Raw genomic sequence first — 52,991 nt, 5'->3', positions numbered from 1 at the left:
ACGTGTGCATAACTTAGAATGGTATTGACTTCAGACTGCAGCCGGAACTTGGCCAACTTGGCCAACGTTCAACAACGGTTCAGCACGGTTACAAAACCCTTTCTCACCCCGTCCCAATGAAGGTCGCAATCAAATGTGGTTACTTACTACTTACTAAATGGGGAGAATGTCTCTCTCTCTCTGTGTGTGTGTGTGTGTGTGTGACAATTACTGGCAAATCACTTTATCATTAATAAAGAGTGAAAGTCACTTAGGCAGTCCTGCCATTGTCCTGCATATTGTGATTTATGTTAAAAGGATAATGTCACTTTGCGTCAATGTCAACGCTGCTCTGTCCTCTGTATTCAATGCTCAATGCTCAGCATCCCCTCTGGCCTTTTGCTGGGTAAGCACACGAGTCGAATTCAATTAGTGAACCCAACTTGCACAATTAATAAATACTATGTTATAACATACGCTTACAGCGCTATCGACCATGAAATTCTGCATCAGATAAAAAGCAAAACAAAACATAAAAAAACATGACGCTCACAGTTAATATTTTCTATTAAATGATCAAGTTAGGTATTATGTTTGCATAAGATAATGAATACAGATCTTTGTCATAGCATTGGAGCTGTTTCTTCTGTATAAAAATATGAAAAGGGAGTACAGGATTAAATTACCATGACTTAAGAATACATTTTTATTATTAAAAATATTATGAAATTAATAATATATAAGAATACTAAGAAAACACTTTTGTTGAGAGAATAACATCGTTGGAGTTTATAGACAATAAAATGTAACAGAATTATTTCTTTATTTTATGTTAACCAACATTATAAAACACCTCATCGAAAGATCAATTGAATTATTAAGCGACTATAAAAAAAGAGGCAACGTAAGAAAACAAAGTTTCTCAAGCTCTCGCTCTCTCTTAATTTATGAACTTATTGGACAAATAAAATAAGAGTTTGTCTTTGAGCGGTCTAAAAAATCTTGTATACTATTTACATCATCAACTTTGCCAATGCTAAAATGCAGACAAAAAAAGAAGCAATTAAGTATACTAAATATTATATTTTATTGCTTCTTATATAGAAAAAAAATAACAAATATTCCAAAAAATAACTGCGATTTGGTTAAGACAATTTTGTCGATAGTCAACTTTGGTATCGAAAGGATTAATTTCAAAAAAGAATTTAACATAAGCAAAATGCAAAAATTACATGCGGAAATAAAAGTAGCTGCAGGCAATATTATTTATTATATTTATTAAGAATTATATTCATTAATGTGTTAAATAGTATACTTATTTATAATATTGAGAGAAATCTTTGATATAAAATAGTTACAAAAACATCATATGAGAAATTTGTAAGATTAAATGTTATAATCTATTTTGTGAAAATAAGTCAATTTTGTGAAGGAAAATAATTGTCAGTGTCAGATAAATCAAATGTTAGTGATTAACCCCATAATTTATAAGATTGTAAGTGCTGCAATTGATGAAAGAGATAAATAAACAAATACATAAATTCAGTAATAAATAAATATTTATAGCAACAATTCATAAATAAATAGTAAATATTGTTATATTGCAAATACATTTTTAAAAGTCAGAAAATATAAAAAAAAATTATAAGATAAATTGTAAATTGTATTGATTATTTTATTTATATTGTAAAATATATTAGCTGAAATGATCTGTTATTAACTCAAATTAGCTTCAAATACAATTTGATTGACTTTAATAATCAGATAAAGTGATTTGCTTTTTATATTCTTTTTTGCAACACAGTTTCAAAGTCAGTCGCGTCATTTGGGTCACGTCCGTCGCTCTGTCCGTCCGTCCTTTTGAACACCTAGATTTCAGTGACTGCAAAATGTAAAGTCAGCAAACTCAACTCGGCTGTTGATGGTGTTCAATAAATAATGTATGTACGAGTGATAGGTCTAAGGACTGGCCTATCTCATATGCACATTGGCAAAAATTAATGATACCCTTTTGTTTGGTGGTGTAGAAAAAAAATGACAACATTTCCCAGCCTGGATGGGTTTTGTGATATCTCATGGCCACAAGTGCTAGTTTGTTTTATGTTGTTTGAGTTTTTCTTTCTTTTTTTTTCTGTTTTTTGTTCTTTTTAACAAGCTACACGACAGCAGCGTGAAACCGCAAAATGTGGTCAAGAGGTGTGTAGTGAGGATAACTAGATATTATAAGGAACACACACACAAAATAAAAAAGAAAAATCAAGAGTGGGAGAGCAAGAAAAAAAAAAGTAACTAATTGTAATGCGTTTTATTTGAAAAATATTAATTATGAACCGGCTATCATGCACGTATCGTGTAGAACAAATTTGAATAAACAATGCGAGTGCTGTCGTATTCCCAATATTAAAAAAGGACACAAGTAAGAAAGCAGCGCAGGAGTGTGATCGACTTTGAAATACCCGCTCCCCTATTGCAGTAAAACCAATGCAGTGTGGTATTATTCTTAAAATATACCAAATGAAAATATTAAATATACTTGGTATATTTTAGTGATTTGGTATATCTATATACTATAGCATCCAAATATAAATTACAAAGTAACGCGGTATTACTCTTAAAATAAACCAAATGCGAATACTCAATATACTAAAATATATCAAAGTGATTGTTTGGTATATCGATATACTATAACATCCAAATATAAATTACAATCAAATCAATACGCTAAAAATACTGAAAATATACCAAAGGCTATGTATTTGGTATTACATCCAAAATAAGCAATAACAACAAAAAAGTGCAGTATTACTTTAAGAATATACCAAATCAATAAACTACACAAATACAAAAATATACCAAAGCCTATGTTTGGTATATCTATATATTATTTCATTGAAAATAGACAATAAAAGTACGATAGTGCAGTATTATTTTAAGAATATATCAACTCAATATACTAAAAAAATACTAAAACATTCCGAAGCCTATATTTGGTATATCTATATACTATTACATCCAAAATATATTTCACTTTGTCAAGATAAGCAACTAAGTACCGATCGAAGGAGTCGGACGGACATGGCTATATCGTCTCGGTTGTTAACGGTGATCAAGAATATATGTTATATACTTTATGAAGTTGAATTTTACATATATTTCCTGTAAGCACAAATTGATAATACCCTTCTACACTGTGGATAGCGGGTACAAAAAAAAAGTATAGGAATGGGCTTAACAGAAGTTTACATTTTTCTACAGTTTTTTTTTGTTTTTGTGGATACTCTGTTTTGAGGTTTTTTTATACCTTTGCAGTGGACAAGTCAAATAAAATGTTGACAGGTGGGCGTTGCTAAAATGGAGGGCGGCATTTGAAAATTGGAACAGGCTGACGACCTAATTGTGAGAACCGACAAGTGTGCAGCTACATATAATCTGATAAACCGACAACAGCAGCAGCAGCAGCAGCAAAAACACACATGTTGCGTTGCACTTGCAACGTTAGAAGCAGCAACACAAAAGCAGGATATTTGAGTGGTGCATCATTGGCTTAGGTATCTTGTATCTTGTATCTGGCAACTCGCAACTCGTCACTACCAATGGCATCTAATGTACGAATGATAAACGATATAAATCGCACAATGTGATTATCTCAGCACATTGCGAAGAAGAACTTCCTGCCAGTCCGTCCGTCTGTTTGTCTGCTATCCTGCTGTCTTCGTCTCCCATTTCATCAATAGAGACAGAGAGAGGGAGAGAGAGAGAGAGAGATCATTGAGTAGCGCCTTGCTAAGCAATTTTTGGCACAGCGTGGGAGCCACAAGGTCTCGCTGGATGGAAAGATGGCAAGACAGTGGACAATAAATGGTAGACAGGATAAGGTGCAGGACGGGCAATAATTTCATTGTTCACCGCAGCACCCAAGCAGGTCCTGTCGCGCTTTGAGACACACGATACCACTTCAAATGCTGCCTGGCTGACTGGTTGGCTGCCTGGCTGGCTGGCTGGCAAAAAGGGATAATAACGAGGCTAATAGACGGTATCAAATTTAACTCTAGCAGATAATCATCTTGCCTGCCGAGTCCCACGTTTCCGCTTTTACGTGTCTCGTATACACAGAGCTAATACTTGACACTCACTACTGTGTGGCTCTGGCTGTGGCAAGTAGGTCCTTGAAGCTGCTGTCCTGAGGTTAAGGAACTATTTTCTCCTTGCTTTTCTCTGTTTTCTGTTGCTACCCCTTTCGGTTGCAATTCCTTTCGGTTGCAGCCTTTTGTGCACATGCTTCAAAGTTGGCAGCAGCAAATGAAGCGTGCTGCATACTAGATACCCAGATACCCAAATACCCAGATGCCGATCCCTGATCCCCGGATCTCCGATCATAATGACGATCCTCAGGTGTATCGCTTGCCGTCAATCTGACATCAGTAATTAAATGCAAGTTGCGAGTTGCGAGTTGTGTTGCACGAATAGAACCCAAAAAAGGATTGCGTGCACTTTTTATTATTTTTGTTGTTTTTGGGGAGCACAGTTGTCAGTTGGTTCCTTCAATTAAATGTCATGTGAATTACGCCTCCCAAAAAAAAAAAAAAAAAATAGAAAAAAGAGTTCAATTTGGTTTCTCAGTTGGCATTCAATTATTTACATAGCAATCGCATGCTCGACAAATGTATCAAAACTTCCCATGAGTGCGTGTGTTGTACAGTTGTCATATATTCGAAATGAATACTATTTGAATACTATTCAATTGAGTATTGTCAGAGTGTGTGCGCTCAACCCTTTAGGGTTGTCGTTCTCATTCGTTGTCGTTGTCGTGAGGCACAATTCAAATAATAGGTTCTACATACAATTCAACATTAAACATTAACTAATAATAATAATACCTGTGCCGCCGTTTGAAGACTTGTTAACGAACTTATTAAGCGTAACATCAGGAACTTAGAAAATTACTAATACCCCCTCTCCATCTTCCTCCCCTCGACTTCTATATGTAGACGAGTTCATACTCGTGTGCAATTGAAACTAATGTATTTAAGTCTATAATAAATGATACTAGACTCAACTCAACCCAACTCAACCCAACTCGACTCGACTCCCGACTCGCTTGAGTGTGGACAGTTACCACTGACCCTTGGAGTTGTCTATTGCCTATCCGCAAATAGAGCAATTAGTGTTTCTACTATAGCATTTGTATGTGCTACCTTCTATGACATTTGCGGATACTAAAACCTATTCCCACTTTCCTGCTTTTACTTCTATTTTATGGCCTCTTGCAGAAGTTCTCGACTTATTGCCAATTGCCAATTGCCAATTGCCATTCGTATGCAGAGTGAAGACAGTGGACTGACTTTGATTGGGTTTTTAAATTATTCAGCTTGAACTCAATTAAACCTCGACTTCGAGAAGAAGTTACATTTCTAATTTCATGTTGTGTTTTCACAGCGAGTATACTTGAATACGTAGTATATCTAATCAAAGCATCGAAACGTACTACAAGATACAATGCAATCTCATATTTAGATTAGGTAAATCGGATCCCAATAATATAACCTTTATAGAGCCAAAAATTACTTCTGCCTGATAAGTACATTCGTACAGAATTTAGGTAAAAATTATATTAAAAGTTTAAATTTTATAATGACAACATTAGATTATATGAACATGCATATCTTGACTGGAATTATCTATAAGAATTATTATTACAATGAGATGAGCCAAAGCGACTAAGGTTAATCTATTAAAATCCATATGTGAGAAAATTTCTGTTATTGTTTAAGAACATAAATATCAAAGATTTTAAGAATCAACGATGTACAATTAATGCACTTATGAATTTGTTGTGCAATTTTGATATACTGAAAGGAAATATTCTATGTATTCCGAATAAATGATAAAACAATGCTGTTTAACAAATTTTTTATAATTTTTATAATTAATCGATGACAATTTTTCTTATTCCTTTTCTAAAATTCTTTTTGGTCCCATAACTTTGATAAGTTTGTCCAAATTGCCAATTGGAAAAGAAATGGATTTTAGAGATTAAGTTTGCGTTAAGCGTGTCTCAACTGATGAATGCAACTTTAAGCTATTGCACATTTCTTTTAGAGAGCCGAAATTTGAAAGATATTTCTAGAGTAGCTAGAAACAGTCGTGTACATAGAATAAAAGACGATTGTATTCTACTGAGCAAAGAAGAGAAAACTAATTAATAAATGAGACGATTTGATACAAATGTATCTCAATTGAAGAGTATGTTATTTGATTTTGTATTGATTGCATTTACAATATCCCCTGCAAATATCCCTTATTGAGTCCTTTCTGATAGGGGGAAAAACTGGAAGCATAAATGAGTTGTGAGTACTCAGCAGCGAAAACCAATAGCCGCAGGACACCAAATGCAATTTGCTTAAATGTCATCGCATCCCACAACAAGCGAATGAAAACGATAAATGACAACAAAAACGGCAAAAGTTAATGAGATTAAAATACATTGCGGGTGTCCTTGCGTCGTTTTTGAATTGCGCACTGCGGGATACTTTACGTAATGCGCTGAAATCGAGAAATTGCCGAACGCTAAATGAAATCGTCGAGAACGAGAACGGAAACGAAAACGAAAACGGGAACCAGAACGAGAACGAGAACAGAATCGAAGTCACTAGTTTAATCATAGAAATAAGGGAATACACTACACATTCGGAGAACTGTACAACAAACATTTATAGAGCCATCAAAAAAAGAAAAGAAAAGAAACCAAAGGGAATTGTCACCAAAAATATTTGAATACGCTGCATGGATAAGTTATGAGACTAAGAGAGAGAGAGAGGGAGAGAGGGAGAGGAAAGAAAGAACGAAGAATGTATGTGAAGTGAGAAAATGTGAGGAATGCAGGCACATAATGTACATAAATCACTGCCATAAATTAGTTTGCTTTTAATTGCGATTATTATGCTGATAATAGCGCATATTTAACGCGAGATAAACATAAATAATCGTGTCAACTGCAAACAGATGCGGAAACCGAGAAACAACACTGAGAACAGAACAGAACAGAGCCGAAGAGAAGAGAAGCGAAATGATGAGATGGCACAAGAGCGAAGAGAGAAGCATGACAACACACGCTGGACAGTGACAAGCAATGCCAACAACAACAACAACTACAGTGAGAAGTAGATGTAGAAGAAGAGGAGACAAACAACAACAAATCACGCGCACTCATTCAGCTCAGCAGCAGTAATAACGGCAACCACACAACACACACTGATTTAAGACACTCGAAAGCAAAGGATGAAATTTGTGTGTGTGTGTGCGCTGCTTTGCTTTTGCTTAATGAAAACAATGTGTGAACAACGGGGGAAACAAACACCCGCAGCGCCAAAGGCGGGGCAACCATTAAGAAATTTTTCAAGTGCCTTGCCGACCAGTGCCGCCCCCTGCCGCCATCTCCCCTTCCTGCACTGCTCTGTCTTTTCTCCACAACTTCGACTCCAACTTTCAGCTAAAGTGTTGACAATTTGGAGCAGCTGGTATTATGCACCATAGTTCCCAGTTCCCCTCTTCCCTCTTCCCTGCTCCTTGTTATCTCTCGTATGTGACAAGTCAACGCTTTGCCCTCCTCCACTTCTGCCGAAGGGCGCTCGATTGGCAGTGTCTATCGTGTATTCCATATTTACATATACTATAGCATATACCCTGTACTTCGGCTGTTACTAGCGGGTAGTCTGAAAACAAAACTTTCCACTGCAATTTTAGATTTCGTTCAAAGAAAAAGCTGAACTCAATATTTCAACTTTTCCATTCAACATTTAAGATAATTACAATTTCATTTGTTTACTTGCCATTATAGTATATTAATGTGCTATTAAATATTATATTAAATACTTATCTGATATATTCGACATCTTTCAAATAAATTCCAGCTATAAATTTAATTACTTTAACTTCCCAACAAAACTTGAATTGGTTTAGATCGCATAAACATAAAAAGTTTATTTGTAATAGGTTTCATTTATGCTATAATTTAATTATTCTATTATAATAATCCTTTCCATTGTATCGAATGATTTGGTTTATATGTATATTTGATGCAATGCAGATTTGTTAAGTTCCCAATTTTGAATAGTAAATAAATATATTTAAAAACAAAAAATAATCATTACTAAAGCCTTATTTGAAAATTCTTTTTGATTTAAAAGAGGTATCTATTGTTTGATCAGTCTAGAACGTGATGTCGTACATCCTTCCTGGTTTAATTAAAATTTACTGCTAATGATTTTGTTAGCGCCGCCGAAGCGCCCATTTATCATCTGCCATGTCCTGTGCCATTGTCACTGTGGTGTGACTCTGCGTGCTCATACACTGAAAAAAAAAAAACACAATGTTCCTAAGTCAAATATATTCTAGTATTACATTGCTATGCTTTTTGTATACTAAAGTAAACAACATGTGTTTGCTTATTTATTGAATTAAACAAAAGATGAAATCAAGATTTGGTTTAAACATTTTTTGAATTTGGCTAAACTTTATATTATTATAAGAAATCAATTCTCGAGTATTTTAATATTTTAAATTTGTGTTTTCTGTCTAAAATAGTGGTATATTTTCTATAAATTTATTTTATGTTCCCAGTGATAATATTCTACAATTTGTTTTAGTATTTGAAGAAGTAGTCAAAACGTTTCTTAAGAAATTATTTATGCCCCCTTTATTAATAAAATTCTAATATTGATTCAAATTCTATCCCAATTTATTTATTATACATGAAAACTTATAATATGCAAGAAATCAAATATAATAGATTAGTTATTTAATGTTAGTTCATGATATAAATTGTTGGTTGTTGCCATGAATGACTGAACTTCAAATTCTTTCAGTGTAGATGCGCGTAGTCGTAGCATTTTGGGTTCTAGTGTCAAGTGTGAATGCTGTTGGAATCCAATGCCAAACGCATGCTGCTCTGAGACGTGTTGTGTTGTGTTCTGTTCTGTTCTGTTTCTGTTGCGTTGTTGTTTTGTTGATTTTCATTATTTTAATTTACAACTTTCGTGGCGCCTCTTTGAAATTTGACATTATGAGCGAAGTGTACAGCAAGCCAGCTACTCGAATATCCTCGAATATTCGACACTCAAAGCAGATTCGAGTTTAGTATCCCTGTTGTAAATAAAGACGATAATGACTGCGAGTGAGAATCATTTTGTCAGTTTGCAGAGTAAATTAACTTGCTGATGCTATAGTATTTACAAATTTTATATATTGTTACGGAGTTTTCAAAGCAACTAATTAGATATGATTAGTATTCCAAAACTATTTATGCACATTCTTTTTTTTTAATATTTTAACATTAATAAAAATAAATGTATAAACAAAATTTGTGGATTTTTTCAAGATGCTTTTTTCACTAGCAAAATATCTCCTCAATAAATGCACAGAAAAAAAACTTGTTAAAATGATGAAAAAATCTTTAATCAAGATTATATGATGTCAAAATTTAACAAAGAAAATCAAGATCAAAATTCTACAAAACATTTTGATTAATTTCAAGATTATATTTTTGTTTTATGAATAGAAAAAATCTCAAAATTCAACCAAGAAGGCAAAAACCTTCAGGAATTTTTAAATAAAATAAAAATAATATTTTTTCTTGTGTTTTTTTTGTACACGATTTATAATAACATTTACGTATGCTGCAAATATGAGCTGTAGACTCAAATCTTGAATCTTCTGCTGTCAAATAAATAAAGAATACAGTATATTTTAATACCAAATATATGTTAATTTCGCTTAGAAGTTAGGGAAAAGCTAAATAGCTATATATAAATGTATATATTATATTTAGTTAGTAACATTTACGAATGTTGCAAATATGAACTGAAGGCTCAAATTTGAATCTTCTGCCGTCACAGAAATAAAAAATTCAGTATATTCTTATACCAAATATATGTTAATTTCGCTTCGAAAGCTAAACTCAAAGCCAATAGTTATATGAACTAAAAAAAGATGGGACTAAGAAATACTCAAGAGCGTAAGTTAAACGGATACTCACATTTCTTATAGTAATTTATGTATTTGCTGTGAAGCATTTGCTATTCATTGTCATGGAGACATTGCGATTGCTAAACATATGAACATCGTTGGCCACCTCCCTCTTTAAGTTGAATCCTCCTCCCCCACCCCTAAGAAAAACGAAAATAAATGCACAGCTTAATCTACTCTTAACGCACACACACACACACAAAGAGGAAAAAGGCAGAAAAAATCAAAACCAATCTGTACTCACTTCAATTTCAATCTGTTCGTTCCCTTCTTCTTCTTCTTTTGGACCCTTGGAAAACATCTCCCCCATGCCGTGATTGTCTGGTAACGACCCCAGCTAAATCTACGGTAATAAAATTTAAATCACCCAAAACAAGAGTCAACATACAAACACACACACACATAGACACAGAAGCCAGCGATGAGTTTTGTCGTAAATAACGTAACTGGCGAAACCAAAGCAAATAGCGTTGAGCATTCAGAGCGTTAAGCGTTTTTCTACCCATGACATTTTTGTACGCTTACGCTTACGGTTAAGTCGTTAACGACAAGGATGGTCGGGCGGGGGCCGCCCACGATGACGCCCACTACGCAGTATACTATATACCAAATATAGTATTCGGTAAATGTTAAATAAACTGTCTCTGTCTCTGACTCTGCACTCCAAAAATGCCAAATGTCACCCTCTTTATAAGGAGGAAATTCCCCTTCTCGTTGCCTTTTGCCTTTTGCCACCCATCACCCCACTTCCAACAATGATCCGGTCGGAAGTCCTTGCGTCCTTGTGTCCCTGCATCCCCGATGATGGTCATGATTGAGTCTAAACATATTTTACGCTTACCACCCATTTTTACCATACTTACCAGCATAATTTGGGAATTTGGGAATTTCGGTTGCCCTTGCGAAAGATGCAGATACAGATACAATTTCCGACAATCGTCGACAAATTGATTTTTATTGGGAGGCAGGCACTAAACACAAGCTTCCAAACACAAAAAAAATGAAAACAACAACAACAGAAATAGAAATAGAATATAATGAAATTGTGTCCTAAATAACTTCTTTTTTTTTGCATTTATTTTAAATTGAAATTTATTTTTTCTTCAATTAAAACTTTTGAAATTTTGTTAAATTGTGTTAAAAAAAAAAATAAAACATATGAATATAATTACATATACATATATATAAATATAATATATTTACTAAAAGATGCAAAGTGTCAGCTAAAATCGATTTGTGGTCGTTTTGTTTTAATATTTATTTTGTTTTCTGGTTTTGAAGTAAATCCTATAAATATTTACTTAATCGTATGGAAATTAATAAAACAACAAAAATATTTAGCACTGAAAAAAATGTATTTATCATATGGTTTTTGTTTTGTTTTTGGTTTTTATTATTATTATACGGATAGCAAAAATAAAACAAATAACTAGATTTATTTTACAAAATGACGCTAAGTACGCAACACTAGAGAGAGACAAATTTAAAGAGAGCGAGATAGAGAGGACTGCATAAAATACAAAGAATTGAATTGTTTCCATTTTTTTATTTTATTTTTATGATTTTACGATGTTCTCTAATCTGTCTAGTTAATAAGTTGATGTATAGAAAGAAGTCCTCTCATCTTTTTTGTGGGTTTTCTTTCTTTGGTTGTCCCTCTGCCAGCACCCAGTTTTCTAAACATTTTTTCTTTTCTTTTTTTTTAATATTTGTTTTAAGCACATCCAATTAATTTAACTTTGAATCGATCTTTGTTGATTTTTGTATTAAGCAAAGCAATTGTTTTTTTTTTGTTTTGTTTTTAGTTTTGTTTTTTTGTAACCTTATTTAAGTTATCATCAAAATTGATTTGTTTTGCCTTCCTTTATTTGGACTAGAAATATTAATTTAATTATATATATATTTATATATTTAATATATTTTGCGTTTTCTTCTTCTTGTTCTTCTGCATTTGTTGAGCTTGCTTGTTAATGTTTGTCATCAACCAATAATAAGACTCTCATGTAATGAAATCAGATTTCGCATTTGTTTTTTGTTCGGTTTGTTTTGTTGTTTAGTTTCGCATTTTATTTTATTTTGTCATATTTCATTATTTGTATTCAGAATATAATATATGTATGTAATATTGATGTATATATATAATAAACGTTGCTGTTTTTCTTTCTTTTCTTATTTTTGCCAATAGATAATTCTTTTACTTATGCAATATTAAAAAAAAAATTACATCTATGTGCTAGTTAAAAAAAAAAATTATCAAAATTATTTTATTTTGCTTTTGCGCTAGCAAGAACAATATTTGATAGGTTCCATATTTGAGAATCATTTACGATTTAGACATAAATATCTATATGTGTGTGTGTTTAGACGTATTATTAAATATATATATATATATATATGCGTATGTATAGACATCTAGAGACATGTTAAATACATATATACAAAAGTTATAAACTGAATTGTGACACACAAAAAAAAAAAAAGTTGACAAAAAAAATTGTATTCGTCTTGCGAATTGATTTGCAAATTGATTGTTATTAATTAAGTAGCTGATAAATAGCTGATTATACATAACAACACACACATATATACATATATATATATATATATCGATCTATGTACACGTACACATATATATATATATATATATACATATATATATATGGTAAAGTATCTGCCAGATACTTTTCGCTCTCTCGCTCTGTTTGTTTCGTCTAAAACCTAAGGACTCGACACGTACAATTACAATTACAATTACAATTACATACATTCAATATAGTGTAGTTGTTTTTCATTTCATTTTCATTTGCTGTCGCATTTTCAATTGTTATTTTTGTTGAAGCAGCTCAAGAAGCAATTTGTGTGGCAACCAGGAACCCATTTCCGCTCAATTGGTGAACAGAAAGGGTCCCAGCGAACCTCAAACCATCGGCGGCTTGATATCGACCAGGGCGCTGTGATCGAGTCGATGATCCAGCCCTGGACTGGAGGCCGATGCGCCTGTGACCAGGTGATGATGATGGTGATGTAAATGCGTGTGTGGATGGGAATGTTGCTGCGAGAATTGCTGATGTTGTTGTTGTTGTTGTTGATGTTGTTGTTGTTGATGTTGTTGCTGATGTTGTTGATGTTGCTGTTGCTGTTGTTGATGCTGTTGCTGCTGTTGATGCTGCTGCTGCTGCTGCTGCTGATGCAACATCACCGGCGAGCCGCCCGCGGCGACCATCTGGTGCGGCGTGGCCAGGTGCAGACCGCCGCCCAGCAGGCTGCTGCCGCTGCCGCTGGGCGTGCTTGAGGCGCTGTGCGCGTGCAGCGAGGTTGGGGTGCCGGGATGGCTGCCACCGGCTACCGACCGATTAGAGCCAGCAGCAACGGGGCCGTTGCTTGTGCCGCCGCCATTGCCATTGCCGCCATTGCTGGCTCCATTGCTGCTGGATGCGGAGCCACCCCCGCCGCCACCAACGGCGCCCGTCTGTTGGCCACTGGACGCGCCGCCCAGCCCGTTCGACTCACCCGACTGATTGGCGGGATCCTCGGAATCGCTGCACGACTCCGAGGAGCCCTTCTTAATGCCACCGATGCCATTCGGGGCGGTGCCGTTGTGGGTCTTCACGTGCTTGGCCAGATGGTCGCTGCGCATAAAGCGCTTGTTGCACACGGGGCAAGCAAAGCGCTTCTCGCCGGTGTGCGTCCGCAGATGCCGCTGCAGCTCGTCGGAGCGTGTGAAACGCTTGCCGCAGAACAGCCAGTTGCACACAAAGGGACGCTCGCCGGTGTGCCAGCGCAGATGCGCCTTCAGATGCGACGTCTTCCCGTACACCTTGCCACAGCCCGGAATGTGGCACGAATGGATGTTCTTCTTCCGCAAATGCACCCCAGCCGGACCCAAACGCTCCGCCTCCTGGCAGTTCGGGCAATCGCATGTGGCGCGTCCCGCATAGCGACGCTGCGACCGCGGCGATGGCGTCGATGGCGACGATGTTTGTGGCGAGGCAGCGCTCGCTGCTGCCGCTGATGGCGAGCTGTGGGGCAACGAGAAGCCACCCACGCCCACTCCGACGCCCACGCCCTGACCGGGCAGCATGCTCTTGTAGGTGTCCTGCAGCAGATGCTGACCGGAGCCCAGCAGGTGGGCGGTATTCGAGAGCGAATGCGACAGCGCCGAACTGTAATCGCTGCCAGCGGCGGCGGCATTCGCATAGTTCGCCATCGTCGAGTGCATCCCTGCGGCCTGAACAGCTGCGCTCCCCATGTCCAGCCAGCTGCCGGCGGCCGCAGCGCTGTGCATGTCCCACCAGCCGTTGACGGAGTTGACGCTGGCCGCTTCGGCTGCTTTGTGCGAGACGGCATTGAAGGGCCAATCGTAGGGATGGCGTGAGTACACCGATCCAAAGGGGGCGCCCTCCACCTTCCCGAGTAGGCCTTGGTGCATGTGATGATTGTCGGCCACCATGCTGGCGGTGGAGGTTGCGGTGTTGGGAAAGTACAGATCGCTGCCGTAGGCGCTGGCTGCCGGTGAGCTGCCGACGGCGGCGCACGACGAGGCCAGAGGTCGACTGTAAGGATAGATACTGAAATTACTCGCAAGTTGTATAGGGCGAACTGCATGAGGGATGGGGGGGACGCGTACGCGTATGCGACGCTTTCGTTTTTCTTGTCGGCAACGCACAGTGGTGCACATCGCAATGTGCTCAAAGGTGCACCACTGTGCGACGCCGTCGCGCTGCTTACCTAGCTGTGATGTTCACCATCGTGCTGTTGCTGCTCGCACTCGATAAGATGCTGCTGCTCCGTGTCCCTGCCTGCCCGGTGTCTCCTCCTCCGCTGCCGCTGGAACTTGAGGAGCTGGCTGCTGAGATGGCGCATGGTGAGTGCTGGCCAACGCTGCTGCTTCCGCTGCCGCTGGCCGCACTGCCTCCGCCTCCGCCTCCACCTCCACCTCCACCGGATGTGCCACTGTTGCCCGCTGCGGGCGAGTTGGGACTCTTCTTCCACGGATGGAATCCTTTGCCCACAGCCGCGTCCGCGAGCGGCGGCGGCGATTTGTTCGACAGCTTGTTGCACTGGGCGGCCAGCATGGCCAGCGGAGTGCCGCGCAGACTGGGATGATCCTGCAAAGAAGCAAATTTCAGTTTCATCAATTACGGGTTGAAGTGAAGAAGTCATCTGTGGATACATCTGTGGAGTGCATGTTCGCTCCTTGATTTCAATACAAAGTTCACTCTAAATAAGGTGAACATATAAAATACAAATAGATGACCTTGTTTCGCCTAGAGAAATACCAAAGCTAATATAAGCTTACTTGAAATGTCGAATTTCAATTTAATCCTAAATTTCTGGGAATTCAGACGTACTTGGCTCCATAAATGTTACTAAAAGTTGCTGCAGCTGCCTATTTTCAATAAATACAAAACAGTCTGGTATTTTATTTATGAAATATACCGAGTTTATATACCAAAAAATACTACACATTTATGCCAAAGGCTTTTTTCCTACATCAATATAATCGTATACTCAAAACATTCAGTATTATACAAAATACCAAATTAATATACCAAAAAAATACTGAAATATACCGAAGTTTTTTTTTTCCTAAATCGATATATTCTTACATTGGAAACATTTCATAGAGAACAATATACCAGTTTAATATACCAAAAAAATACTAAAATAAACCTAAGGGGTTTTTCCCCTTAAATAGATATACTCCTACATAAAAAAACTTACATAAAATACCGAATACAAATTAATATACCGAAAAAATACTAAACTACACCTAAAGATTTGTTCCCTTAAATCGATATACTCTTACATACAACACATTCCATAGACTGAAAAATACTGAATTAATATTGTGCAAAAATACAAATATATACCGAATCGATATACTCTTACACTTAAAACATTCTATACTACAAAGTACAAAATATTTTAGATTGTCAACCAAAATAATTATTATCCTATTATTTAAAATTAAAAAATTCTGCAACTAACTCGATTAATTATATGGTATGCTTGATTCATTTAGTTAGTTTTCATCTAAGAAAACTACATATTCAAATCGTTTAACATATTAATTGCTTCAATTTTTTCCAATAGAAAAATGTTCAATTTGATTTTACTATACTTAATCTTTACACTAAATTGTTTTGTGTATCTATCTTATAATTTTAATTCGAGGTGTTCATAATAACAGTGTAATTACATGACAGCTTGTCAAAGAAAAAAGTGAAACAATTAAGTTGATTGGAAATTTTAATCATTCGCAACAAATGAAATGATTATAAGTTTTTCTTTAAAGTGTTCTGTTTTTTATGGTTTTCAGATTTCATTTAGCTAGAATTTCTATAAATTCTTTCACTGCACTTGGACTTGTTCAAGTACGATTATTTTGCATAATTAAGCAGAGCACCTTTTGCACAGATTTGCAAATTATTTAAATACAAATTCGTTATGCTCAATTTCGCTTCCTGTTGGCTGTTGGTTGCTGGTTGCTGGCTGTTGGCTGTTGGCCACACCGACATCAACAGATTTCTACTCGAAATGCCGCCGACCCACAAAATTAATTCGCTACGTAAATCAAATACAAATTGCGCTTTTTATGTTAAATGCGACGCATTTTTACGGTCTATTTTCTTGTCTTCTTTATGCAGCAGAACACAAAAATACGGCTACGTGGCAACTGTGAGACAGCACAGTAGATGCAGTGAACACCCGATGAAGTGAACTTTCTCTAGAGACAAAGGAAAAATATTCAGTATATATTTTATATACATATATATATTTTATATAGTATATTTTTTACAAAAGTATGCAAAAAAGGGAAGCAAAAGTGTATTTTTTGTTCCTCAGTATTTTAAAAAAGGAAAAAAAATATTCAGTATATATTATATACTAATATACTGAAACATTGTTAGTTATACTTTTATATATTCTTTTACAAAAGTATGCAAAGAATTTTGCAAAAGTGTATTTTATTTTTCGACAGTATTTTAATATACTAAACATATATAGTAATTAGGGAATTATGCTTTATACTGTCCGTTAAATTACTAAACAAGACTGGCATAAGAATAACACGTCAAATCGTAAATCGTAAGAAAAGTATTAAATAAATCGAAATCAAAGAATCTAGATAAATTCACTTTCTGAACAGTTGCAGTTGAAACAAATTCACCAATTATCTTCAGTGCTGTGAATCTCAAGATTTCTCGTGTCCTTTTCATTGTACATCTGTTTTGTTGTTATTGTTGAGATATTCAACTTAATCAATTTCCATCTGTTTATTATGACATGATTGACGACGGTCGAAGCGGAACTTTGGGCAATAATTGCCAAGATTACCAAATCCCATTTGCTGGCTGTCGTTGATCCTTTTGCTAATTCCCATCAAACATATTGCTGCGACAGCTCAACAACATTCGTTTGACGCACCCCAAAAAATACAGTAACAACAACAGCAATGAAAAAAGAAAAGATTGTCAACAAAAGCAACAAAACATTAACAGGCAACATCGTGAAGAAGAGGAAGAACTGCAACCGTAAATCGAGAGAGGTAAAAGTCGACTTGGCCACTTTTTGCTTTTGTTTTTGGTTTTTGTTTTTGTTGGTGTGTGTGTGTGTGTTGACCGCCCAGTAGTCAAGTGGCTGTCTGGCTGTCGAGCAGAATTAAGTTAATAGTTTCTGTGCAACGATTTACAGTTGTTGCCTAGTTGGCTTTACCGTTGTGCCTAGTCTTCAAAAGGAGAGCGAAAAGAAGGCAGGAGGAGGAGCAGAAGGAGGAGCAGTAGCTACGAAGGAGGTATAGCCAATGTTGACAACCAGCAATCAGCCGTAAGCCGAAAGCCGAATATCGAGGTCGCGGAAGCTGCTATTTGTCGGATAATTTCTCGGGGGTCGCCCTACTATTGTTGTTTTTGTTGTTGCTGTTGTTGCTGCTGCTGCCCACCAAACCAAAAACAGTTCAACTTAACGGCCAAGTTGCATTTCCGCATTCGCTCAATCATGATTGCAGGGGACGCTGTGTGAGTTGGGTGTGCGCTGCTGATTGGGCGGATAGACATTCGGATAGACGGATAATCGGATAATCGGATAGCTGGTTGCTGTGACTGTTTTGTGCGCCCAGCTTCAGCCCCACAGCCAAGACTCGAACCCCAAGTTCGACTTGAACCCCAAAGACAGTGTCTGGCATTGTGGCGTGCAATATGGTAGACAGGTGCCACTGTGCCCCGCTAGCAGTGTAATGACATTGCAGCCTCACACACACACACACACACACTGAGAGGGATGAGCCTGTCTTTGGTTCAGATCAGTCTCAATCGGTGCTGTCTTCGTCTTCAGCTCTTGCAATGAAGGCCACCGTTTCACCAAAATTCGATAGCCGAGCCAAACGAAGCCAAAGATCAACTCGCACCACATAATACATAATTGGAGCAATTTCAACGTCGTGCAACTGCGCCTCTTATATGTCTGTGTGTGTATATGTGTGTGTGTGTGTGTGTGTGTGTGTGCTTAAGTGTGCAGCATGAAAGTTATGGAAAACCAGTAAGGATGCTCTGGCATTGAATGATCGACCAGCAGATACCACTTGATCATCTACAAAAATGTTCAAATTAGTATAGATATGATTGATCTTATTTATATTCCTAATTTTTGTTTGATAATATAATAAAATATATGCAACATATTAATATTATAATATATATTTTCCTAATTTTTGTTTGATAATATAATATAATAAAATATATGCAAAATAATAATATAATAATATATATTTGTATGGTTTGAAATTTCAATCAAAAAATATGAAAAATGATTAGGTTTGAATTTCTTTTTTTACTGCTTATTTATTATTAAATTTTAAAATAAAGTTTGAGTCTTTTAATGAAAAATACATAAAAAAAACTTAGAATTGCATTGGCATTAAACATAATTCCCAATACTGTATAATGAACCTTTACAAATATATTGTAACAATAGAAAGCAGTAATATTGCAATAAGAATTTTACAAATTAGTAAAGAAAAAAAAACATTTAATTAAAATAATAAATTAACTTTTCAACTGACACCCGATTGATTTAATGCGATTTAATGAATTCCACTTTAAGTTAAACCCACGAAAAGATCATAAAATTGTTGAATTCGTAATGCATTTAAAGTGATCATAGAATTGCATCATATCGTAAATCAAGCATTTGAATTCAAAAGAATTTGCATAAAATGGGTGCAACACGGAATGGAAAACATAAAAAGAGAGAAAGAGAGAGAGATAGAAACCATGATACCCACTTGCCAGCATGCAATGTTTACAGAGCAGGCTAGTTAGTCAGTCAGTCAGTCAGTCGTTCAGTTAGTCAGTCAATCAATCAAGTCTTTGAAAATTAAAGTGTACAGATGTGTGTGTGTGTGTGTGTGTACGTTTGATTTGATTAATCGTTGAGCGCGCGGGAAAACAAAATAATAACAAAACGCCACTTCAATAATATGTGAGTAATAATAATATCTTTTATTTCAATATCAATATACGCCTCTAATCTCGCATAACGTGAGCTATGCTTAGCTTTTCTGCCCCACAGGGGGCGCCACTGAGGCGCCATCGAGTCGACCTAACGCCATCCGAATTGACCAAATTAGCGAAGCGCGTCGCTGTTGCTGTCCAACTGCAACTGCAACATCGGAAAAGAACAAGAGAACACACAGAGGGGAAAAACAAAAAAAACCGAAAAGAGAAGCCTAATCCCAAAACCGAAGCGAAGCGAAGTGAATTGAAAAGAGGACGACAGACAACAACAACACACATGAATAATGAATTGTTTTCCAAAATTTATGTTATTGGCAATGTTAAACAATGAGCCAAGAGAGCCAGAAGAGAGTTCTGAAACTGTGTCCAGTTCTCGCTCCCACTTCAAAGGGCAACGCTTCGGGCCACATCGAATTTAGATTTTTTATGTTTTTATGGTTATTGCCGACACGCTGCCTCAGCCTCAGTCGCAGTCGCAGTCGCTGCCTCAGTCAGCGTTTCGCTGCACTTTGTTGCACTCGTTACTCTGCAGTTGGTCTCCCCCCTCTCGCTCTCGCTCTCTCTCACGCTGTCTGTCCGTCCGTCCGTCTGCCTGTCTGTCTGTCTGTCTGTCTTTCTTTTGTTCTCCCACTCACACGACCGAGTGCGGAGCTCTTAAGCGCCAACACCTGCTGTGAAAATTATGACACCGCCTCCGATTGATACGCGCAACTTGTTGTCGGCTATCGCACAAAAGGTGCTGAACCTGCAGCGCCGTCGTTGATAGCGCCCGCTGTGACTGTGACCAGCGACTCTCAGTCTTCCGACCTGCCTGTTGCTCTTACTGTTGTTGCTCCCTCAGCTAGACACAGTAATTTGCTGCCGCCACCGCCAGTGCCACCGCCAACGTCACCGCCATCGCCACCTGCTGTGCTAACCGAATTTGTTTAACTCACGCCTTGCTCTGATTGGCTTCCAAATGACAATAAACTGCCTTTCATTAGCCAAATGCATTTTCCCCCCACCTACGTTTTCCTCTTTGATATTCCGCACAACAAACACTCGTAATTATGTTTGAAAATACTCCAAAATTTTAGTTTTCCACTAGAATTTTAAGAACTAATTAAGAAAATTGGAAACAAAAAACTAGGCGACACTCTAAAGTTTGAGCACGCTTTTTGAATTAATGTTTTAAGCTCTTTAAATATTACCTACTCTGTGTTTAAATTGATAGCTAAGAAGTTAAACAACATTTAAATACATGAACTATGAATTATTATTTTATATGGAATTTATTTACGTCAATCGTAAAAGTTGATAAAAGAATATAATTTGGAATTACAAATTGATTGATAATTTAAAATATAATATCACAAATAATACATACAGATATAATAACAAGTAAGAAAACTACAATCGAAAGCTAGCTATTTTGAATAAAGGCAAAACTTTTGCGGTATTATTCTAAAAATACACCAATTAAATATACTGAAAAATACCATAATCTAAGTTTGGTATATCGATAAACTATTACCTTCAAAATATACAACAGGTATTATTCTAAAAATATACCGAATGAATGTACTAAGAAATATCGAGGTCTATAATTGGTATATTATCACATCACAAATATACAAGAAAGGCATAACATCCAAGAAAAATATACTGATTCAATATAGTACAAAATACTAAAATACTATTACAATATACTATTACATTCAAAATTTACCATTTAGAACAAAATATGTCAGATTGCCAACCCAAGCAGCTAACCGAATGATTATATCGCTAAGATTTTTGTCATTGGTCGAGAATATAAATACATAATTTATGGGATATGCATCCTTCTGCCAGTTACATACACAACAAACTGTAGGCACAAAGTTAAAATTCTCTTCTACGCTATGAAAATCGAATATACAAATATGAAAGATATTTGAGAGCTAAGTTCACCGACGGCTGCACTTGAAGTTGCTTGTAGAATGGACTCAAAAGGTTAAATCATGTTGACACAATTCTCTGTGTTGTTGCAAAATATTGCCGAGTGGCAAAACATGTCTAGGAAATTGGAAAAACTAATTGAGAATTAACAAACCCAATTGTTGCAGACATGTGTGTGTGTGTGTGTGTGGATGGGATAAATGTTTCGGTTGCAACTCGCTAAACTAGTCTGAAAATAAATGATTTACGGCTATCATTTATTTTAATGGCACTTTTCTGTTTTGAATTAAGCGTTTTCAATTGAATCAATCGAAATGGTTTAGTCGGAAGCGCACACATTAGTTGAAATGATTCTTCAAGGCGTATCTAGAACATGTATCTTGTATCTCGTATCTTGTATCTCGTATCTTGTATCTCGTATCCATGTGTGTAAAAGTTGGGGTAGTAAAATCGCCAAACTTTGTGGCACAGTGTAACAAACACTCAAAGGCAATCAAAGCAAAGCAAACTCTTCTCAACTCTCAACTAGCGCACAAATTTTGTTGGTTAGTTTGGTGGCAACATAAAAAAGTAAAAAAGTAAACTGCAGTCAGGCTGCAGATCGTAACGGCGCCAATGTACACATATAAAAGCGAAGAAGAGGCAGTAAAAAGTTAAACTGGAGGCAACTGCAATTGGCAATTGGCAATGGCAAAACTTGCAGAGCTCCCAGCTCCCAGCTCCGAGCTCCGAGCTCCGGATTCACAACCAGCCACAACCAAAACAGGGTCTGCTGGTTGGCTACCCAAATACGCGACCCGCCACACAGATGAGCCAAAAAACCAAAAAAAAAAAAAAAATACAGAAACTAAATGGTGTGGTGTAGAAATTGTGGTGCTGTGGAGCCAAGTCGAATCAAGCCAAGCCGAGAGTTTCATAGGCAATTAAAAAGTTCATTTTTATTTCAGCAGTCAGGCAGAGAGAGAGAGAGTGTGAGAGAGGGGAGATGGCGACGGCGACGGCGACGGAGGCCTGCCAGCTAACCAGAAGCCAAAACATTGCCATCCTCTAGCCCAAGGCAATTTTTGAAGGACTCTCTCTCTCTCTCTGTGTGTGTGTTGACTGGGAAGGCTGAGGCTGAGGCTGAGGCAGAGACCGAGGCTTAGGCCGAGTCATTGCCATTAGCATGTAAAGTGTAAACTAATGGCTTTGATTTTGGCTGCTTGCTGGCTGCACAACAGCGTGGGAACTGCTGACTAACTCTGCTGACGATGGTGCACAGCCAAAAGCCAAAGCCAAAAGCAAAGGCAAAGGCGATGCCAAAGATGGGAATGGAAATGGGAATGGCAAAGGGAACGAGCGAGCTGCTAGCGAAGGGTCAATGTGGAGCACGGTTCAACTGGTATCTAAGAAGTTTAATAACATAAAAACGAATCGCACACAGAAGTTGGCTAAATCAGCGACTTCTATACTACATATACTATAATGTGCTGCTCCTCAGACAAAGTTAAAGTTTGAAAACTGAAGGCAGCATCCGTGCGAAAGGGTTTTGTTGACTCCTCTGTCTTTGTCTCAGCGTGGTCCAGAGTTCCTTGAAACTGGTCCTGTTCGTTGTACGTTGTTGGCTTGTTCTCGATTGCCTGGATGCTCTCTTATAAGTAAGCCATACACGAAAACTCATTAACAATGACGCAGCCGCTGCAAACGGGCCTCGAAAAAATAACAATAACAACAGCAACAAAAATTAATGGAGTTTCATCATAATTTTATTTCTGTTTTTTTTGTAGTTTGTATTTTTTTTTTCTCTGTTTTATCTGCAAGGCAAAAGCGAGCCTGTTTATTGTTGCTGGCGTTGCTGTTGTTGCTTTTTTTTATTATTTATTATTTTTGCGAAATCTTAAAAAGCGGAATCGACTCAAGTCTCAAGTCTCGAGTCTCTGAAGTCAAGTCTGCGCCAGAGATAATTACGGCTCCGGCTTGGGCCCCGATATATAGTATGCAACACACACACATGCACACACACACACACACAGACATATGCGTGGCCACCGTTTTGTAGCCATAACCCAAATTGATGAAGTGCATTAAGGTGTCTTAAATGTGCGGCAACAGCCCAAAGTCGACTCTCCAAAGCCGATCCCGATCAAAACCAAACCGAGCCGAATAAGAACTCTTTACTCAAGCCTGATCGATTACGAAATACCCTGTGAAGCAGTCCGATTGATCCGACTGATGAAGCTCTAAAAGCTCAAGGTATGGAATCTGACTTAAAAAAATGTACTTTAATTGAAAGGAAATATCGAAAATGATATTTAATATATTGAACTCAAATATTTTTCAATGTTTATTACTTTATCTACTTTTAAATTTAAAATATATATATTTTTGTTTTAGAATTTACAGCGATTAAACAATTAACAATTCTGAACCAAAATATTCCCTAACGTTTATTAATTTGTTTAATTTTAAATTACAAAAAATTTGATTTCAGTCTTTGTAGGTAAACATTTATATTACTTCATATTATTATACCCGCTACCCATAGGGTAGAAGGGTATTATAACTTTGTGCCGGCAGGAAATGTATGTAACAGGTAGAAGGAGGCATCTCCGACCCTATAAAGTATATATATTCTTGATCAGCGTCAACAGCCGAGTCGATATAGCCATGTCCGTCTGTCCGTCTGTCCGTCTGTCCGTCTGTCCGTCTGTGTGTCTGTCCGTCTGTCCGTCTGTCCGTCCGTCCGTATGAAACACTGGATCTCAGAGACTATAAGAGATAGAGCTATAATTTTTTTTCGACAGCATTTGTTATGTTTGCACGCAGATCAAGTTTGTTTCAAATTTTTGCCACGCCCACTTCCGCCCCCGCAAATCAAAAAAATCGAATAACAAGCGTAATTTTAAAGCTAGAGTCACGAATTTTGGTATATGCAATAATTACTGTAATAATTATGATTCCTGAAAATTTGGTTGCGATCAGATAAAAATTGTGGAAGTTATTAAAGAAATACTTTCGTATGGGCAAAAACTCCTACTTACTAGGGGTCTGAGTTGCTTTGGCCGACAATCTGGTACATTGTGCCGTCTATGGTATATTTTGAATGCGGTACTATATCGATATACCACATATACCATTTGGTATATTTTTTAGTATTTTTTTTAGTATTTTCGGTATATTTTGAAAATGATACCGCAATATTTTGCCTTTATTTAAAATGGGTAGCGGGTATCTCACAGTCGAGCACACTCGACTGTAACTTTCTTACTTGTTATTATTATTATCAATATACATATAACAAAAACTAGTTCAATTTCATAATGGATTACTATTTATTTTAAAAATACGACAAATATCAATAGTTAACTTTAAGGCTAATAAAAAGCTGGCAACATTTTATTTAATTTACATTTCCACATTGTGAATAAATATTTCTATTGAACTTGAAGCGAAGCGACTCTATACACGCAGTCTGCTCAATGTTTACAGGGTATAACAAGTGTAATATACGTTTTTAATTTACGAAATGCTTTAATTTTATGTTTATGCCTCGACAGCAGGAACAGCAACAGCAACAGACTCGAGTAGTTGGCTCACTTTACTGTTCATTAGTTGGTCGCCTTTGATGGCATTCCATTTGAACGCGCAGTTCATCACTGCCATGTGGAGTAGATAGAAAGAGGAGTATCGTTACTCGTTACTGGTTACTCGTTACTTCTTCCTTCTTCCTTCCACTTGTTCGAGTGCAGGACACATGAGTACTAGAAAGAAGGGAGCTTTCAACCCCACACGCCCACTTGGTCTAAAATGTCATGATTAACTGACCGCTCATTAAGACCACATGACAGTTTTTCCCTCTTCCCCCCGAGAATGGCAAAGCATAGCGCCTTCTAGCGCTCTCTCTCCCCCTCTCTCTCCCCCCGCTTTCTCAACTTCGATCAACCCTCAATGGGGTCACATTTAATTTGTCTCATATTGCAATTAATTTGAACTCTAACTCCACTCTAGCCACTTGGCTTGGATGGGAGACTAAAAGAGTGTTTGGAGTACTGTCTGCAATTAATTGGGGTTGATTATAATGGTTATCAATTATGTATCAAGTGCAGCAATCTTCGAGATATGGAAAAGGCAACGAAAAGATACAAATCGCAGCATTGCATTTTCCGTATTTGCAAATGATCCGATTTTATACCCATTAAACACGCGCTAAATTGGTATTACCTGATGTACTTCAATGTATTTAACGCGATATTTCCTGACTTTTTCAACATGTGCATACTATAAAATAAGCATACTTGATGTATTAAAAATATCTTGTTGTTGTCTGCAAATACTTGTATCCATTTAATTAGAAGTGTCATTAATATAGATTGACATCTAGTTTTATCATGAATAGTTTATGACTTACAAGTGTCTGATACACGAGGAACTTATCACTCAATGTTTTCTGATAAGTACTTTACTAATTATTAGACTTTATTAGATTAGTGATTTAGTTTTTTAGTTTCTGCCTTACTTCGATATGTATAACAAGCATAAATAAAAAATAATGAAAGCTACAATTGAGAGGAAAAAAAGCAACTCAGTGCGGTATTATTCTTAAAATATACCAAAATAATATGTTGAAAATACTAAAATATACTACGTACTATAATAATGTACTACGTTCAAAAATATATCAAATTATGAATCGAACCAATTATTTTTTTTGATTATTTTTGGCGTTTTTTTTTCATACAAAAGTATTTCTTAAATAGCTTCAACAACTTTGAACCGAATCATAAGAGTTAAATAATTTGGGATTTCAATTGAGCTTCATTTTCGTCAGTATATCATCGAATAACAAATTTTATAATAGAAAACTTCGTTTGATTAAGTTTATTATATTATAAACTATTGAAATTTGATAAAATATTATAAAGAGTGAGCTTGCTCAATCGACAGATGTGTTTGGGTTGTTCTGCAAACAAGTTTCTTAGAAAACCAGCAAAGGAGCTTCATATACTATACTATATGTTAATATGTATGTGTGTGCTTCTTTTGGTGAGCTTAGTCCTGGGTTCGCTCTACCATAGAGTGGATGTGATAATTGCCCTCTACTTAGACTGGAATTGGACGCTTTCTTTTCTTTTTTCTTCGTCGTTTTTGTGGTTCGCTAGTCTGCGTGTTAAGCAGCAATCCAAGTTTTTCCAAAACGTGCCACAAAATTAGAAAATTATTGCTAAACTATTTGCAACTTGACGTGTCCGAGATATAAAGTTTAACGAGAAGAATCACATTTTGTATAACAATTTGTGAGTTTGCTAAAAAGGTTGCGCAGCACTATTTGTTAATCTAAGAGGAGATATTTTTTATTGGAATGCATCAAAAAAAAGAACAGGATTCATTTAAATTTTGTTGTCATATTTTACATATATATAAAGATCGATATACTTTGTATTCAAGAAGACATTAATATTATATGCAGAGATAGAATAACCTGACGGAGTAAGCTGAAGTTTTTTATTCATGAAAATATTTGAAAAAGTGGTTGATAAGTTGTAAACAAATTTTTGTATGTGTTCTCTGGCACATTCAATTAATAAAGTTCTAATAAATTAGGAAAAAATACTTCTTACTTTTAAGAAGCATTGAATCTTATTGGTGCAACCATTTTGTTCTATGGACTGAGTCATGAGTCATCAGTCTTCAGTCAGAACAAAGAATTGTATAACATAAATTGAGCAGATGAGCTACTTTTAGTAATAAATTTTGATGAAATCAATTAATTGAGGAAAGCGTTAAGAGGCAGAACTAATGAAATCATTTAACCAACAAACATGAGTAAGTAAAAAAAACGAGTCAAAGAATTTCACAAATTTTGACCTTTCTACATGTATTTTATTTACATTTGAAAACTCTTCATATACTTGTATGTTAGAAATTTCGCACTTTGATTAATTAATCAAAATAGTTTATTAATAGCCACAATTTGTAGATTCCTGGCACAAATTGATAGGTGAAACTCAAATGTCTACAAATATTTGGCAATCTCTACATACGATGTTTATATTAATATCTTCAGTACATTACAATAGTGAAAGTTGAAATATTACAAGCAGCAAGTTAAATACACAATATCGAAAGCCATCAAATAAATTGAAAATACGTAAGTTAAAATAGAGAGAGTGCTTGACTTGGAGATACCTCTTAAACACTTTAAGACAACTTTGAGTTCGACCATGAAAAAGTTGAAAAAAAAAAGTTTAAAGCTTAAATTTTGATGAAACTCTTTTGACATCTATGGCTAATTATTATATATTGTTGAAATACATTACTGAAAGTATAGAATCAATTGACAATTTGTTAAATTTCATTTTTATTTAACTCCAATTTATTTACAGAGAGAGATTAATAACATAACTATTTGTGTCATAATTCTTCACCTTATATTAAAGAGTTTATTGAACAATCTACATCGGAATATTTTTTACGTTTTATTTTTATTTTATTATCTTTTTGTTGTTGTTGCTGGGTGTGCACGGATCAAAATTAACATTTTTGAAATTTTTCAGTTGAAAGCGTAATTTTAACAAATATTTACACGACCAGATAGAATCTTTAGCTCATTTTGCTTAAAAAATGAACAAATTTAAACGTCGCCGCAAGCAGTCGATGCTCATGTCGATGGTCAGGCGATCATGATCTTGACGACTTCGACTTCGACTTCGACTGCGACTGAAACTAAAGCGAGGACTTCAACTGCAACATTGAGATGAAGAGAGAGAGAGAGAGAGAGCGAAGGAGAAAGAGAGAGAGAGACTGTGACGGGGAACTCAACGCTAGGTCGTGTGTTGAAACCAAAAAAAAAAAATAAATAAATAAAAAACTGAGATCTGGCAGGGAGAAACTCTTAGATTACTCGACAAGTTAGTCAAGTCAGCTTAAATAACTCACATGATCAGTCACTCACTCATTGACGCTGTATGCAACTTGAGTAAGTGTGAAGTGTAGGTGACTGTGTATGTGTGTGTGTGTGTGTGTGTGTGTGTGTGTGTGTGCAACGTGTGTCTTCATTAGTCGAATAATGGGTCTGATCGCAAACTGGCAAATTTATATTGATATATTTATGATGAAGCCATTGATTACATTTGTTATCGACTGGCTTAAGATAAAGTGCAGACAATAAATAATTATTTATGCTAATGTGGTGAAGAGGTGTTTATAAACATGCGAGATTAAACAGATTTGAGGTGATAAATGCATGACTTTTATCAATACAGCCATAACTCACTTAGCCGCCGCACATATCATTTAACGGCCAAACTGTTTTGCGTGCATAATTGCAGTTGGCGTTGAATTCTCCTCAGCATTGATATCACAGTACAGTTACTTAACTGCACTTCATGTTTTTGCGCTTAGCGGCCTATTCATATTTCTTGAATCGTAATTGTGGCCCTTAAGTGAGATGGCACTTTAAAAGCATATTATACAGCTTAACTACGCTGACAATGTTTTTCACTTAAAAACTTGTAACTTTTTAGGATTACAATTGTGGCCGTTAAGTGAGATTATAGTAGAATACTAAAGCCGAGAACACGCAGCACCATTCATCGTTTGGCAAATAATGATTTCCTTTGATGAGGATCCTCCTAAATGCCGCTAAATGATTCAAATGGCGCAGCAGGAGATTTGGTCAAAGTTCAAGAATGAAAACACCGCTGCTGCTGATCACGATGACGATGACGATGGCGAGAAATTGCTGCTGCTGAAATTAATGAAAAAGTGAAAAGAAGAAAATGCGGCAGAAAGAGAGACTGCCAAATGGCAGCGCGCATTTCATTTGATGGATGACATGGGATCAAATCAAATCCCGACGAAGGGAAGCAACGGGGATGTTGGCAGCACAGCGCAAGGGAAATTAGGAAGAAGGCAAAAGCAAAAGCAAAAGCAAAAGCAGAAGCAGAAGCAGGCAAGTAAAAACTGAAAACTGAAAACTGAAAAGTGGCAGGCAGAAAGGCAGCCGAGTTTTAGGTGAGTTTAATGTTTACCCCATGTTGATCCGCATCAGCCAAATGTGCAATTTTGTAACAAATTAGCGAGCTATCACAAATACAAATACAAAATGGAGAGGCTCTTTTGTTGTTGTCCGCTCCGGATCAGGTAAACCCCGATCTGAGTCCGGGGTTAAGCACAAAACACTAACAACTAACAACTAACAATCACAGCAGTCGCGAGAGTGGACGACCACAAGATACCCTGCATGGCAGCCATTGTCCTTTTAACAGGCAGCTAACAAAAGAGGGGAGAGAATACACAGCTAATTCTCACTCACTGCTATTTCAATGCAAATCCTCAAGCACTATGTGGAATAGCGCCTGTTAAACAAACACACATACACACACAGAGAAAGAAGAAGAATGCACACATTGTGCACTTAACCAAAACATTGCTCTAAATCCTCGCTCTAATGCCCATTTTAGCGAGTGCAAGTGCAAAGCCCAAAACAATGCTCATTGTGTTCGTCTGGCTGACAAAGTTTTGTTTTGGTTTTTTAAACAAACAACAACAGCACTTGATTCCGAAAAGTACTTGGAAATTGTTGTCCGTCCGTCCGTCCGTCTGTCCGTCCGTCCGTCCGTGTGGTGCCATTGAGTGTTATCAGTAGTAAAGCGCAGCAAAAGTGTTCAATTTGCAAAAAAAAGGTAAAAACTTTACCTTTTATATGAGTAGTACTTTTATTGCTGTCGACGCGACCAATGTGGTTGCTATCGCTGTGTTGCTGAGTTGCTGTTGGTGTGTTGCTGTGTTGCTGTGTTGCCATTGCCGTTGTTGTCAGTCGACATGCGGTGTGTTTGCGGTAATTGCAAATTGCAGTGGCATGCAGCTGCGGCCTCTAGAGAACGAGAGCCGCTAACAGATGGAACCACAGACCAGCAACCAGCAACCAGCAACCAGCGACCAGCGACCAGCGACCAGGGTTCGGTTTGGCTTGGTTTGGGTCTCTGTCTATGCTATAACTTAGTCTTAAGCTGACGGTGGCTATTAATTAAAAGTGACGAGTGTGTATTACGTGGCTGGCTGCTTCACCACGTACACCGCACATTCGCGTAGCACGCCATTCAAACCCAGAAGAGAGTGAGATAGAGACCGAGACCGAGACTCTCGAATCAACAAAAACAACTTATCTAAGCGACAATATATGCATACTCGCTTAATATTGATATATTAAGTAAATTAGAAAAAAAAAACAATGCATTGCGGCTTACTTCCACTAATTGCAATTGCTCAAACTAATCGCATGCACTTTAGCTTTTTATTTCCCCCCGCATATTCATCATTTTAATCATTTTTTAACACGTACATATCTATTAGAAATAGACTGCATATTTATTCTGCACATGAATTCAATTCAAAACACTTTCCTACAGTTAATAATTCAATCAAAATTTGAGACAAAAAAAACTTGTTTCACTGCATTTTTGTGATGAGCTTGTTCGACGACATCAAATTGGGGCAATCTTAACAGGCTTTCAAAGAACCAAAATGTTGTGGAATAAATATTTAAACTGTTTTATATTGTTTGGTATATTTCAGTATTTTTTTGGCATAATAAATTGGTAAAAAAAAAAGTTGTATAATAATATATTTTGAAGTAGAAATCCATAATATCGTATCATATATTTTTTAACATATTTAAAATTAAATTTTGTATATTGGTATATATTTGAAAAGTAGAAATTTTTAAGCTCAAATATATTTTAGAATGTTTTCGGTATAATAATTTGATAACAAAATTTGTTAAATGGTCTATTTTGAAGTATTTATACTTCAGAATCTCGTATCATATATCGTTTGGCATATTTCAGTATTTTTTCGGTATATTAAATTTTTTATATTGGTATATATTTGAAGAGTAGAAATTCTCAAGCTCAAATATATTTTACTATGTTTTCGGTATGATAATTTGCTAAACTTTTTATTTTTTCGCTATAATAATTTGGTACATTTTTATATTGATATGTGTTTAAATAGAAGACATTCTTATGCTCATATAATACATCTTTCGATATATGTTTTAGTATTTTTGTAGTATATTTATTTGGTATATTTTAACAATAACACAGTATTTGTACGGTTTTACTACTTCTATTAAAATACGCTTTAAAAGACACAAAATATATGAAAATATGTATCGATAAACTGAATTTAACCCTTAAAATGTGTTTAACTGTTAACAAACTTGATCGATCAATACTTAAGAATACATTAAATAAAATACCGTTAATATTCACTTAATAAGTTATCTCAAAAATTGCCTGCAAACACCTACAAAATCACAAGGCATATCGAAGAAGTGTCAAATTGGAGATAAAACAGTTTGCCATATTGATCTTATTCATTTAGTTGCACTTATCTGAGATTGGGTTAGTGCGATTTACATTCATAAATATGCCATTGATAACTGACTCGAAATGGTTATGACAACAGCAAAATACAAAACGCAAAATAAATAACCCAAAAGCGAAGAAACAAAAAAAAAGTCAGACGCTCGTCTGCCTCATTCGTTCATCTTTGTTGTTCGATTCATTTGAATTAGCTCTATATATGGAATATGGATATGAAGTTGGAGCTGAAGTTGAAGTTGGAGTCCAGGCTTAAGTGCGGAACCCGAATGAAACTCACGCCCCGCTGTGAATGCTTCATTCAGTGAGTTCCCAAAATGCTGCCGAATGTATTCACAGTGTCTGCATTTTGTATATTTCACAGTCGCTGCTCTTGCTTTTGGGCTTCTGCTGCTGTCACTGCCACTGCCACTGCCCCAGACTCTGTTTCTGTTTCTGTTTCTGTATTTCTGTTTTGTGGCTCTGCCTCTGCCGCTTCTGTGCTGTCCGTCTGTCTGTCTGTCCGTCCGTCCGTCTGTCCGGTTGTGGCTCTTTGCCTCTTTTGCATATTCATTTGGAAGTGGTAGACAACAGCAGCAGCAGAACACCGGTAGCCAATTGCCTGGCAGTTTAGGTTGCACCAATTCATTTAATAATAAATAATAAAAAAACAACGCAAAAAAAGTGCATAAAAAATATATGTGGAAAGACAAAGAGTTTGCGTTCGCTGTGCAAAAATGTTACTTATTGATTTCTGTAGCGTTGACACTGGCTACAAGTTTAGTGTTTAGCTGTTACTGGTTCCAGTTTTTTTCTTTTCAACGTGTTGACTTTGATTAATGCCCATAAAAAACATTTACGAGTCAACTATAAAGAAACTCGCTCAATCGCTCGATGTTGACCAACATTGTGCACAATTATCTGCATATATTGAAAGCAATTTAGTTTGAAGTGGAATGAATAGCTTTCGGTTCGATTGAGTTTAAAGCTACTTCCCCGATAATATAATGCGAATATTTATTTACTTTACACTCGTACTATTTTATGGCAGGCATTTAAAAAGTGCTTATCTCGATAATTGATTGTCATATTCTTTGACCCCGCTGGACAAAACGAATGAATGAAAATAACTATATAAATATGAAAAAAAAAACATACAATATGAATAGCGGAGAATCAAACAAAATAAGCTGCTAAACAAGAAAATTATGATTAATATTTAATGACTCAATAAATCAAATCTGTGTGTGTGTGTGTGTTTAAGTGTGTGTGTTTGCCATATTGTGACTAGTTATTGTCATTGTTGCTATTGTTATTTTTATTGAGCATTAAATGACTAATTAACAAAACACAATAACACCATATAGCAAACAGTAAAGCCAGATAGACACCATCGATTAGCTTGGCCAACAACAATAACAACAACAACTATAATATAGATGGAATTTTAGCGTGGAGAGTGGAAAACAAGCCATAAAAATTGATCATTTCTGATGAATTCCACACACGAAAGCCAACAGCTTAACACAAAAAAAAACGTGAAATGAAAATTCATTTTAGTTTGTGATTGTTGTTGTTGTTGTTGTTGGCTAAACAGCAAAATCATTTCGTTTTAGTTAACAATTTTTATAGGCAGTTAGCAAGTTGCACCATAATTATGAGCAGAACTTCGAGCTCAAGCTGAAGCTCAATCTAAAGCTCAGGTCCACGAAAATATGACCCATAGACTTCTTCTTCTTCATCTTGCTAGCATGCACTTTGTTTCTGTGGCCGTGATGCCCGATGCCTTTTATTATCAGCACTTTTTTAGGTGCAAAGTAGAAAATTACAACCTGAACACACGCTAACTTCGACTGCACAAAATAACTCCCCCAGCTGCAGACAACCAAAGACCCCGAGATCTATGCGATCTATGAGAGAGAAAGAGTAAAGGGTTTTGCTTTTTTTCTTTCTTTACCGAAAATTACCAGCAATTTTCAAACGTTTAGTTTTTCCTCTTTTTGGCTTAGACGATGCTTGACTGCAGAGTCAAGTTTTTCCTCCTGGAGACGAATGTGGGAACAGCGCGCTTGGCGACGAATCTTATAAACGTTTTCGATTTTTAATATAGTAAAAAAAAACGAAAAAAAGAGAAAAAATAAAAATAAAATGCAGTCGTTGTAACTTTCTCTTTCGCTCTTGCTTGAAAACTGTTCTCTGATCTGGCTAATCGTACGCAAGCGAACAAGGAGTCGTTGTTGTTGTTGTTGCAGCTGCCTGCAAGGCAAATTTGTCATGTCAACAGCAGCGAACAGCAACAAGAGCAGCGAGCGGCAGCAACATTTTCTGTCAGTCGCTCTTGACAAACAACTGGAGTGGACAAAGGTGATGTTGCAATTCTCATCAATGGCACAGCCATTGAGAAAATTGTGTGTACTGGAATTTAATTCATTGCCTTCAAATGGCAGCAACAGTAGCAATTGCTGTCGCTGTCGCTGCTGGTTGCTGCTGCTGCTGCTGCTGGTTGCTGGTTGCTGGTTGCTGTTCTTGCTATTTGCATGCAACTTATTTATCAAACAAGCAAGCGCAGCAAGCTGACAACAATTTGTGCGCGAAACACATTTCGATTCAAAAAATGTTATGTGGTAGACGCTGCCATCCGTATCAGCAGCAACCACAACAGCAACCACAACAGCAACAGCAACAACTTCGATACACAAACTTGACTTGGCTTGTGGCCAATAGTGGGCGTTGCATAAAATTTCGTTACGTTTCAATTGCATTTGGTGCATATTTTGTCGCCGCCGTTTGAAAATAGACCGTATAAAAATATGCATACCTCAACGGATTTTGGCACGACAGCACAACACAGCAACAGCAACATCGACAGCACAACAGCAACAGCAACGCCAACAAATCCCGCCCACTTTATCACAACTCAAAGGCAAAGACGTCGCAGTAACAATATTTTTTTATTCTCTCTCAATTTTTTGTAGTTTTTTTTTTTTGTCGTGGGCAATGTGCCCTCAAAATGAAATTGAAACTGAAACGAGTTTTAACGCTGTTGCTGTTGCTGTTGCTGTTGTAGGTACTAACTACAAGTATGAGTATGTTGCTATGTTCGCTATGTTGCCTTGCAGCTTTATGTCCAGCATCGTGCCATGGCAAATCAATCAATTTGCTTGCCTCGCTTGGCATACTTATACCCTGTAAATATGCTCTGCGAAGCGGCAACCGACTCACAATCAAATTTGTCGAGATACTAGATTAGTTTTAATATTACAACATTGCTTAGCAGCTGAGAATTGTTTTTCAAACTATTTTTCAGAAAATTCAGATTATTATTTATCAAGCTTAAGAAAATTTAAGTTCAACAAAAATCCAAACTTTGGAAATGCTTTTATTATTCATTTCTCATAATAAAAAGATGTTTGGTAGTTAAAAGTTTTTTTTTTTACCCGTTTTTGAGATTATTAATATTATTATTATTATTGTTTTAGTTTACAAAAAATCACATTATGGAGAATATTAATAAGTATTCTTTTTATTCTACATTTAAGAAAATACAAATTCGAGGTATAAGATAATGTAATTAATAAGTTATTAATCTTTTAAAAAATGTTTGATATTATAATGAATATTCGGAATTCGCAGTTTAACATTTAATTATTAAGCTCTATAGAAAATATATATTCATTTGATTTACTATGTTTTTTAGTAATATCAAATTATTGACGAAAAAGAACTTAAACTAAAATAATCATATTTATTCCTCATTTTAAAAAATTTGAATTGAAATATTGAAAAATCATGAAATAAAATCAACAAATATTAATTTTGTTTCTAAAATATAAATAGATATCTTGAATAATCATCGAATAATTATATTTATTTCTTATTTTAAAAATATGACTGCAACTCTTGGGAAAATATCAAAATTGTTTCAAATCTTTTTACTATTAACTATTCTAATAAAATGTGTGTAAAAGCAATTTAATTGATATATTATTTATCTAACTTTTTCTAGATTGTGGAAATTCCGTTAAAGCCTTTTTTTGGTAATAAAATCAGTTGAATCAATTTGGTATAATTTTTCATTTCATTATTTCGAACTGTGTAGAGAGTATCAGATAGTCGATCATTTGGCTGTTTTGGCGTTCTCACTTATATTTTGTTTATGTTGATGTTGCTGTTGATGCTGCGGATAATCGTTGCGCTTCATCATGCCACAAAACATGAAACATGAACATCATCAACGCCATTTGAACGAGTGCCGTGTGCAAAGTTATAAATCGAATTTTCGAACGTTTGACTAGAGTCTCTTTGACTCAACTGAACTGAACTCGTGTGGTGAGTGCATTGAAATCGTCGAGGTGATTTCATTTTGCGACTCACAATGTGGCCCAAAAAATGTGAAATGAAAAAATGAAAAGCAGCAGAGAGAAGAGGGCATATAAAATGTTTAAGTACACGCTCGCCTGGTGGTAATCATTGCAGATACGAGTACGAGTACGAGTACGAGTACACATTAAGCGGCATGCTTCATGCGGCATGCGGCATGTGGCATGCGGATTATCGTTGCAGTTGCCGCCGCTGGGAACTTAACAGCCACAGCAACAGCAACAATGATTGCATATTTTAGTAGTAGAAGAAGAAGATGTTGACCTTATGACTGACTGCCTTATTAGATGTTTGAGCTTTAAGCAAATTATGCACCTTTTTTTTAGTTTTTTGAGTTGCCTTTAAGCGTTTTTTGAGCTGTCGTCAAAGTGTTTTTTTTGTTTGTCAGACTTGCAAATAACGGACTTCTTTAATCGCAATGTTCTTGTAGTGCAATAATACGGTTTGTTAATTAAGCGCACTTTTCATGAACATCAAATGAAAACAAGTACGAATGTGCCAAGCGCTGTTGCTCGACTCTGAAATACCCTGTAGCAAAAGTGTGTTGCTTGTTTTTGCTCTGCATGTTGTTGATTTCTTTCTGCATTACTATTCAGCTAATATACCCTACTCCTCAGCTTGAAAACTGAGTATCAAACGCGTCAAACAGTGGGCAATAGCATGGCAACACGCAACTGCAGCAGCAGCAGCAGCAGCAACGACATGCAATTTTCTCTTCTCTTCGTTGTTTTTTTTCTTCTAGGTATGCATAATGAATCTAAATGTAATGTGGCAAGCAGCAACGCCAACGCCAACGCAGTGGCAGTGGCAGTTGGCAGTTGGCAGTTGCAGTTGCAAGTGACAAGTGGCAGTTGCAAGTGCTCGGCTCTTGCATGCATTTGTCAATTTAGCATGCCATCAAACATCCTTTCAATTCTTTTTGACTACAGCCGCCGATTTGACACTGTATTAATGTCATGCCATATGGCTGGCTGCCTCGCTGCCTCGCTGCCATTTGCATGCCTCGCTAGAATGCAACGCAGCATTGCAACTGCAAGCGGCAGCAACAGCATCTGAAGCGAAGCGACGGCATTGAGCATCACTTCACTTGTCAACGCGTCTCGCTAACGAGAGCATCATGAAATGACTTTTTACGACTTCATTTAATATTTAACACAATATTTACAACAATGCTGCTGGCATTGTGGCTGCCCCTTTGCCACTTGCCACTTGCCACTTGCCGCCCGCCTGCTGTTTATTGCCTTGATCTTGCTTTTACTTTTGCTCTTTCTCACATACTACATACTATATATATATAACATATATAGTATTGCCGTTACGAGCTGCAAAGCGACACGGCGTCGAAATCATGAGCGCAATGAATGATCGTTTTATTCGATGCTTTGACAGTTGGTCAATTGATGCCTGATTTTATCGCATTTACAGTGATTGGAACAGCCGAAGACTTTTTCTTTTTTTTTTTTGTTGAATTGACACTTTTTTGTATCTTTCGTATTTACATATTTATATTTTTAATACAAAGAACATATTCAATTCTGTATAACTTAGCATATATTCAAATTAAAACAAACAAAATTGAAAGCAGAAAATCCAACTACAAGTCAAGAAAGATATCCGCAAAGTATTTCAGTAATATTTGAAAAATGTATTGAAATTAATATACCGAAATAATACTGAATGTAGATTTGGTATGTTGAAATACTACTACTCTCAATTTAGTAAATTACAGTCAAATACATTAGACTTCAAAAATACTGAAATATACCTAAATGTATACCATATGGTATATTGATATACTAACGTATTATGTATGCGCATTAAAATACAATCAAATACAAAATACCAAAAAAAATACTGGCACATACCAAAATGCACATTTGGTATGATAATATACTAACATATTCAATATATATTTTAGGAGTGCGCATTAAAATGCAGTAAAAAACAATTTACCAACAAAAATACAGACACATGTCAAAATGTACATTTGATATATTGATATACTAACACATTCAAAATATAATACTTTAGGAGCACGCATTAAAATACAGTCAAATACATTATGCTGCAAAAAAATACTGACACATACCAATATGCACATTTAGTATTGATATTGATATATTATACTAACACATTCAGTATAATTAAAATAAAGTCAAATACATAATGCCGCAAAAAAACGTACTGAAATATACGGAAATGTACATTTGGTATACTTATATACTACTACATTCAATATGTATTCTTTAGGAATGCGCATTCAAATGAAGTATACCCTATGTGTACAGACTTGAGAGCGGTATATTCACAGCTAAAGCAGAATAATGAATTAAACACTTTTACGACCATCGACAGCGCTCGTTTCCTGTCGGAAGAGAACTCAGAACGAAGAAGATTCCGTTGCATTCAACGCGTCTGCGAATGACACAGACACAACATTCTTCTCGTTGCTCGTTGCTCTTGACTGTTGACTGTTGTTGACTCGTCAATCAGCCACACTTCAACACTTGCCAGAAATATGGCCGCATAAAAAGGCATGAAATGCAGTACAACAACAACAACCACAACAAGACATAAACTCACACAGAGACAAGAATTTCACATGGGTTCCGTTGCCGCCTTTGCTTGGAAGCCTTTCTTTCCTGCTATGCGTCCTATATCATTTGCAACGCCCATTGCACCCCACACACACAAACACACACACACACACACACAACCTACATAACTTTAGAGAGAGATCTGCTTAGACAAATAGACAACATTACACCGTTACTGTGCTACATTGTTTCATAGTTCATGCTCATTAAACATTGCCCTGAAGGGTGTAATAAATTAGTGACAAACTGAGTTGGTACTTGGAAGGATCTTAGAAAGATTATCCACATAGAGAGGAATGTATGTTATATTGTTCAGTTTTGTAATCTCTATAGAGATATCTCAAAGTATTAACTCACAATATTTAGTATTAAAAATACCATTTAGTATTTTGGCATACGGTTGAAAAATCACACACCCCACAAATTTTTATTTTTATCTTTTTTTTAGATCTTGAAGGTATAACTTATTTTAATACATATTTCACAAGCGTAGTAAAAGTTAAATTAAGCCGTTTTTTACGAAAGTTGTGCTATTTTTATGTTGCATATTAAAAACTTTAATAAGTATAGTTTCTAATAACTCAATTAATATCAGATGATGAAGTTGTATAGTTTGAGAAATTATTGTTTGTTTTAGTCTTTTTTTCTGCCGTAAATTTGTGTTATTTATTGAATATTATGGCTTTAATTTAAAATTCTGTGTCTGTAGTGCCATCTTTATACGAGAAAATAAATATGTATATTTTTTTACTTTTTAACTTGAAATTCAATTTTATATTACAAAATGCAGTCACGTTGAAATAAAAAATATAATATTTTTGTATATTCTATAAAAATGAATCTTTAAAGTGAATATATTTTAGCTTCTTGTTGATTTACTTTTGTCTATTTCGATAGTTGCTGCATTTCTATGCATTGAAATAATCGGTTAACTCAGCTATATTTTTGATTAATTTAGTTTATCTTTTTTGTAGTTATTTCAAGCACAACCCGCATCTTATGAACAATCCTGCTTTCTGCGAGGGTATTCGAATAAAACAACCAAAATTGCTGTACACTTTAGACACGCATCCCAGAGACGTCAGAGCCTGGCCCGCGTGTTTTTCCCCTCCTCGTGCCCCCCTTTTTTTTGGGGGGCCATCTCTTATATGGCTCTCTCGATTTTTATATCGAATTCAAAGACCCAAAAGACTGCGACTCCGACTGCGCCTTTTCGGTATGATTATCACAATTATCTGTAATTCAGACCATAAATCATTTCATTCTGCAACAAACTTTATACGTAACCCAATCTGTTGCAGCTGAAGCTGTTTTTCAACTCCTTTTTTTGTTGTTTGTGTATTGTGTATAAACATTTCTGCTCGTTTTTGTTTTAGCAAATTGTACAAGAGTTTTGCACAAAATAGATACGTGTAAATAAATAAATTTACTTATGCATCGATTTGACTTAAGCTGATACTTGCTTAAGACACTTGTTCAACACCAAAACAACAAAAAGAAAAAAAAACGAAGAAATTTACAGCACGATCAAACAATTCGAGTTTCGAGTTTGGTTGCATCGATTGATTGCCAATGAATCGACTGACTGACTGAGTGAGTGAGTGAGTGAGTGAGTGAGTGAATGAATAAGCTCCAAAGGGACTCGAACTTCGATCGTTGCGAGTTTGCGAGTTTCGAGCCAGGCCAACAAGTTGTTATTATACTCACAGTTGTGGTTATTGCTGTTGCCAAGCATTAAAATTGATTAACTCATGAAGTTGCATTCAAATCAACATCAACGCTGGCAAAACGTTTTAACTTTGCGTCAACACAAAATGCTTAACAAGTCCATAGGTTTCATTTCTGACCTTTTCGTTCTTACGTAGCACTTATGTAATCTCTAGGAAAAGTATTCTTGACACTACAAACTAAACACATATATAATATTTCTATCAGCAATACTTCTCTAATTAGCTACTTATTAAATTAGACATTTTTCTTAACCAAATATATATTTTTTTTATTTATTTATAGTCTCAAATTATAGTCCTAAAATTGTTTTATCTGTCAATTTCTTTGAACTTTTGTTTACCATATGGTAATAAAAAACTGTTGTTTAAATATATGACGGACAACCAAATTAAATATTTGAATAAATTACCATTTGATTATTAACTAATTTAACTTTAATTTCTTAAAATTAAACTAATTTATAGGAATATTAGTACCCAAGAATTTGTATGGAAAATATATTCAATTGGTTACGCATAACATTACAAAAAAGTTTATCTTTATTTTCCAAATTTAAATAGAAAGAAATAATATCAATATATTGAAAATATTTTCAATTTATTACACATAATATTACAAATAAGTTTACTTTAACATAGCAAAAATTAAAAAAAATAATATGAATTATAAATGAGTTATGAAGTCCTTTAACTCAAGTATTTCCCATATAAAATTATTATCTGCTGACATTCAATTCGAATAAATATGTATAAAATGAATATTAATGTTGTTATTAACATCCAAAATGATGCTATTAAATATTCGTACACATTCGAGAGCAATATATGTATAATAAAGTGGGAATTTTACTTTGTAAATAATTTAATGCGCTTTAAATCTGTTAGATTTTCTTCTTACTTTTCTGTAATATCATTAAATGAAATTAAATCAGTCTGTGCTTGTTTTTTTTTACGATAGAATAAATATAATGGGTCTGTTCTCTTTTTTACCAGTTCTCTCTGTTTTATCATTAAACAACTTAAGCGGCTCTGTACACTTTTTTGTTGTATTATAAATGCACTTCCACTTGTGATATATTCATATATTAATATCAATTAAAGTGTTTTAAAATGCATAAATAATATTAATAAATTATGAAATTAAAATTTGATATTCTTCTCATACGCATAGCAGGCATAATAAATAGTTTACCAAGTGCCGTTGTTGATGATATCATAATGAGTGTTTTACTCCGAGTATGTACTAAATAGCTCGCGGGCGTTGAGGGCGTGGCCCGTAGTATTCGTTGTTGTTGCGTTGTGTTGTCAGCAGTTGTCAACTGTTAAGTTACATTGTAACGTCAAAGTAAGGTGCAGTGCACGGTTGTAAGTGTAAGTGTTAAATAATAGACAGACGGACGGACGGACGGACAGACAGACAGATAGAGACAGAAAGAGAGAGAGAGCTCAACAATATGGTGATGTGATGGCAAATTGTGCGCGTTAGCGTTGTATTATTTTGATATGCCTGGAACTTGACTCCTGGCCCATTAACATTAACTGTGTGCTCAAAGTATAAAGTACGTTATCGCGACGTCAACACATTTGCTAATTAGAAACACTGAAACACAGCCCCCCACTTTCATATGCAATTGTTGTTGTCACTCGTATTCGTTTTTGCAATTGTTGTTGTTGTTCTAAAGTTAATGAAAGTCGTTTAAGCGCTTAAGATGCGATCGGTAATCTAATCAGTTTCAATTTAACTTGTTCTCATACAATGTATTTTAAAAAATATTAAAACGTTTAGCTTTGAAAGTTTTAGAATAAGCTTTAAGTTTATTAAAGAATTGAAATTACCTTCGATTTGAAACTAAAATAAACTTCGTCTGTATATAACATACAAAAGAAAATGGAGAACATTCGTCTTAAAAATTGAGTTCTTAAAACTAAGAACATTAGTATGGAAAATGAATATATATATACATACTATAAATATAAGATTTTTTCTTAGAAAATGTTCTTGAAATCAATATGTGTTTTCTAACATTAGGATTTTTATGTTCTTGTCGCACTTTTTTAAACCAAAATTCATAGCCTTAAGACAAAAATCTTAATATTAAAACTGTTTTTATGTGTATATATTAATACGAATACATATATGTGAAGATCTCTTCCTTCTTGCCTAATAACTGTGATTTAGCAACTTCTTGAATAAGCTTTTAGTTTATAAAGAAATTGTTAAGAAACTGAAATTCCGATTGCACTTGATCTACAGTACAAAGAAGAATTCTTTTGAAATTGTAACTTCGATTGAACTTGGTCTGTATAAAGTACAAATAAGAAAAGTTCCCAAAATTAGTAGACAGATAGATATACATAATTATATGTTAATACACTTATATGAATAGATCTCTTCCCTCTTGCCTAATAACTGTTCTTCAACAACTTTTTAGTTTATTACGCTTTTTTTAGTTTATTACGGAATTTTTTAGGAACTGAAATTCCGATTAAACTTGATCTGATGAACAAAGAAGAGTTCTTTCAGAACTGAAAATCCGATTGAACTTTATCTGTAAAACGATACAAAGCACAATTGTTCCCAAAATTAGTATTCGCACCTCTAAAGAATTCAAAGAGACAGTCAGACAGACTTAAGCAATATATATCTACACTTATGTGAATAGATCTTTCGCTCCTCTTATCTATTATAATAGCGACTATAATTATATGCAAGTTTGATTCACACATTTTCACATGCGTTTATTGAAAAAAGAAAAATTCGAATTGAATGAGAACAGCAAAAAAAAATGAAAAAATAAAGTAAAGGCGGCACTTGTGAAGCGCAGGCGACGTTTTAATGCTCACTTCCACATTATTTGCCTCTGCTCTACTTACACTTAGTACAAAAAGTATGCGGCTCTCTCTCTCTCTTTCAGGTCTGGTACGTGACCTCTCTGCGGTGGCATTTAACACAGAGTCTCCGAGAGTATTTTCCGCAGCATCATGCCAACTAATTTTCCCAAATAATTCATGTTAATTGCGTCGGCACAGCCTATCGCAAAAGGTGAAAATCCACACAGACATTGGCGTTGGTGCATTCATTAAGCCAACTCATATACATACATACATACATACATATATATAAAATAAATATGTCAAGGAAGAGTGAAGAGGCAGAAGAGAAGGAAACTTGCAGGACAAGTGTAAAATACTTTACGAAAAGTAATCAATAAAACGCTATTTAATTGTAAAACGTTTTGCATCAAATTGAAATCGCTTCAAAACGTGAGCTTCCAATATTTGTTCAAAATGTGTGTTGCGATCGTTTCTCGCCATGAGATCGACAGACGGAATCTATGAAAAAAACCGCGGGACGTCTGCTGACAGCGACAGCGTCAGCTATTCTCTCAGCTCTCAACTCTGAACTGAACTGAAGTCAGGGCTACCGATGGCTCTCTGATGGGTTAGCGTATACCGTATAGCGACGCCCTGGCGCCTAACCAAGTTGAGAACACAACAAATTAGTCAATGACGCGGCAGATTTTGGCCACAGCTGGCTTCGAGAGACCGAGACCGAGATCGAGACCGAGACCAGACCGAGAAGCCGCTCACTGAGTATTTGTATTTTCATTAATATATTATTGCTTAATTTCTTTTGTTATGCTGATTATGCCGACAGACAGCGGCGGTGAGCAAACGAGGCCCAAGCCCCAGGCCGAGGCCAAAGATAGAAGAGCAGCAAGCAGCAAGCATCGAGCAGCAAGTCAAGCAAATCCAGGAGAGTATACAGATATATACAGACTATATGTATATATGAATGTGTGCGGGGGAATAAAACGTTCGACGGGGCAACAACGTTGCATGATTTTCAATAATTTAACAGCCAACAAAAACATACATTTCAATACGATATTTCTCTAAAAAGTTTTTTTTTTCTTTCTGTCTTTCTGTCTTTCTTTCTCGCTTTTCGACTCTTTAGCTGTTTTACTGTTCGGTCTGCAACACATGTTTTTTTTCTGTATTTCTGTTTTTTTTTTTGTGGGCATAAATGATAATTTCAGTTTGGCTTTGGTAATTAATCATTTTTTGGTTTTTAAGTTTTTTTCTTTCTTTTTTTTTTTTTTGGTTTTGGTGTTGGTGGGGTTTTTGTTATTGTTGTTGTTGTTGCTGTTGTATCTCGTGTCGCGTCTTTAAACGCTATTAATTGAAACCAATGCCCATGTGTAACTTTCTTAAACAGACCCTAAGATTAGAGTGGTCCAGTCCAGCTAGCCAAAAGCTGAACTAGTCTCTCTACACACTTTGGCTTTGGCTTTGCGGCTTTGAACTTGGCCGACAACACGTTTGTAAAATGATTGATTGATGTGGTATTCATTTTAATAAACGCCTGCATGCCACAGCTCCATCTACTACTACTACTACTACTACTACTACTATATGTACATACATATATGCATACCATGCTCAACTCGATACTCGATAGTCCAGCAACAACAACAGCGACCTGTTCGGACTCTAACTGCGACTTCAACTTCAGTTCTGACCTCGCACTGAGGGCATTTCGTTTTGCGGTTTTGATACCCAATGCAAGTGGCCAAAAGAGGAGTGTTTTCAACAATAATACATTTATGCATTATTTAAGATTGTCACACACTAAACTATGGCATAGAAAGTACAACCATTAAAGCAAATATTTATTCAATATGTGAACTGCATAATATAATATTTTCAACCAACAACTTTCATATAAATAAATTGTATTTACATTCCTTAAAGTTTCTCATTAAATTATTATTAAATCGATTATTATATAGAATATTTCTAAACTTTTGATTGAAATAATTATAATTTTGTGCATACACTAAACTATGCCATAGAAAGTACAACCTTTGAAGCAAATATTTATTCAATATGTAAACTGTATAATATTTCCAACCTACATTTTAATTTGAGATTGTTTCGAAACAAATATTTATTGAACATGTGAGTATAATATTTTCAACCTACAACTTTCAAATAAATAAAATGTATTTACATTCTTTAAAGCTGCTCATTCAATATAATAATAGAACATTTCTAAACCTTCGATGGAAATAATATACATTTATGCATAAGATTGCCTAGCACTAAACTATATTATAGAAAGTACAACATTTTTAGCAAATATTTATTTAACATGTGTTCAACCTAAAACTTTCATATTAACATTCTTTCTCATATTTTCGAATGCATTTAAATGGTGCTATCTTTTTCATGGAATATCGATCTTACTGAATCTAATAATATGACTTTTCAAGCCTTAACTTTCGATAGAAATAAATATTATTATATTTAGAATGCAATAAGATTAGGTATCTTTTAGTCAACCTTTATTCTCTTTCCTTTTTTTTTTAAGACTGTATGCATACGCAGTTGCTTGGCTTGCGGTCTTAACAATCCATGGATTTCTATGGGCTAGCAGGCATATATCATAGCATATCATAGCATAGTATAGTCTCTATACTTGACTGCCTTATTGGCGTTAGTAACTTTATTAAAAGTGTCATTTAATTTGCTTTGCCTCATCAATTTGGTTGGCCATTAGCAGAAAGGCAGTAAAAGACTTGAAGCCAATTGATAACTGTTCTATAATTTGATATCGACGCATCAATATATGTAGATAATCAATGTTATAATTTATTATTAATAAGCTCTTGAAATAATCTCGCAAAGTAATTTGAATAAGTTTATTCATTGCATTGTTTGAAAATAGTCTAAGAGTGAATTAATTTCAAACAAGAAATCAGAATAAAAAACTGATCAAAAATGTATCTATTGTATGCAGCTACAAGGCCTAACATAAGTCACTCAGGCTCATCTCATTGCAATAAAGAATTTCATTCGTTATTACAATAAAATAATGAATAATAGTAAAAATATTGTTATCCAATTTGAATAGTTAGGAAATAAGAAATTCATTTCTAAATATGTACTTCAAATTTAAACATAGCTACGGAAAATCCGAAATGAATTTATTTTTCATTTAGTTGGCACAAAGCGTCAGATGAATATACTATAATATATATATATATAGCTAGCAGACATTAATTTTTCATAGAGTTCAAACAGAAATTAAATTTGTCTTCTGTTCTTCTCCTGTCAAGTATTTATTTTCAGTTGCGTCGCAAAAAAAAAAATGATATCAAAATAATTTGTGTGCTTCATGTCATTAAAAAAATGTTGTTAAGAAAAATGTTATGCATGTCAAAGGACTAAAATTAAGCCTTAGTTAATGGGGCTCATCTCATAAGGAATTGTATTGTATTATTACAATAATAAATAAGCGCATTTATTTTATACCAAAGGGAAATTCCTATAAATTCATTTATTAATACAAATTATTATTCGAGTAAATTGAATACAATTTTATAATCGTTGGAGGAAGCATAAAGCAACCCAAATAGTAGAAATAAATTCTCACCAGCTAGATTAAATCTGGAAAATCAGCAATGCAGTCGAACATACTATAGAAGTTAGTATATAAACTAAATTCGAAATTATTTCAATTCTAATATCTTAACTGCAGAGTTTTCATCATTTGGCAGCTAGTTAAAATGGCTTGAAAATACATATTATAGAGCAACACTTGAATGTTGTAAATATATCATTATGCATAGAGCTGCGATTCTGTCTCTAATGTCATTAAGTATTTCAGAGCGGCAAACAATTAATTTTTTGGTATTACGACTACTATGGAATTACCTTAGTTTAGTGATTGAGGTCGAAAGCGGTGCACATCAAAGGCGCTTCAAATTGATGACCTGAGTGCAAAAATCATTAAATGCTGCCAGTTAAGAGAGTGTTTTGGTGTTTTGGAGATCAGCGCACAGTCACAGTTATCCAGTTCATCATTAAAGTCTAATGCCTACTTCCGTTTCGGGTTTCTTTTTTTTTTTAATTTTGTTTTTTTGCATATCAGATCACACACAAAAATAGAAGTTAATGGCGCAATCTTCTCACTTTGCTCTTTGTTATCTTGTAACACAATACATGCATCGATATTAGATCACAAAGGCACAAAAGCAAAACACAAATCAGAAATCAAAAAATCAAAAATCATTCAATCGTTGCGTTCACACCTCAAGTGTTTGAATTGAGCTCGAATAATTGATTTGAGATACGGAAAAGGATAAGCGGCTTCTCTACTTTTCGCCATCTATCTCACTCTCTCTGAATTTGTATCCTAGTATCCTTGTATCCTTGTTTTTTTTTGTGGCCTGTATTCGTTGTATCTGTTAAGTCGAAGAAGCGTGAAGAATGCTATGTAGCGTTGAACAAGCCGCATCTAATTGATTTAGGTTGATGCAGCCTGTGACATTCATTCCAACTGATCCCGAAATACATTCCATTTACCCATCATCATCGTCATCGTGAACAACAACAAAAGAGCCTCGAAAATCCATCAGCAATGACTCCAGGATTTCCAAAAACTGCAAACGAGGATTACAACTGGGCCATCAGTAAAAATACTTGTTGGCACTTTTGCAAACATCATCACTGGGCATTTGTAATTCCTTTCTTTCCTCTCATTGTCTTAAGCCTAAGCGCAAATTTCCTCATTCTGGCCATGGCCGAGTTTTCCTCATAAGCCACAAACAAACAAGAGCAAATCTCTTGCCAATTCTTTTGTACCTGGCGCATAATTACAATGTGTATTATCAAATTTTCCGCACTTTGTGCGTCTTTAGCTCTGACGACGTTTAGTTGCAGCGCCTCTTGAGCAAGTAAGCTGATCTTTTAGTTGTTTTTTTTATTTCATTTGATGCCCAACGTACTAAGAAATTTTAGATAATTTAGTTTAAGCGTACAACTGTTTAACTAAGCACAATGTAAACTTCTTTGAAAAATAGTTATCTAACATTTTCCATCAAATTTACGTCGGTTAAAATAATCAAACTTTATTATTGGGCTACTTTTTTCATTATGAATTGAACTTTAAACTCAAAAATTCACATAGAAAAGAATATTAACATAATATGTACATATGTTATTTAAAGAAGAATAACTTGAAAAACTTCCGAACAATCTTCAGTTATAAAATTATTCGCATATAATTATTGTAGAGTACGACACTTTTAATAAACGGTAGAAGAAATTGATAATTTGTCAAAATTCGTAGAAATTTACGATATTTTAGTTATATAGAATTTTCTTCTTAAAAAAAAATACTTTATTTTTTAAGAATTTTACGGAATTAGCAATTAGTTACTTCGTGCAAAGTTTTTAAGCAGAAGCCACAAAACTTGACATTATTTAAAATAGAATTTTGCAACTTTACATTTGAGCTCACAAATTAGAGCTCTGTGAAATTCGTATTGGAATTCAAGTTTTGGAAGTAATTAAAGTGGAATTTGAAATGTTTGTGTTGTATAAAAAATACAAAATTGGAATTACCTCAATAAGTAATTGGATCTAATTAGCCAAGTTATTCAACCAAAATCACACTGAAATTTTGGAAACACTGTGATATATCTATTCATAAAGTATTATATTGGAAAAATTGGGAATGTATTTCGACAAGTTCACTTTTTTTGGGTACAAAACAGAAATGTCAAATATAAAATCTATCTACTGATCAAGTATTATGTCAATTGTGTTGAATTTATTTCCTAAAAATTTGTTTCAAAATGAGAGAACAAGCAAACTTGACTTTGTGTAGTATTCTTTGTGTATCTTTCACTATCTGTTTGTATGATCTGAAAAATGTGGAATTGGTTCCGCCACTTACCGGATTTACTTGCGGTTTCTGCAGATGTGATGCTATATTTGTGATATTCATGCCAGCCATGGCCGGAATCTGTGAGCCATACAATTGGCCAGCCGTCGGGGTCATGTCCGTTAGCATTTTAGATGCTGCCGCTGCTGATGCTGCTGCTGCTGCTGCTGTTGCTGCCACAGCCGCTGCTGCTGTTGCAGTTGCTGATGTTGCCGTCGCTTTTGGTATCGTCGGTGTTGTTGTTTTAAGGCGTACAATGATTGAAATTTGATTTTCACTTACGCAAAACCAAAAAAAAAAATAAATTCTAGAATTTGACTTGTTTAAGTTAGATGCGTTTTTATTTATTTATTTTTCTCTTTTTTTTTATTTGTTGTTGTTGTTTGGCCAGGGACTGGCTGCTGTCACTGTTGATGCTACGGAAAAATCACAATTATAGTAGAACACAAAACAAAAACACGCGCGTCGCAAACAATAAAAAATATGCAACAAAAATTATTGAAATTGCCGTTGTTTGTTTTTTGTTTGTTTTTTGTTTACTTAATGCACTTTTCACAGTCAAAATGTGTATTGTATTTGTTGTGTTGTTTTGTTTAACTATTTGTTAGCAATATTCATTTGCTTTTTGTAGTTGATGTTGTTGTTGTTTAGATTGCTTTTTGTTTTGTGATTAAACTCTTTTCAAATGTTTTACCAAATGAAAGTGTTGTGCAGCAATTTTTGTTGCTGTTGTTGCTGTTGCTGTTGCTGTTACAATTGTCACTGTCACTGACACACTGGGGATTTGCACTGGGATCTTTGAGAAACTGTTAGATGTTTGTGTGTTGAGGATGCAACGGCAGGTGCGTTGCCTGCTGCGTTGCCTGTTTTGTTTGCTCGATGCTGCTCGGTGTGATTGGAGGTTGCACAATGTTTGTTGGGCAACGGACAAAAAGGGAACACAAGCGAAAAAATGCACTAGACTCGGTAACTGAAGCGAAATGAATATAAAACCAACAAAAACCGGACGCACTTGCAAACTGTATGCTATATATCTTGGCTCGATCTGATAGATGTTTATTGTTATTGTTGCTGTGTGCTGTTTGCTGTTGCCGTTGCCGTTGCTGTTGCTGTCGTTGTTGACGGCGGCGGCGACGACGTTGGCGACAAGGAGGCGCCTGCTGCTGCGGCTGCTGTTGTTGCTGCTGCTATTGCTGCTTAGCTGCTGCCTGCTGCCTGCCTGCCTGCTGCTTGGTTTGCTGCTGCCTGCTGCCTGCTGCTGCACAAACAAACAAAATGTATCCGCGCAAAAGTTTTCGGCGTCGTCGCTGATCGTTCAAAGGCTTGCAACTGTTTCACGCGATGCCAGCGCAAACAAAAAGCTTGGGCCCCGTTCTCGTTTTGTCGTTGGCGGTGACTGCGGCGTTAACGTCAAGCATTGGTGGTGTCGTCGTCGTCGTTGTTTCAGGCAGAGGGCGCGTCAAAACAAGTTAGCCGGCGCGCCACTTTTGTGAGAGAGACCGCGATTTGCAATATTGTGTATTTTTGTGTGTGTTTCGCTTCAGCTATGCACGCTGCTAAACTGAGAGAGCGCAACAGCAACACCAACACCAACAGCCAAACGAAGCAGCGACCCAACACACACACACACAAAAGCAAGCTGGCGCTCGACTCTCTCTCTCTCTCTCTCTCTGTCTCTCATCGAAGCAGCGGCAGCAGCCATTCCCATTCATCATGACGCAGTTATTCGTAACATTGGTATTTTTGTGCGCTTGTTGGGCGTGCAAACGAGACAGCAATAAAACAAGCAACCACCAAATATGCCTGTGTGTGTGTGAGTACGCGATGATCATCATCGTTGTTGGCTGCGCTCGGGCCTCGGCCTCGGCCACGAACACTAACACGAAACCGAAACCGAGAACGAGCCCGAGAGCCTGACGATGATGTATTATCTAGCCAGCCAGCCTAGCATACGCCACCGCTGCCGCCACCGCTGCCGCGCCAGCCGACGACGTCGTTGCGTCGCGTCGCTTCGTTCGTTTCATTTAATTTCATTCTTAAATGCAAGCGAGCACGCGCTCAAAACGAGTTTCGCTTTGGCGACGCCCCGTTGTGTGCATGCTGCGCGCCGACGCGACTGTATCGACCAATCAGCATACGGCAATATGCTCTGTGTGCCGTAACCTATAATTAGAGCGATGGCCGCTGTGAGAGCGAGATGGCTATACGTTTGGCACGCGCTTTAGCGTGCTAGCGCGTTTCTTCTCTCCCCGCTGCTAGGCCCCAGCCAAGCTATTGTTGTCTCTATCAGCAGCTGTGCAACAACAACAACAACAACAACAGCAGCAGCAGCAACAGAGAGAAGGCAACGTCGTATATTCGGCATTGTCAGTTGGAAATTGTCTTTAGTATGATCCCTTCGCGTGCAAACGCCAAAACGTTGCGCAGTTGTAACACTTTTTTTTTTCGTTGCTGTTGTTGTTGCTGGTTTCCTTTTGGTTTCCTTTCACATGCCAAATGAATTTCAATTGAAAAACTGTTGCGATTGGTTTAATGGAATTATTGATTACAAAAAAACAAGAAACACAACAACAAAAATAACCAAGCCCCGAATGACAAATTGTTTTATTCACATACCAACAAACATACAATTTTTTTTTTGTTTTTGTTTTTTTCTTTGCTTCAAGTTGATTTTAATCGATGCACAAAGTAAAAGAGTTGGTATGACAACCATTTATTCATGGAATTTTTTTGGCTTGTTTTCCTGCATTTGAATGTGCATATGAAGCGGATTATGTGTTGTGTGTTGTACAAATACATTTATTATGGGAATGGGGCACGAAATATTGCATTTCTTATTAGAGTAAATTCTTAAGTTCATTGTAAATTGAGCAGACACCATATTTCACCCATTTACTTGATATCAACTTGTTATACAATGTTTAGCTGCATATTGAATCAAATTGCCATTGACTATATTTGCTGAACAAGGGGTTGATAATCATTAGACTAAGAAATGTATTCATCCATTCATTTCTTACCTTTACATTACTTTACTTTGAGTAGGAAATTGTTGCTCTTGATTAATGAATTGCTTATTGGCTTTATCTACCTGAATTAATATGCTCAGCCACACATTATTTTTGATTTGTATTTAACTTAAGCTAAACTGTGCGCCAAAATAGTGTGTTCTTCATATTAATTGTCTCGTTTTTATTATAATATGTTTTATTATTGTTAAAATTAGTGCATTTAAATGTGTTACATATAACATTCTTTTTTCTAAACGCATTTGACGCTCTGGCTCAGCTTATTGCAATAAGGAATTGCATTTCAATAAAATAATAATGATAATAATTTTTCTTCACTGATGACGTTCCAAACAGTAATAAAATGTTAACACAACACTGAATTCACAATTTTATCGTGCATAAAAAGAGACTATTCAGAATTCCAAAACCACAAGTTTTCAGCAACTCTTTAAAATGAATAGGAAAACCCTTTAGTAAGCTGTGAAGTTATTTTATAGTTCTTTGCTATACATACATATATTGATATATTATATAAATACAGTAGCAGCTTACAAATTACAATTTTCTGAAACTCGAAACAGATATATGTATATATGTAAGTATTGAAAGTCTTAATGTAATTGGAATCGATCTTTATAAGTATCTTGTTGTGCTTGAATTTCTTACCTTACATAATATTTATAAATAAAAAAAGTTCATGAAACATATTCATTGAAATATTTTCCAAATTAAAATCCCATTTCAAATAAATTATTG

The 52,991-nt window shown here is 35.7% G+C and overlaps 1 protein-coding gene across 2 annotated transcripts; it reads right to left on the bottom strand.

The window, feature by feature from the left end:
• Positions 1–11,752: 11,752 nt before the first annotated feature.
• On the bottom strand, positions 11,753–50,726 carry LOC133849236 (transcription factor Sp9). Of its 2 annotated transcripts, none has more exons than XM_062285172.1 (3): positions 49,237–50,726; positions 14,731–15,110; positions 11,753–14,570 (listed from the first exon to the last, which is right to left on the bottom strand). In XM_062285172.1, exons 1-3 carry the CDS (start codon positions 49,351–49,353, stop codon positions 12,920–12,922), a joined length of 2,148 nt encoding a protein of 715 aa, XP_062141156.1. In that variant the 5' UTR covers positions 49,354–50,726; the 3' UTR covers positions 11,753–12,919. The 2 variants fall into 2 exon arrangements, with proteins under 2 accessions (XP_062141156.1, XP_062141157.1); XM_062285173.1 differs by having other exon boundaries at positions 11,753–14,555; positions 49,237–50,725.
• Positions 50,727–52,991: the final 2,265 nt, after the last annotated feature.

Source organism: Drosophila sulfurigaster, chromosome X, assembly GCF_023558435.1.
Source record: "Drosophila sulfurigaster albostrigata strain 15112-1811.04 chromosome X, ASM2355843v2, whole genome shotgun sequence".
NCBI lineage: Eukaryota > Metazoa > Arthropoda > Insecta > Diptera > Drosophilidae > Drosophila > Drosophila sulfurigaster.
This window is presented reverse-complemented; position numbering and strand designations above follow the sequence as displayed.

Bases quoted from the DNA above. Each gene is read 5' to 3' on its own strand.
- LOC133849236 (XM_062285172.1), bottom strand. From the start codon at position 49,353: ATGCTAACGGACATGACCCCGACGGCTGGCCAATTGTATGGCTCACAG. The intron at 15,111-49,236 runs GTAAGTGGCGGA...GCTTCTTTGCAG, and splicing joins AGAAACCGCAAGTAAATCCG to GATCATCCCAGTCTGCGCGG. The intron at 14,571-14,730 runs GTAAGCAGCGCG...GAGTAATTTCAG, and splicing joins ATGGTGAACATCACAGCTAG to TATCTATCCTTACAGTCGAC.